General features: G+C 38.7%; 1 protein-coding gene and 1 non-coding gene across 2 annotated transcripts; both read left to right on the plus strand.

Annotated features, from left to right (window-relative positions):
* Nucleotides 1–29,609: 29,609 nt before the first annotated feature.
* Nucleotides 29,610–44,807, plus strand: TMX1 (thioredoxin related transmembrane protein 1). The gene is made up of 8 exons (XM_032344212.1): nucleotides 29,610–29,852; nucleotides 33,189–33,304; nucleotides 35,036–35,081; nucleotides 37,300–37,428; nucleotides 39,858–39,903; nucleotides 40,003–40,104; nucleotides 40,218–40,284; nucleotides 43,040–44,807. Exons 1-8 carry the CDS (start codon nucleotides 29,701–29,703, stop codon nucleotides 43,213–43,215), a joined length of 834 nt encoding a protein of 277 aa, XP_032200103.1. The 5' UTR covers nucleotides 29,610–29,700; the 3' UTR covers nucleotides 43,216–44,807.
* LOC116592197 lies at nucleotides 33,410–33,542 on the plus strand. The gene has a single exon (XR_004286369.1). It is a non-coding gene; the product is annotated as a small nucleolar RNA SNORA70 (small nucleolar RNA).
* Nucleotides 44,808–72,089: the final 27,282 nt, after the last annotated feature.

Here is a 72,089-nt window from a genome sequence, read left to right on the forward strand (position 1 = left end):
TTATGGAAAAAACAAGCAGAATTTGTGGGAGGAGACAGAAGGAAATAAAGATGGCAGAGGTGGCTCTGTCTCCTGAGAGGTTAGCCCCATGGAAGGCTTTAAATCTCTAAGATTTCAGGGTGCCTGTGTGGCTCGTGGGTTAAGCCTCTGTCTTTGGCTCAGGTCATGATCTCAGGGTCCTGGGATTGAGTCCTGTGTCAGGCTCTCTGCTCAGTGGTGAGCCTGCTCCCTCCTCTCTCTCTCTCTCTCTCTGCCTGCCTCTGCCTACTCGTGATCTCTCTATGTCAAAAAAATAAAGTCTTAAAAAAAAAATCTCTAAGATTTCCTTTCCATAACCCAATACTCCCCTGTAGCTAATAATTTCTGACAGTTTTTCATGTATTATTTCCAGAGGGAACATTGCTCTAACAATAAACACCATGTTATATCAAAAAAAGATCTGTAAAAATGGCAAGTGGGTGAATGTACATTTTACCAGCTCACCTGTTAATTATCCCTGGTGAGGGGAACTGTGGGTGAGCTGAATAAAACTTTTCAGAACTAAATTTCAAATGGTTGATAGGTCTCAACAGGCTCTGTCAACATGTATATTGTATAATATTTTCATTTATCATAACTTATGGAATTTTAGAAAATGATTTTAAAAGTATGCAGTATAATCTACTGAACATAAAACACAGGATCCTTTCTTCCCATTAACTAAGTTAGAACTCTTTCATTTATAGAACCTTAATAAAGTGTTCTAATTTGATATTAAATGGCAGAATAAACTACTGTATAATTTTCATTCTCCCCCTAAAGATACTGAACTCAAATATCTAACAAATCATTGGTAATTATCATCAGTTAATTGTTATATGAGGCTCTACAAATGAAATTTATATGGGATTTCTCCCTATATACTTTAAGAAAAAATAGACAAGTTCAAATATTAGTGTAGTAAAAAGGCTGGTTTTTCATAGAATACTAATGAAAGAAATTGAGGAAGACACAAAGAAATGGAAAAACGTTCCATGCTCATGGATTGGAAGAAAAAATATTGTGAAAATGTCTATGCTACCTAGAGAAATCTACACATTTAATGAAATCCCTATCAAAATACCATCACCTTTTTTCAAAGAAATGGAACAAATGACCCTAAAATTTACATGGAACCAGAAAAAACCCTGAATAGCTAGAGAAATGTTGAAAAAGAAAACCTAAGCTGGTGGCATCACAATTCCAGACTTCAAGCTCTATTACAAAGCTGTAACCATCAAGATAGTATGGTATTGGCACAAAAACAGACACATAGATCAATGGAACAGAATAAAGAACCCAGAAATGGGCCCTCAACTCCATGGTCAACTAATCTTCGATGAAGCGGGAAAGAATATCCAATGGAAAAAAAGATAGTCTTCAACAAATGGTGTTGGGAAAATTGGACAGCCACATATAGAAGAATGAAACTGGACCATTTCCTTATACCACACACAAAAACAGACTCAAAATGGATGAAAGACCTCAATTTGAGACAGGAATTTATCAATATCCTTGAGGAGAACACAGGCAGCAATCTCATCGACCTCAGCTGCAACTTCTCCCATACACATCACCAAAGGCAAGGGAAGCAAGGGCAAAAATGAACTACTAGGACTCCATCAAGATAAAAAGCTTTTGCACAGTAAAGGAAACAGTCAACAAAACCAAAAGATAACTGACAGAATGGGAGAAGATATTTGCAAATGACACATCAGCTAAAGGGCCAGTATCCAAAATCTATAAAGAACTTATCAAATTCAACACCCAAAGAATAAATAATCTAATCAAGAAAAGGGCAGAAGACATGAATAGACATTTGTGCAAAAAAGACATCCAAATGGCCAATAGACAGATGAAAAAGTGCTCATCATCACTTGGCATCAGGGAAATACAAATCAAAACTACAGTGAGATACCACCTCACATCAGTCAGAATGGCTAAAATTAACTAGTCAGGAGATGACAGGTGTTGGCAAGGACGCGGAGAAAGGGCAACCCTCCTACACTGTTGGTGGGAATGCAAGCTGGTGCAGCCACTCTGGAAAACAGTATGGAGTTTCCTCAAAAAGTTGAAAATAGAGCTACCCTACGACCCAGCAATCGCACTACTATTTACACTAAAGATACAAATACGGTGATCTGAAGGGGCAGGTTCACCCCAATGTTTACAGCAACAATGTCTACAATAGACAAACTATGAAAAGAGTCTAGATGTCCATCAACAGATGAATGGATAAAGATGTGGTACATATCTACAATGGAATACTATGCAGCCATCAAAAACCCCCAAATCTTGCCATTTGCAATGACGTGGATGGAATTAGAGCTATTATGCTAAGCGAAATAAGTCAATCAGAGAAAGACAATTATCGTAAGATCTCACTGATATAAGGAATTTGAGAAATAAGACAGAGGATTTAGAGGAAGGGAAGAAAAAATGAAATAAGATGAAACCAGAAAGGGAGACAAACCCTAAGAGGCTCTTAATCTCAGGAAACAAACTGAGGGTTGCCGGAGGGGAGGAGAGTGGGAGGGATGGGGTGGCTGTGAACTGTGTAAGACTGATGAAGACAGGCTTGTACCCCTGAAATAAATAATACATTATATGTTACTTAAAAAAAAAAAAAAAAAAAAGGTTGATTTTTGGATATTGTGACCAGGGACTCTGGAATTCCTATATAATCTTGCTCAATTTTGATATGAAAAATCACAGTTAATCTCTATTTTTATTCCTTTTTTTGTTTGCTTTATTTTTGTTTTTGAAAATTAAACCTCTAAATGAGTCCAGATTTCTCCCTATGAACTTGGATTGAATGCAGTATATAAATATCTTATATATAATCTCATTGAAGGATGATTACCCTACTCAATATTTCTCTTGATTAATTGCTGTCTGTCACTATTATTTTGTATTAACTAAGTATAAATGATGGCTTTTTAAAATCACACTTATTATATTTACAGAAAATGGCACAATTTGTATTAGGAACTTTTACAAACTTAAATGAAATGCATTTTAAATATGCTATAAAGTATGTTTCACTTTGTGAAAATTCCAAACAGAAAGAAGTGTCAACGAAACTAAGTTTAAATTTCCTTTGTCATTTATTTATTTATAAGATCGATTTATTTATTTGAGAGAGAGAGAGCATGAGCAGGAGGGGAGAGGGAGAGAGATCTGAAGCAGACTCCACACTGAGTGCAGACCTGAGCCAAAACCAAGAGTTGGTCACTCAACCTACATGCCACCCAGGCACCCCCCCTTTGTCACTTAAGAAAAATTAATGAGGGGCGCCTGGGTGGCTCAGTGGGTTAAGCTGCTGCCTTCGGCTCAGGTCATGATCACAAGGTCCTGGGATCGAGTCCCACATCGGGCTCTCTGCTCAGCAGGGAGCCTGCTTCCTCCTCTCTCTCTGCCTGCCTCTCTGCCTACTTGTGATCTCTGTCTGTCAAATAAATAAATAAAATCTTAAAAAAAAAAAAAAGAAAAATTAATGACTGGGCCAGTTCATTCATTTATCGCATTTGAAGTCCAGCACTCTTTTTTTTTTTTTTTCATGAGAAAGAAATGCCCATTTTCCTTGGCTAAACAATTTTCGCATAGAGCATTCTTTTTAAAATTATTATTAAAACAGAAATGGTAGGGGCGCCTGGGTGGTTTAGTCAGTTGAGCATCTGCATTTGGCTCAGGTCAGGTCAGCCTGCTTCTCCCCACCCTGCTGCCCTTGCTTGTGCGTGCTCTCTCTCTGTGTCAAATAAATAAATAAATACAATCTTTAAAAAACAAAACAAAAAAACCAGAAATGGTAGACTCTTGAGCATAGCAAGCATATTGGTGGTCAGCTTATAGCTGCCTGTGTGCATTCCCTGATTTCAGTAATATCAAGCACAGCAATCTCCTCTCAACGGATGTAAGGAAGAATGGAGATCTCTTAAGGACGTGGTGGAAAGAAACAATGTGTACCTCTGCATGGATTGGATGCCTCCCAACATTCAGCACATAACATGGCAAGAGGCTGGGAAGCCCAGACCCACCTGCTGCTCTGGTCCAGTCGGTCTCTTCCAGGAGGAAACATGCCAAAGGCAGGTCAAGAGTAGGGGCAAATCATATGGTGAAGAGCAGCACAGTCTCCATCCCCTGCTGGCGTTTGTTCCTTCTTACTCTTTGCTTCCTTTAATACCATATTAACACAGGCTGCACCGGGGGTAACATGGGCTGGAGGCGGCAGGAGAGAAGGGATGTGATGAAGGATCACCTCTACTCTGCCCAGGGACCATATCACTGCAGCCCAGTTTAAAAAATGGAGATGTACTCTGCATTCCCTACATTCAATAGCTGATGTAATATTACGCACACCTCTTCTGTTATCCCAAAAGTCAGTGCTAGCAGATGGCACTAGCTTCTAGATTAATAAGCATTACCATCTCCTCAGACATCAATTTAGATGACTCAGTGCTTCTAAACTTGAAGGTTCTAGGTGGCCAAGAGACCTCCTTTTAGTGGGTAATTTTTCTTTGAAAATTTTATTTCTTCTTGAACACATATGAAGATGAAATGACTTCAAGTGTGGGTCACTGGCAGCTACAGTTTACATATGTTAGGAAAATGAAAGAGCAGAGACTTACTTAGTTAAGGTTATTTGAATACAAAGAGCCTGAGATGAGTATCGACCATAAATTCTCTCAGCTATTCATCTTATGCTCATGTGTCAGTTTACAGGGACCATTCCTGAATTCTAATAGTTACCTTTTATAGCAGTTTCATTGATTGTCTCTCATTTGTTTTCCAGAATGTTTTCTTCAAAAGTACCTCATAAATCACTTTTACCCATTCTCTCATTCAGGCATGATATGTTCTTCTCTAATGATAGATGTGGCACAATTTGTTTTCAGTCCAAATGATATAAAATTGGCTGTGAGCCACTATTCAAGTTTCTATTTTTACATATCTCTCCTTGCTTTCGTAAAAAATACCTCCTGTGAACACAGCTCAGGTTTCTGTTCTTAGCAAGATGCATGCAACATCTTAAAGTTATTTTTTGTTGTTGTTTTTAGAACTATTTTTAGTTTACCTAATTTTAATAATCCTTGCATTTCATCAGGATGAACCAGAATTTCTGTAGAATCACATCATCTCACAAAGGAGCATCTTATAAATCCTTAAACTGTTCTTTTACTTCTTATGAATGATTATTATCTTGAACTTGGACTGTTTTCACAGGCTGATGCTGCAAGGGAAGCCCACTGATACGCTGGCCGACTGTAGCCCTCTGTGAAGAGGAGCAGGTCTTCTGTTTGGGAGTTTGGATTTTAATTTATGCAGGGAATTGCTAATGTGCCAATACCTGTTCTATAGACTTTGTGTATAAATAGAATCTCCCCTCTGGTCTGACTGCAAGAACTCTCCTCTCCTGTCCAGGATCAGGATGGGCTCTTCCCATGGACAATGGCTGCTGGGCCCATGCTGCTTGTCTCCTTCTCTTTCTCCACCGTCTCTCTCCATCGCAACTGCTGCTTCCCAAAGGCCAGACCCATTCTGTCTTGAGGCTCGGAATGATGAGACAGGAGCCCACAAAGCATCTGAATGGGGCAAAAGACCCTTCAACTTGCCACAACCCCAGGGTCTCATCTCTGCTCCTGTGTCGTTTGGAAGGAGAAGCAAAGCCCCTGACAATGACTGGAGTTTTGAGATGGAACTTGGAAAAAATGTACATAAACTAACAATATTACCGATGATGCTTCTGGTTTTTAGGACTATTAGCGCATTATGATTCACTTGTGTAATAACTATGAGAACTGGAGAGCCAACAAAGGAAAACACAGAAAACCCAGCTCTGGTTTCATATGACTTCTTTCATGGAGAAGAGATTTTCTAATTTAACTGGAGATGACCAAGAGCGGTCAATATATTAGAGTTCCCATTATTCCTGAGCTTAGTTTATATCTCCCAGCCTATTTCCTGTGTCTCAATGGCATTTTCCCTTCAGAAAGGGAAACTATAATCCGATTATGACATTTCCCCCAGGAATTGTAAAGTGTTTCCTTCAGTTTCTGTCAACCATATTTCAAGATGGAGAGCACTACTAATATTTTGCTAGCAGGTTTGAAAGATGTAAGAGCAGTAGACAGATCACTCAGATAACATAAAACATATTTCAAAAAGCAAATAATGGCTGCAAGTGGTTCTATACCTAATTTCCTCAAAAATATGAATAACTTCTATGAGACAGAAATGTCATTCAAAGGAAGCCAAGACAAAGGAATGCATTTTGGATATATACTACATTCATGAAATAGAATATTGAATTCTGGTGATACTATAAAAAAATCTGGATTAAGATGGAAGAATCTTTTACTAAAGAGAGAATCTGGTCTCTGGGAGATGTGCCTTCAGGTGGAATACTATTTGATTGCACTGCATTTTATAGAGGAGGATATTTAATATTTGGAAAGATTAACGTCATTGGATCTTCATGGTATGTAAAAAAAAGTAATAAATGAGTGGGATGGTATTACTTATACTCTTTAATATGACACAATGAATCTCACATTAGGCCATACCAAGCAGAACCAACAAGCTAGAGATCTGTCTTTCTAATTTCAGCTTCATACTACATTGGGCACCATTTCCTACAACTATGGTGTTAACGTATTTCATGTTATGTATTAATCAGTGACATTCTTAAGTGTCAGGCAGCCAGCTGTACCCAGCAGGTTCTCATAGCCTAGCAGATGGTCCACCATTGAAACACACTACAATACCTGTTCTTTAGGGGACTTCTAACCCAGGCCTTCTCCTAAACTCAAGGGATTTTTTTTTTTTTCAACTTTGCATGGAGGTTATTCTACAATCATTTATTACACACACATACAAATTAATATTTCATGTATCTATTGGGAGGTGGGGAGGTAGAGAGGGAAGAGAATGTTTTTGAGCCCCCAGTTTTTGAGTGAGAGAGAGTGTTTTGGTTTGTAAGCAGATGAAATGGAGGGCAGGCTCCCCGCTGCTGCCCTCTGCTCACTACACCATCTGCTTTGCAGCTGGAACAATAGCAGGGGCTGTGTTAGACACATAACTTAGCCCTGCGGAGGGCCACCTTTCACCTAAAAAGCAACCAAATAGTCCCAGATGGCGGGTTAATGCCAATCCATAGCCTATTTAAGATGATTTGGGAAAAGCAAAATTGAGATAAAAGTATTTGATTTTTAAAAAACTTGTAAGGGACTAGGTCATTAAAAAAAAAGTTCTTATATTAGAGTTTCATTTTTTTTAAATCTACAAATATTTGAAAAGAGAGGTTTACATATTTAGCTAAATGAGCCTGGGTGGCACAAAAAAAAGAGCCAGTTAAGGATCCTTGAACTATTTTTTTTTTTTTAAGAATTTTTTTTTATTTGACAGAGAGATAGAGTAGAAGTAAGCAGAGCAGTGGGCAGAGGGAGAGAGAGAGAGAAGCAGGCTCTCTGTTGAGCAGGGAGCCTGATGTGGGGCTTGATCCCAGTGATGAAGTTCTAGAACCTAGGTGAGGTTTGGTGGGCTGAGGTCCGGAGCCAATGACCAAGAAAGAATTCTTGAGACATCTTTGGTGCAAAATGGTGGTTTATTAGAGCACGGGGACAGGACCCGTGGGCAGGCGGAGATGCGGCTGCGCCGGGCATGTGAGGAGTGGCTGGTTATATACACAGGAGTTGGGTAGGTGAGGACAAAGGGTTGTTCAGAAGGGCTATTGGGGTAAAGAAGACTGTCAGGATATTGAAGGCCTGGTTACTATCAAGCCAAGGCCACTTTCCCTCTAATGAGGCACTAACATAAAGACAATTGGGAGTCTCCTGGTGGAATGTTACATTCCTGCTATCAAGTGTCCTTGTTAGTGAGATTTAGGTTTAGGAGAAATTTAACTTTATTTACTTTTCCTTCTACCTCAGCCTCCTTCAGTTTTTATGGAGGGAAGGGTGACATTAGGGCTTGAGGAATTGAGTTATGTGCCTTTGGAAATTGGGCTATTGATAAGGTAACTTCTTTGTTGTAAATTTCAAGGACATTTGTAAACCAAGGGAGACTCCTGCCTTGCAGGATTGTGATCTCTGCAAGTTAACTATTTGTTTTCCTTCTAGGGTAGTCAGGGGTGCCTGAGGAATGTGACACATATTACTGAGGGGAGCGGGTGGAGAGGGGTGCAAGGTGCCAGCTTTTGCTTTGTCCTCAGCCAGCCTCCTGCTCCCTCATCACCGGAACCCTGTAATCATGACCTGAGCCAAAGGTGGACGCTTAACTACAGAGCCACCCAGGTGCCCTTCCTTGAACTATTTTGATCATAAACACTAGGAAGGTCACTGGAGATTGTGGCAAAAGTCATCCATAAAAATCCCTTAGATATTTCTCTCTAAATCTTAAGAATCTATAAATGACTCTGTTTACTAAACGTATAATTACAGTTAGCTATACCATAGGAAATCGGTATTTTTACATACACAACTGCAACTCAGAATTCAGGTCTTGCTGTTAGGTTGAATTAGGACAAAATGGTAACCTATAATTTAAAATAGAACGCAGCCAAGACATGGTAAAATCTAAAACTCAAAGTTCTTCATTAAAAGGCAAATTAATGAAAACTGAAATAGGCTATGGGGCAGAGGGAATTCTAATTGTAAAATGCACTGAAGAAGGTCATTAGATTGACAAACAGATTGAATATCTGATTCTCAAAACTAGAGTCAGTTTGACAACAATCACCACATCATAAAGCTCCTGACTAGACATATAAAAGAGGGCAAAGGGCAAAGATGAAGGGCTGCCAGAATTAAGGACAAACGAAAATCTTAGTAAGTCATTATATTTGCATACTTCTCCCTAGAATAGTCTACAGCTGTTTACAATGACCTGAGGTCATTTTGAACAAATCCACTCTCTAGGACATTTTCTTCTATCCAAGTACTAACTAGGCCCCACCCTGCTTAGCTTTTGATATCAGGCGATATCCGATATCCGGCGCTTTCAGGGTGGTACGGCCATAGACTCTCTAGGACATTTTCTAAAACCTTTCAAGTGTATCTTGGGAGTTGTCTGGGGAGGACAACAGTGTTGACATGCAGCAGTTAGAACTGCAGCTTTGACTTTCTAGAACTATGTCTCCTGGCTAGCCCCCAGATGGAGCTACAACGCTGGGATTATTTGAGGCTGCTACTTGGCAGGCTACTTGGTGCTGGGGATCCAGTGGTAAATCAGATATATGTAGTCTCTGATCTGACGGGGTTGGAGTGAATGTCAAGTTAGGAGAGATTAGGAGGAAAGAAACAGAGGTAGAAGGATTGCCAGTCATTGTCGTATCTCCCCATACCCTGTGCTTCAGGTTTGGGGGTGAAGGAAGGCAAAGAGGGAAGAAGAAAAGAAGTAGAACTGAAGGAGTAAGGGAGGAAAGAATAGAGATGATAAACACATCAGAAATACTAATGGCTAACCCATTGTGACAACTTAGAGTGCTCACCATGCTATTTTGTTTAAATATATATATGCCACAAATCTAACATATTTACATTTTGCTACATATTATATATTTAATAACATATACTTAACAAATGCTTTTTAGGATGACAAACCCTAAAAAAACTAGGAAGAGTGACATCCTGGTGTACTGATAAATGTTTAGCAAACGGCTCTCTAAAGAAAAGCCTGATGTGTAATATTTGTCAATTTCCATGTGTAGAAATTGGAAGCAGCCACTATTACGTGCTTTGGGGCAGATACAAGATAAAATACAGATAGAATAGATATAAGTAACTTTAAAAACATAGATAATGATAAAATGCAGTAAAATAAGTAGGAAGTGATGAATTTGGAATATTAACTTTGATTTAACATGACTCACTTGTTAAATTATATCATTTAATTTTTAATAGGGACTGTGTTTAATAGTGCCATGCAAAATTCCCGAAAATTTAACAACTGGCTTTTGCAAACAGACATCAACCGTCACACAGCTGCTTGTGAAGTAAGTACTCTTCTTATCTCCATTTTACATTAAGAGGAAACTGAGGAACAGAGTTTAGTAAAAGTTTAGTGGTTTGCTTAAGGTTCCATGATTTGTGAATGGCTGAACTGGGATAGCAAATTAAGGCTCCCAAGTATTCCTGCTTCTCTGATAAGGAAGTGTAGATTTACAACAGCTCCAGGGGCCTCCAATTCACCTCTATTTACATTCTAATTACCGGTTGTGGCAAAACTATTTTGCAAGTCTTTAGTGGGGAGGATAATTTTAGGGGACTCTCCAGTCTAGATGGGTATAAGACTGGTTAGAGGGACACCCTAGAAGCTAAAAAAGGACTGCTTCTTCTCTCCTCTGCACCCCAGCAGAAGGCTGTGTCTGAACTCTGGCTAATATGCAGAATCTTGTGGCATATTCTTTGGGGAGAATAGCAATGCAGAGTTATTCTTCTTAAATTTGTGGCAGTCATTTCTGGCTAAGATGAATGAATTTATAGACTCATGATAGTCATTTAGGCTAAATCCATATTTTCTTTAGAATCCTCATAGAGATTTCTGAGTCAGTCATAACTCCAAATGAGAAAGACACAATATTTATGGGAAGAAAATGTTGCCATTCAAGCAAATAGTTTGTTATGAGAATTGATTAAATATCGCTGGTCATAACCATTACTAACACTACACTGACAACAGTCAATTACTTTCTGGCATGACTTTTAGTGGTTCTCATTTTATGTATATGTTTTGAAATAATAATTATTATTCTGAGATTTAGAACAGAATAATATATGTCCTGCAGAATATTAGGTAATTTTGAACAGAATATTAACATTAATCTTGGTATTACGTATAAGATTTTTCATTATAACTGCACATTTTAATGATCTGCAGCTGATAAAAACGGTGATACCATTAAATTGCTTTTTTTGTTATGACATTTTGTGATGAACTAATTCATAACTTTAGGCTCATAAAATGAATATTTCAGTGAATTAATTTTATATTTATAACCTATGATCCTGGGCTACATATTTATGAAACTCAGGCAAGTAAAAAAAGTCCATATTCACTTTTGACAAAATGTAAATCATTTCAAAAACTATTTGAAACAAATAAAATACAAAAACATTCATTGCTTGGAGGCTAATTCATTTGGGTTACAAATTTATACATTTATGTGTCTCCTGTGGTCTCCATGGCAACAACAATAAAACAAGTCAACAGAAGATGTTCTCTTAATCCTCATAAGAGGTTAAGGTCCTTTTGTGACATATTCTAATTTAAGCCATCAAATCAAATTTACATTCAGTCAGTTTCAAAGATTAAAAAGGTGATCAATACACTTGGATATAATTTTCAACAACCAACAACCCAATTACCAAATTCAGTGGTAGGCTCAAGTGTCCTTCGTGGCATAAAGCTAAAGACAATGTTTTAATCTATTGCAAATATCACTAAACTATGCATTATACATTTGCACTATACATTATACAAAATACATATGCTTAATGAATCTATACCCTTACTAATTTTCTTGTCCAGTTTTTCAGTTTTCATTCTACTAATGAATATTGGCCACATTGATCAGGAGTTCTCTGGCTGTTAGAGGTGGAGGCCAGGTCACGCTAGAGGCACTGGAAAATGGATTCAGAGGAGAGCTGGAAAGACGGCAGGAGAGCTCTTGTTACGGCGTTGGGCACTGCCTTCAGTGGAGATGGTAATATGAGCCCTTGTTTTAGCTACTGGAGGGCCATGTTCCCTCTCTCATGCCTCTATCCAACCACTGTCTGCTTTTTTTTTTTTTTTTTTTTTTTAAAGCCTCTGAGAGCCACATAACACGTGAGGCCTCTCAGTGACAGATTTCACTAGAGTCTACTCTAAAGTTCAAAGATCAGGCATGATAACAGTACAACGACACAGCTTGAAAATCCTGCAGTCCCAAACTCAAAATTGTTTCTGCACAAGGTAGATGTGAGTGTTGCTGAAAGTAACTTCTTTCATAGGTTTACTATCATTGACTTGGCAAGGACCACCACACATTCAACAAAACCTTTTCCTTTACTTCTGTCACATGGCTAAACAACATCTCCCAGACTCCCTTGCACATGACTCAAGTTACGGCCAATGGAATGAGGGCCAAACCATGTTGACCATTTCCAGGCCCATCCTGGAAAAGTGATTTCCACTTCTTCTCAGTCCCTAATTGCCAGCTGGATGCAGAGGATCCAGCAGAGAAGTCTGAGATCCTGGGAGATGGTGGAGCCATGCACGGGAAGGAGACAGCTTCCCTGAGTGGCTACACTGAAGGTTGTTCTCCAACCCAGAATACTCTCATTAGACTTTACTTGAGAGCAAAAAAATAAACTTCTATTGTGTTAAGCTACTGACTTTTTAAGATGTTTTTTTTAAATTATTGATTTGACAGGCAAAGAGAGAGAGAGAGGGGGAAGAGGCTCCCTACTGAGCAGAGAGCCTGATGCAGGGTGGGGCTCAATCCCAGGACCCTGGTATCATGACCTGAGCCCAAGGCAGAGGCTTTAACCCACTGAGCCAGCCAGGCACCGCAAGCTACTGACATTTTGAGAACAGAGTTTCCTAGCAGCTAGCTTTCTCACTCTAGTGTATGGGGAAAGGGGAAGCAGTCTTCTACAACATGAAATTTATCTTTGATGCTTTTGCCAAGGCTGCCCCATTTATTAAAACTTCACTACTATATTCAAATGAGAAATGGCTCCTGATGCATATTGGATAACTAAAAATAGCTATTTTTAGTAGGAAGACAAAAGGCATTATAGGTTCAGAGAAAGGGAGAAAGGTATGAATATATAAAATGTCTGATTCTTAGTGATTTACTGCATAATCATACACACACACACAGAGAAATCATGCAAGACATAAGCAATGCAGGCAATAATCTCTTCCTAAACAGTGAATAGAGTAGAACATTATCTAACAGCTAGAGTAAATAAGTAGGCTAAAATAATATTATGCGGTGTAATTACATTCTAAATGCCTGGTATTTAAAATTGTAAAATTAGAAGAGAGATTCTTTGACATAAGAAGTCTCTCAGAATTGCAGTAGGCAATCATGACCTCTTAAAAAAAAAAAAAAGAAAGGAAAAAAGGAGCTTGTAAACCACTTATGAAAAAACAATTTATCAAGTAAGGGATAGTAAATAGCTATAATTCACTAATTCCTAACATACTTCTGCTTATTTCTTTAGCTTAAAGAAATAGTAATATTAACAAATTTTCAGTAAAATAGTAAAGTTTATAATCAGTGTGATAGCAATTTTCCCTCCCAAATTCCTACAACATTGGATTCTTAAAAGTTTTATTAATCTATTTTGTTCTGTTTTTAGAGAAGTTCCTCATTATAAACATTCACAACTTATTGGCACATTTAAAATGTACAGCCATAGTAGACATTTAAGTTTGACCAACATAAAGTTTGAATATTTAAAAGGAAATCAAAAGAAGAATATTATTTTTGAATTTTCATTTTGCCTCTTATATTTGGAAGATTTTCTAAGTGAAAAATTAAAAAAGCACTAAAAAACTGCTAAAATCTAGTTTAAACAATAATACAAATAAGTATCATATTTAATACCCAACAAACCACCAACATTCAATGAACTACTAATTGTCATTCTAATCTGTTCGCTTCTCTTCCTCCCCTATTTCAAAGGATAAGCTGATTGTTTTGAAAGCATCTTCTAAACTGTAAAGCATTTTATGAATGTAATATAAAATATTCAATCTAGATGATTTGAGGATAACAACATAATTTAACAAGTACTAGACATACAAGATTCAAGGTTCCTTCTGTTGGCCTGCACTCCTACCTTCATGTCCAAGAACATGAAGATTTGATTTAAGAACATCCTTCTTTTTAAAAAAATTTTTTTTAATTTTTTTATAAACATATAATGGATTATTAGCACCAGGGGTACAGGTAAGAACATCCTTCTTTGATTTAAATAACATCTGTGTAGTTATGGGATATCACCTTCATGTCTCCCCCTCCCCTGATCTTTTCTTTTTCCAAAGAAGAAAAGATATAAAAGAAAGACAAGGATAAAGATACTAAGTAAAACTTTACCAATTAGAAGGAGGACCCAGCCATAGCCCTCTGAAATTTCGATCACTGCCCCATTTTGGATTGAGGTAACAGTCATGTTGAAAGACCCTCGATCCGCACCCAAGAAGCAGACACCAAGCCTCCACTGGATGCAAGTTGCAAGAGGTTTATTGGTTACACAGGCGCCTGGGGACGCATCAGCCTTTGTGGGCTAAGCGCGCCGGGCTAAGTTGGGGAGCAGATTATATAGGGCAGGTTTGGGATGGCGGGAAGCAAGCTTACAGAAGCAGATGCATGGTTACAGGGATCTGACTGGTTAATTTAAATCAAGCATTGTCAGGCACTGGGTTTAAGGCAAGGACACAACGGTTTGTTCTGGTGGGCCTTGGCTCAGCACTCTGGAAAGTCCCAGGTCACTCTGCTCCTCATTTGTCTTCCCTTTTGACAGGCCAGTTGACTATAGACATCCTGGTATGGGTTGCCATCCGGCTATGGGGACAATAGGTTACTTAATCAAGCCTTCAGCAAGGGGAGAGGGGTCTTTCAATGTATTGCCACAAAGCTTAACATTAACCAATAGTGTGTCTATAGTCTCTCCCTGTTCCCATCACAGTGTATATCTTTAAGACTGTTTTTAAGTGTTCTTTAGGAAATTTTTAAAAATGCTTCTTTGATGGCTTATGTCAGCTAGAGGCTTTAGAACATGGTGTAGTTTTCTGAAGATGATGGACTGGATTGTAAAAACGATTAATGACTGTGTCATTTGATTTCACTTTATTTTCTACATGTGGTCATCGACACCATTATAATATCGTTCTTGTCAATTATGCTGCTGCAGGTAGCTTAAAAATTTTTGGTTAGTGTGGAATTCACTGTGCCTGGATAGACAAAATCTAACTCGAATAAGGCCCCCTGGATGAGACTAACTGAAAAGCAAAGGAGTGCCTGCAATGCTGGGCCTCCTTTGAAGTTTCTTGGCTGAAAGCAGCCAGATTCTTACAGCAGCTCAAGGTTCTCACCTAGGGAGTTTATGTTTAAGTATTTGTTTTCTTTTTAAGATTTTATTTATTTATCTGACAGAGAGAGACACAGTAAGAGAGGGAACACATGCAGGGGGAGTGGGAGAGGGAGAAGCAGGCTTCCGGCTGGGCTGGGAGGTTCAGGACCCTGGGATCATGACCTGAGCTGAAGGCAGATGCTTAACGCCTGAGCCACCCAGGCCTAAATGTTTCAGTTTTAAAGAAAAACAGGCACCTGTGGTGGTCACATACTTCACGAACTCCTTGCCTCCTTGTTTTCTGCTTGTGCTTGGTGTATTGATAAGACCCCAATAAAAGTAGAGACAAAGCTTGGTTCGAGGCTTTTTGCCACTAGAATATCTGGTCCCCAGGCCTCTCCTTTCTCCTACTAAGGTGTCTGGAGTATTCTTTCCATTTGCAGTCTCAGGGTTTGCTGGCCAAACCTGACCGGTTAGAGAAAGATCTATAAAACATTGGAAAAACTGACTTTCATTCATATATTACCTTTTCTTGGCATAAAGGTATAATAGAAAGGAGGTTTTAAGGGAATAGCTCAAACGAGATGAATAGGAATTGGGTTCAAATAGTCACTAAATGGGAAAAGAGATAAGAGGTTGGGCTTACACCCTTGTAAAGTCCTTAATAAACTTTTCATTTTGTAAGGTCTTTAAGGATTAAGCTCACAGATATTAATGTGATGTCTAAAATATCAGAAAATATGTGAGGTCAACACATGTCTAAAACTAATTATATCACAGTTAATACTTCCAAAAAGATTTAAATATTCTCCCAGTGCTGAGAGTCTGTTAAGTTGTTAATCCTTCAGTCTCCAGAATCCAACAAACCTGGTTTGAATCAGACCTCCTGCTGCTGTGAGGGTTAAACAGCAAAATGTGTAGGTACTGCTTAGTCTGGTATACAGTAATCATTTAACAAATCTTTGTGGTTTTGGTATTATTGTGGTTGCTACTAAAATATAGCCAATAAGCCAGACTTGCTAATTGCAAGGCCATGAGGGTACTAGTGGAACATGTTAAAGTATGAAGTCCATAGTGAGATGATTTTTGCTTTTCTCATTGTAATAAAAAAAAGCATCCTCTGCCACCTAGTGGCTCCTTATGACCACTCAAGAAAAACACAAAAGACACTGCCCCTCCCCCAGAAAAAAGAAAAAAACCCACCATACTTATTTTAAACAAAGGAACTATGCCGTAGATTTCCAAAAGAAACAATACATAGTAGGAAAAAATGCTTAAATTAAAAAATATTGAAATATTATTTTTCTCCAAAATATTTTATCAGTCAAATAGCATTTGAATATTTAGTTGCTAATGGCATTTCTGCAGAGAGACTAGTAGCCCTTATGGGCTTTTTATGCCATATTTAAATTCCTTGGTTTCTTCATGGCACAGGTGGTACATATATATAAGGATTTTATCTGCCATGATTTTATTTCATTTTATTTTATAGATTTTATTTATTTGAGAGAGATAGCAAGGCAGAGCATGAGCTGGGATAGAGGGAGAAACAGGCTCCCTGGTGAGCATTGAGCCTGACATGGGGTTTGATCCTAGGAACCTGGGATCATGACCTGAGAAGAAGGCAGATGCTCAACCGACTGAGCCACCCAGGTGCCCCTCTGCCATGCTTTTAAAATATAAATATCACAAATGCTGATTTAAAAAAAAATGTGGGATGCTCAGGGGCCTTCTATTTCTGTTACTTAACTTGGGGGTAAGAAAATGTTTATTTTATTACTCTTCTTTAAATATATATGTGTGTTATGTAAAAATGATAGTTCATTGGGCAAAAGAGGCAAAAAGAGTCATCTAGGCAGAGGGGACACTGGATGCAAAGGCTGGGTATATATAATACCAGGTTTTGGAAACCTCAAGTCATTCTACATATGTGGGCTACAAGGTTCAAGGGGTAAGAAGATGAGGGTAAAAAGGTGGGTGGGGTCTGATTCCCAAAAGCTTGGAATGTGACTTTAACCTGCAGCCTCCATCACAGAACTTTACAGCAGAGAAAATTATAGAGATGAAAGCTGCCACTAAATAATCACCTTGTATGTGCAAGACCCCTTTTGTTCTAAAACTATCTCAGTCTTTACAATAACCCTTGACACCCCCCCCCCCATTTTACCTACTGGAAAACTGAGGCTCACAGAAGTTAAGTCACTTAGTTGAAGTCACAAAGCCAGTAAGTGAAGGAGCCTGAATTCAAAGATGATCTATCTCTAAAGTATGACTCCAAACCAGAAGGCCTATGCCATTCTTCCTGATATGGTCACATTTGGTTTAGGACATTATGTAGCATTCTCTTCTTTTGATTGACTTTTTGAGAACCAGGGAACATACTTTGGGGTGGAGGACTGTCTCTTCAAATGTTTTCATCTACCACCGTGCACAGTAAGTGTTCAGACACTTGCTCAATGACTCAATGCTGAGTCCAGAAAGGGTGGGTGGAAGGCAAGGAAGTAAAGCAATCTTTTTCTTTTTTTTTTTTTTAAATTTTATTTATTTATTTGACAGACAGAGATCACAAGTAGGTGGAGAGGCAGGCAGAGAGAGAGGAGGAAGCAGGTGCTCCGCTGAGCAGAGAGCCTGATATGGGGCTCAACCCCAGTACTCTGAGATCATGACCTGAGCCAAAGGCAGAGGTTTAACACACTGAGCCACCCAGGCGCCCCGAAAGTGAAGCAATCTTAAATGGAACTGCATTTTCCTAAATGCATGAGGAAGCATTTTGAACAGCCTTCCTAGGTTTTCTAGTCTACCCTATATTAATAAATAACATGTATTGAGTATGGATTTTATATAATAGCCCATGTAAGACTCACAATGACCCAAGACTGAGGGAAGAGAGATTACATCACTTGTCTAAGGTCTCAGATTATAACTGGTAGAGGCAGTATTCAAGGACAGGGCATCTGACTTTAGAACCCTCACTCTTAAGTATTTTACTCTGCAGTCCCCAGTGCGCTAGACTGCCTCTCAGTGAAGATTGCTGTATTCAGTATGATTTGGCAGAATGGTCATCTCCTAGGATGACAGTGGAGATATGTGCCATCTGCAAGCAGCACAGAGGGAACAAGAGATGTCCCTGGCCTGCCACTGTGCTCTGGGGCCTCCAACCAAAGACTGAGTGGGGCTTCAATTCAGCCTGTGCTTTGCTGGCAAAGCCATGTGCCAAGCCTACTGTTCACACCAAATCTGGTCCCCTGTAGGGTTCCTTTGCCAGGACAAAAGTTTGCCTTTTCATAGTTCACATGAACATACAATATAGGCAAACAGCCTCGCATGGAGATCTGATTTGCCAGGGAAGGTGAGGGTAGATGAAAGGGCTAGTGAGTGTGCAGAAGAAATCACTAAGCTTCTAGGACAACTCCAAGGTCAAAGAGTCATAAAGCATGATTCTCTGCTTCAGAGCTTGGCCAAGAAAGATCCAGGGCACTACCCAATCACTAAAGACTCTTTTAAGAGGCAAATCTTAAATGAAGTTAAAATGATCGTTCATAACAGACTTGTTTGTCCTAAAGAAAGCCTGCTAATTTGCCGGGAAGAAAGACCAATTCTCAGGCAAGACCATCTGAAAAAAAGTCACATACAGGAGACAAATCCTCCCCTTGTACTTACCAGTTTTATTACTTGTCAAATCATTTCAACTATACCTACACAATTACAGCTTTGCTTTAAAAATATAACATATTTTCTATAAATAGTAAAGGAATTTGAAAATTGTAAAGTGTGTGTGTGTGTGTGTATATATATATATATATATATATATATATATGAGAGACTAGGATGGTCAGGGGGGTGATGGGAAGGATGTTGCTGATGAGATATTGATGATGACAAAGTTGAAGTCTGTTAAGATTTACTGAATTCTCATGATGCCGTGGGTCAAGCAATGTGCTGAGTAATTCATATGCATTATTTAATTTTTAAACAATTATTTTGGGGGGCACCTGGGTGGCTCAGTGGGTTAAGCCTCTGCCTTCAGCTCAAGTCATGATCTCAGGGTCCTGGGATCGAGCCCTGCATCGGGCTCTCTGCTCAGCAGGGAGCCTGCTTCCCCTTCTCTCTCTGCGTGAGTCTCTGCCTACTTGTGATATCTCTCTCTGTCAAATAAATACATAATATCTTAAAAAAAAATTATTTTTGGAACACCTACTGTAGTAAGCCAGGCATATTTCTAAATGCTAAAGATAAGATGGTGAATGAGACACAGTCCTCCCAGAAGTGACATACTAATGAAGGAAAGCCACAATAATCAACATAGGCAAACATATAATATCAAGTAGTGGTAAATGCTATAAATAGAAAAGTGAAGAAGGATTAAGAGATAAAAGGAATGGTTAGGGAAGGTCTTTGATGAAGTAACAATTAGGTAGAGATCCGAATGAAGTAGGCAAATGATCCATGAAAACATAAGGGGAAAGTGTTCCAGGCAGATGGACAGCAAGTACAAAGGTCCTGAGGTGGGAGAGAGCTAAGCATGTTTGAAGACTAATGAGACCAGTGGATAGAATGAAGTTAGGAAGGGAGAAAGACAGCAAGAAGAAACAAGATCAGTTGGTGGTGGTGCTAGTAGTAGTAGCAGTAATAATGGTAGTAGCTAAGTCAGTTGCAGGTAGGTCAAGATCTAGTAGGCTAGTTGACTTTCTAAGTCTGAAGATTTTGAGTTGGGAGATGACACGATCTGACAGAAAAGATTATCCTGTGGACATTGACTCATTTAATGCTTACAGAAAACCCATGAGGTGGATCTATATTTCCATACAACAGATGAGGAAACAGAGGATTGGAAAGTATAAGTAGGTAGTGCAATTAAAATTAGAATACTGGTCTGTCTGACTCCAGAACCAGGTTCTTTGCCACCAGACCTAAGCTATCATGACCAGTAAAATGGAGCTGTTAGGTGTGGTAGCCAGCCTCCAAGATGTCCCCCAGTAATCTTTGCTTGTTTGTATCATACTTTCATGTAGTCTTCTCCCGCATTGCACAGGTATGACCTGTGTGGGATCAAAAGGATGTTGTGGAAGTGACCAACAGTGAGCAGCCTCTGAGGCCAGTTGATAAAAGACATCCCTGTTTCTGCCAGGCTTTCTTGGGTAGCTCACTCTGGAAAAAGCTGGTCATGAAAACCTCTAGTGGTCTATGGAGAGGCCTTCATGGGAAGGTGCTACAGCCTCCCACCAGCCAGTACCTCCCACATTTCAGCCACATGAACTGCCACTTTGGAAGAGTATCCTCCAGCACCACTTAAAACTTTAGATGAATGTCCCTTGATGAACATCTTATCGGCAACTTCATGAAAGACTCTGAGCCAGAACCACCAGGAATTAAGTCATTCCTGAAGTCCTAACACATAGAAATTCTGAGAGACGGTCATAGGATCAAGCCCTGTGTTGGGTTCCATACTTAGCATGAAGTCTCCTTAAGATTCTCTCTCCCCCTCTCCTTTTGCCCCTTCCCCACCCCTGTTGTGCACTAATGCTTTCTCTCTTTCACAAAAATAAATAAATAAAATTTAAACAAAACAAAACAAAAACCATGACTTGCTCCTTTTAATTTTTTTAAAATGACTATCCTAGTCTGTGGAGGCTGCTACAAGAAAATACCATAGCCTTGGTGGCTTAAACAACAGACATTTATTTCTCACAGTTTTGGAGGCTGAAGTCTAAGATCAAGTTGCAGACACTTTTGGTTCTTGGTGAGGGCCCTCTTCCTCATTTATAGATGCCTGCCTTCTTGTTGTGTCCTCACATGGCAGAGAAAACTAGCGCTGGTGTCTCTTCCTCTTTTTATAAAAGCATTCATCTCATCATCAGGATTCCACTCTCATGAACTTATCTAAACCAAATGATCTCCTAATGACCTCATCTCTTAATACCATTGCATAGGGGCTTAGAGGGCTTCAACATACAAACTTTGGAGAGATACAAGCACTTAGCCCATAACAAAAATTAAGAGGTCATTTTCTATAATTGCTGAATTTCAGAGAGATACTTTAATGTAAGTGTGGTATGTAAATATATATATATATATATATATATATATATATATATATAATTTGATATTTAACCCCCTATAATTAATGTACTAGGTAAACATAAGTTAGTATGCTGGGGCGCCTGGGTGGCTCAGTGGGTTAAGCCTCTGCCTTCGGCTCAAGTCATGATCTCAGGGTCCTGGGATCGAGCCCCGCATCGGGCTCTCTGCTCAGCGGGGAGCCTGTTTCCCCCTCTCTCTCTGCCTGCTTCTCTGCCTACTTGTGATCTCTCTCGCTGTCAAATAAATAAATAAAATCTTTAAAAAATATATAAGTTAGTATGCAATGTTGCTCTGTGTTAACTACCAATTCTCAAGGGCAGGGAAACTGTGACATCGGAGATGTGCTCAGATAACCATCTCTGTCCAGGTCCAGTTCAAGCATTTCTTGTCCTGACTCTAACATTTATGATCCTTTCTCTGCCTTTGGCCATCCATGCAGGAAGATCTGCTATTGTGTCAAAGATTCCAATGCTAAGTGAACATACTTCTCTTTCTTCTTTTGAAATTGACCAGACTTAAAAATGTATGTCTGGTGTCTGTGGCTTTAGCTTTCCTCATGTATTGTGGACATCTGCAATAATATATATCTTAAGCTAATCTTGAGCTACAAATCCCCTCTAACTTGCCAAGTATGTCAGTGATTATAATCCTTCAGATGGCCAGATCTTCATTTAACTCTAATTTAGGGTTTCATGTGACAGTATCCCTTTGAATTTTCTCTAATTCCATTTAAACATTTTATGCATGAATGAGAACATTATAAAATATTTAATATGCTTCTTTAAATTTAAATTTTAAAGTCAACCTCATAAATTTAGAATGGTCCTCACTTTTGCCTTTCTGCATCTGCATGGGAAAGAATAATAATTAATCTTCCTAGTCTTGGCTTGGAGAGCTGTGAGACCATCTAAAGATGTTATCTCACAGTGAGGTTGTCAGAGAGCTTAGCTAAGCTACTCCATAATATTGCTGCTTCGGCATCTTCTAGGGTGGTGAGGCAGCCTGCAGGGGCCTTGAACTGACACTAGGCCCTCCTGTGAGCGTATGTCCTAGATAATAGCCCAGAGAGTCATAAATAAATGTAAATTCCTGATAGGACTCCCTTAGTGGCCCCTGTGATAAGCAGTCCCCCAACCTCTTCCTAGGACTTCCACTGTGTGAACAGGGTCTACACACAGATAAAACAAGATAAAAACCCTGTGAAATTTACCAAAATCCTGCTTTTTCTGATGTGAGCCAACCAATTTGGCCTTAGTCCGGGAGCCCCAAAGCACTCTACCACCAACCCTCAAGGCATACTCTCTTCTTCTTCCAGGACTTGTAATAAACTTCTCTATTTCAATTTCCCTTGTGGTCTTTTATTAAACTTCAACTTGCCATCTGATAACCCAGGGCTCTAACAACAAGTATTAATTTAACAAAGTCACAAGTGGCTATACTAATAGCAGACAAAATAGACTATAAAACAAAAAAAATTACTAGATATAGAGGGAATTTTTTTTAATAATAAAAGAGCCAATCTATCAGAAATGTGTAACAATTATAAAAACATATGCAACAGAGCTCTAAAGTACATGAAACACAAACTGTCATAACTGAAGAAAGAAATAGTTCAACAATAACTGTTAGAGATTTCAATATCCCATTTTCAATAATGGATAGAACACTAGGTGATGATCAGCAAGGAATTAAAGACTTGAACACTATATACCACCTAGACCTAACAGATACCTAAAAAGCACTCATCTAACAACAGAAAAAGGCAAATTCTTCTCAAGCACTGAATATTCTGTAGACTAGACCATATGCTAGGCTATAAACCAGATTTTAATAAATTAGAAAAAACTGAAATCACATAATGTATGCTCTTTGATGACAGTAGAATGAAATTAGAAATTAATAACAGAAAGGAATTCGGGAAATTCAAAAATATGTGGAAATAAACAACACACTTCTAAGTAACCAATGGACAAAGAAGGTATCAAAAGGAAAATTAGTTAATACCTTGACATCAATGAAATGATGACATAACACGACAAAAGCTAGGGGATGCAGCTAAAGCAGAATTTAGAGGGTGGGTTATGGGTTCAATACCAACATTAGAAAAAGCAGAAACATCTCAAATTAAAGTAAATTCCCCCCCTTAAAATACTTTGAGGGGGGAAAAAAACTAAATCTAAAGATGCAAAAAGAAGGAAATAATGAAAAAGTGAGGATTTTTTAAAAATAGAAAAAAATTAATGAAACTGAAAGTTGGTTCTCTGAAAAGATCAATAAAATTGACAGACCTTTAGCTAAACTGACCAAGAAAAAAGAGAAAAAACTCACATTATTAAATTATTAATTACTAAAATTAGGAATGAAAGAAGAGACATTAATATTGACCTTATAGATATAAAAAGGATTATAATGTGATACTATGAACTACTACAGACCAACAAATTAGATGATTTATATGAAATAGACATATTCCTAGGAAGATACAAACTACTCAACTGATATTAGAGAAAGTAAAAAATCTGAATAGATCTTTTTAATTTTTTAATTTTTAAAGAAGATTTTATTTATTTATTTGAGAAAGAGAGAGAGAAAGAGAGAGAGCATGGTGGGGGGTGGAGGTTAGAGGGAGAAGCAGACTCCCTGCCCGATGCGGGACTCCATCCCAGGACTCCAGGATCATGACCTGAGCCCAAGTCAGTCACCCAACCAACTGAGCCACCCAGGTGCCCAAAAATCTGAATAGATCTGTAAGAAAAGATTGGTTTAGTAATTTAAAAACTACCCACAAAGCAAAGCCCATGCCTAGATGACTCCAGTGTTGAATTCCACCAAACATTTAAAGAATTAATAGAATTCTTCATAAACAATTCTACCTCATTTTACCAGGCTAGTGTTATTGATATCAAAACCAGACACAGACATCATAAGAAAAGAAAACTACAGATCAGTATCTCTTATGAATATAGATGCAAAAATCCTCAATAAAATACTAACAAGTGAATCTAGCAATATATAAAAAGAACTAAACACCATAACCAAGTGGGATTTGTATCAGGAATACAAGGTTGGCTTAAATCCATTAATACAATACACTATATTAATAGAATAAAAGAAGTCGTTGATCATCTCAATAAATGCAAAAAAACCATGTGACAAAATTCAACATTCCTTCATGATAAAAATACACAATCATCTAGGAACAGAAGGAAATCTCTTCAAGCTAATAAAGGGCATTCATGAAAAACCCAACTTGTTTCATACTTAATGATGAAAACTGAATGCTGTCCTCCTAAGAATAGTAACAAGACAGAGTTCTTTAGTCTTGCCACTTCTATTCAACATTGTACTGCAGGTCTAGCCAGGGAAATTAGGTAGGAAAATGAAATAAAAGGCATCTAGATTGGAAAAAGGAAGTAAAACCATCTTTACCTTTAGATCACAAAATCTTATATGCAAAAAAGTTCCTAAGAAATCCACTAAAAAGCATTAGAATAAATAAACATATCCAACAAAATTGCAGGATACAAGATAAATATAAATTCTATTACATTTCTATACAGCTGCAATGAACAAACCAAAAATGAAATTAACAATTGCATTAATACTATCATCAAACAGAATAAATTCTTAAGAATAAATTTAATAAAATTACAAAGTTTGTTAATTTGAAAACTACAAAATTATGCTGAAAAAAATTAAGAAGACATAAATCAATGGAAAGACATTCTATGTTCATAGACTGGAAGGCTTAATATTGTTAAAAGGGCAATACTCCCCAAATTGACCTACAAATTTCATGTAGTTTCTTGCAAAATTCCAGCTTGCTTTTTTATAGAAATCACGCAACTGATTTAAAAATTTAGGGTCAAGAATAGGTAAAAAAAGAAGAACATAGCTGGAAGACTTGTACTTCCTGATTTCAAAACTATAGTAATGAAAACAGTATGGTAATGGCATCAAGGGAGACATACAGATGAATAAAACAGAACTGAAAAGTCAGGGGAAAAATAAAAAAAAAAACCTTATACATTTATGACCAAAGTTACCAAGACCATTCAATGGTGAACGAATAGTCTTTTCAGCAAATGGTTTTGGGACAACTGGATATCCACATGCTATAGAATGAAGTTGGACCTCTTTTTCCACACCATATATAAAAATGAACTCAAAATGAATCAAAGATCTAAATGAATGAGATAAAACTATAAAGTTCTTCTTCTTTTTTTTTAAGATAGGGAGAGGGAGAGAGAGAATCTTAAGCAGGCTCCATACCAGGTATAGAGCATGACGTGAGGCTCAATCCCACGCTTAACCAACTAAGCCACCCAGACATGCCAAACTATAGAAACTCTTTTATGAAACCTAGGTAACCCTAGATTAGGCAATAGTTTCTTAGATATTGTATCATAAACACTTTCATTTCAAGGTAGGTGCCCATGAGAAATGAGAACACTATAACCAGACAAAAATTTGTACATGAATGTTCATAAGCAGTATTATTCCTAATAGTCAAAGAGCAGAACAAATCAAATGTCCATCAACTGATGAAGAGATAACCAAATATGTTCTATTCGAACAATGCTATATTATTCAGCAACAAATAGAAATGAAGTACTAATACATGCTAGCTATAACATGGGTGAACTTTGAATACATTATGCTAAATGAAAGAAGTTAGTCACAAGAACTACATATTATTCCATTTCTATGAACTATCCAGAGTACACAAAACCACAGAGGCAGAAAGGAGATGGGTGGTTACTTAGAGCTGGGAAAGGGATAGTTGGGTGGAAATGTGGAATGACTTCTAATGAGTGTGGAATTTCTGTTTGAGGTGATAAATATTTTCTAAATCTGACTATGGTGATGACTGCACAACTTTGAATATACTAAAAACCATTAAATTACAAATTTTAATGGCTGTGCTGTATGGTACATGAATTATATATCAATAATGAGATTATTATAAAAAAGGAAAAAAAGAAACCCTTCAAGATTCCAGAAGAAAAAAGATAATGGCATATATCAGGGCTGTGACAGTGGGATGAAGAGAGAGATTTGAGATGAGTTTAGTTGTTAAAATCAACAGGACTTGATGATTTGGTTGATTGGTTAGGAAGGTTAATCTGGCTTTAGTAATTCAAATCTAAGAGTATTTCTTGGAGAGCTTTTGTCGTAAGCCATAACAGTGACACTAGATCATCAGTGGCTCCTCTCCCGAAGCCTAATATAAAAAACCAAAACAGTCAAAAACTAGCTCTCAGAAGAAGAGGAACAGCCCTAGCCTGGTTTAAGTCTTCAGTTACATTGTGATAGTAAAGCTGCACCAGTTGATAAAATATTGAAATACTTGGTTAGTAAATAGCTGATGCCTGGAGCCCAATGCAGGGCTCCATCACTGGGCTCCACCCCAGGACCCTGAGGTCATGACCTGAGCTTCCGGCAGATGCTTAGTTGACTGAGACATCCAGGTGCCCCTATGTATGTTTTTGTTCTTGTCCTTGTGTTGTTGTCAGTTTTTTGTTTGTTTGTTTGTTTGTTTGTTTTTTGGTATTTTTTTTTTAGAAATAGTCTATGTGTGTAGAAAAATTCTGAAAGCATACAAAAGAAAATGTTAATAGAGTTGTGTACAGGGTGCAAATTCTCACAGGAGCTGGGAAAAGATTTTAGAAGGCATTTCTTTTCACTTTACAGTCTTTGGTAATTTGCACATTTTAGCCATAAGTGCATTTTCTTGTAATATAAAAATTCCCTTAAAATAAAATTTTAATAAATTACCTTGAATGACTTACAGTTTAAAAGAATACTCATTTTATCCTCTTATCAACCCTGCGAATATAAACAGCAGGCATTATCTCTATATTACACATAAGGATATATTTACATTCTTCCTTAATACAGCTCATACAATATAATAAAAGCATGGCATATCTTTAATTATGATTTTCCTCATTCAGTCACTCAACAAATATTTACTGAGCACCTATTATGTACTAACTTCTAATAGTGGCTAGGCACTATACTTTAGAGATTATAGTAGTAAACAAACCAGAGTAGTTTTCCACTGTCATGAAACTTAAATTTTTTTAACACTTTATTTATTTATTTATTTATTTATTTATTTATTTAAGAGAGAGTGAGAGAGAGAGCTTAAGCATGGTGGGTGGGGGGAGGGAAAGAGCAGAGGGAGAGGGACAAGCAGACCCTGTGCTGAGTGTGGAGCCATCCCATAACCTTGAGATCACAACCGAACTCAAATCAAGTCAGTCTCTCAATTGACTGAGCCACTCAGGTGCCTTGAAACTTATATTCTTAATGAGTGAGGAAAGAAATCAGATCATAAACAAGGACATCAGTTTAACATTAGAGAGATTTGGAGTGGACTAATATGATGGGTAATATGACTTTTAAGAGGTAACATTTGAGATCAATGACAAAATGGAGTGATACAAAGACCAATGGATAAGTAGTGTAGGTAGAGGGAACCCCCAATGCCAATTCTCTAGTGTGGCAATAAGTCTGGCATCTTCAGGGAGCCACTGGAGTGTAGCAGGGTAAAGAAGTGGAGGGCAAGTACTACATGAAGGAGCAGTTGGGCTGGTTTCAGATCATGTAGGACTTCTTCAGTGATAGTAATGAGTTTAAGAAGTTTGGACTTAATTTTAAATAAAGTGGGAAGCACTTGGAGGGTTTTAAAGAAAAATGTCTTGATCTTATTTAGAGAAGCAAGAGAGGACACAGGGAGATCAGTTAGGAATCTATCATCATAGTAGAAGGAAGAGATGATAGAATCTTGGACTAGGGTGTTGGCTGTGGAGATGGAATTGGTGCTCAGCTTCAGGCTATGTTTTGGAGATCGAGTTTTTGGGACTTGCTGATGGAGGACATGGTAAAGAGAGAAAACAACAAAGAACTAAAATGTAAATTTTTGTCTTGAGGAACCTGAGGATCCTTGGGGCTCTTTACTGAGATGGAAGTCTAGGAGAGAGAGAATCAAGAATTTTATTTTTTGTTCATGTTATGTTTAAACCACCTATTTGATATCCAAGAGCTGTCCAGCAAAGAGTTGAATACATATGTCCAAAGTTCCCAGAAGGGTCAGAGCAGGAATGACAGGTATACAACTAGGCAGAGGTTACCTGGAGCAGTGTGTGGATACAAGGATAAGAAAGGGCCAGTACAGCATCCTGGGGCAAGCCGGTAACTAGAATCACATAGAGGAGGACCAGCCAAGAAGCAGCCACTAGTGAGGAAGGAGAAAAAAAACAATCAAGGTGAGGCTCTACTGAAGGAAGACAGTAAACCAGCTTCAAGTGTGGGGACTGTAGAATTCTGCTGGCTAGTGGAGTAAGATGAATACTGAGAAGAAATAATCAGCTTTGTTAACATGCAGATCACTAGTGTCCTAGAAAGTCCTTTCAGTGGAAGGAGGCGTGAGGAAGTCAGCCAACTGGAGTGAGTTTAGGCAAGAATATGAGGTGAGGAGATGTACTGACAAAGTCTGTCCTTTGACTAGTACTTTCTAAAGACAGTGCACATTTTCATTTGAATTTGCATTACAAATGCTTGAGAGAAAAAAAATCTCAATTATAAGCCTATGTGTTTTGAATTTCAGATGTCGCATCTCTGTAACTACTACATTTAAAAACAAACTGAGGGACAACATACACCTTAAAGTGCATAAAGTGCACTCATCTCAACATGTACGACTTGATGGTTTTTTATGTGCACGCTCGTGTAACCAAATGCTGAGACCAAGTTAAAGAATGTGAAAAGCATCCCCTAAGTTTCCCTTGTGCACCTTTCCAGTCTGCAATCTCCCAGAAGTAAACCAATACTTTGATTTACATAAACATTCATTAGTTTTTTTTTTCTTAAGATTTTATGCATTTATTAGAGAGATAGAGAAAAAGCACAAGTAGGCAGAGCAGCAGGGAGAGGGAGAAGCAGGCTCTCCGCGGTGCAGGGATCCCAGGGCGGGGCTTGATCCCAGAACTCCGAGATCCTGATCTGAGCCAAAGGCAGCCACTTAACCCACTGAGCCACCCAAGCGTCCAACATTCATTAGTTTTACTACAAAAGTTTTCGAAAGAAGCAAATGAAAGCTCTGAAGGGCAGTTAACTGGAAACTGTGTAAACTTACCAATCGGCTTGAGTAAGTATGAATACCAATTATTTGGCGCCAAAATGCTGAAGCAGTTTTGAAGCCAGTCGTCTCCGAAGCCCCTCCCCATTTCCTACGCCACGCCCCCTGCTTGCTCTTCCCCTTCCCAAAAGTACTGGGGCTCATGAGGCGGTGGGAAGAGACCGCTTTTCTGTCATGCGCACTAGGGATAGGCGCGCTTCCCGCTTTTCCACAAACCCAACTCACTAGGACCCGACCTCGTCATGCGCATTGAGAGTTCCCAGGAACGCGCGCGCGCGCGCGCTGACCGCGCGGTCAGGCGCATGAGCAGATAAGCTCGTGAGGGCGGAAGTGAGGAGCGGCTGCGCGGAGGTGGGGGCTGCCGCGCTTGCTGTGGGGTGGGAGAGCTGCAGTATGACGCCCTCCGGGAGTCCCGTGGTTCCCGTGGCAATGATGCTGCTCTTGCTTTGGGGGGCTCCTTGGACCCACGGGCGGCGGAGCGACGTGCGCATCATTACGGACGAGAATTGGAAAGAGTTGCTGCAAGGAGAGTGGATGATAGAATTGTGAGTGTGGGACCGTTGTCTCGGGTCCCTTCGGTGGGCCGGAATGCCCGTGTCCTAGATCCGAGTCTGGACACCCCACTTCACCTGTATTCACCGCCTCCTGCGGGTCCCAGGTTCTCCAGTACTCCGCTCCGAGCCGTGGAGCAGGCGTCCCTGATTCTTCAGATCCTTTAACTCCTCTTCGGATCAGCTTGGTCCCACCCCCTCCTCGTTTCTTACCGGGGAATATGAAGTTTCTTCTAAAATGTGCACCGTAGTTTTGTTTTTAGCGCCTAAAAGACGGCGTTCAACTTGGAATTCACTCAACTGCTCATGAATTTGGGGGTGGAGATGGTTCGTTTGACTAGTTTCTATACAGTTACTTATTTTAGAATGATTCTTCACAATCTAATAGACTTACCTTATATCAAACTTTACAAAACAGGAAATTGAGCTGAACCTCTCTTCTCTTTTTGTTTAATTATCCTTTAAAACTCAATTTAAAGGAATTTGAGACCCCTTTTTTATTTTATAGATTGGGTATATTTTTATTTTAGGTGCTGAGTAAATTCAAGTTGGGTTATTGTTACATTTTCTTTTCTCTTTCTCCGCATCTTAGTTTTCCTTTGGATGTGTGTTTTTGCAAAGTACTGAGTATCCTGGATTGTTACTCTTACCTCCAAGTGATACGGCTTTAAAAAATTAATGTATGAGTGTGATTATAAACTCTTAAGACCACCGGGTCATCACTTACTTTTCAGAAGAAATCATATATTTCTGGGGATTCTGTTATAATGTCTCTTCTGCATAGGTAGAAAATAAACCGCCTGCTTTTGCTATAGTTGCTAAATTGGTGGTGGTGGTATTACTGATACAAACACCGCAACTGAGTGTTAACTGTACTAAACACTGCTAACCACTTTCTGTACATTATCCTATTTAATTCTCTACAAAGTCTGTAAGATGGGTATTATTTTCCTCTTTCTACAAGTGAGAGAAATACCTAGAGGCATCATTAATCTGGCCCAGTATGGCAATACTGGCTTCCTTTCTGTTTTCAAAGCCCAAGAGTAGGTATGCAATAATTGTTAGAACAGCCCCCTTCTTTAACAGAGTTCAGTGAGTGTTTTTCTGTATGCTTGGGTTGCCAGTTAATGGATGGACGTGGATGTTCCTAAAGGAGAGCGCAAAAGGCCAAATCAATAACTCTATCAAGTCATAAAATTGAAAAGGCACAGAACATTTATATGGGGGAAAAGATAGGGAAAAATGTTTATGTAGTGTGCACATAATCTATAACTTAGTGAAATGAATTTTCAGACACCATTGAAGCTACAGGAGAGAGGAAATCTAATCAGAGACAACATTGGGTTTTTGTTGTCATGAATAACTTGTTTTAGCTTGTGTCAATAAAATATTCATAGTTTCATGAATATTAAACAATAGTGATTATGAATTTATATGCAAAATACAGTCAAGTAATACATGAGGTTTTTTTTTTTTTTTAAGATTTTATTTATTTACTTGACAGACAGAGATCACAAGTAGGCAGAGAAGCAGGCAGAGAGAGAGGAGGAAGCAGGATCCCCGCCGAGCAGAGAGCCCGATGCGGGGCTTGATCCCAGGACCCTGGGACCATGACCCAAGCCGAAGGCAGAGGCTTCAACCCACTGAGCCACCCAGGCGCCCCTACATGAGGTTTTTTAAATTTAGCTCATTTAAGTAATACATGAATTTTTTTTTTTAGCTCATTTGATCAAACTATACAGTGGTAAAAAATTTATCTGAATTTAGAACTGCTCTGTGAAATTAGAATATACTGATTCTTTTTTCCTTTAGCTTTCTGAGTTTGAGGTTAAGACTTTAAAATCATCTAAGAACAAAAGGAACCTGAAAACAGAGCCCAGTACTAGTCCTGTTGATAGTCTGCTCTTATTACAAGTTTGTTATTTGCATTACATCCATCCTGATGAGTTTTTTTACAGAGATACTTACAATGAAATATAATCTCTTGTTAAGGATTTGGACTTTTATGTATGGTACTAGTCTTGTTTTATAGCGCCAGTTACTTTTAGGAATTCTTTTTTCATAAAATAAGTTCAAATATAATGAAATCTAGAAACTGTACTCTTGTGTTCAACAAGTACTCACTTTATTCTTCTTGGTTCCATTAAAAAAAAACTGAGGCAAATTAGAAGATGATATACAATAAAGTGAAGAATAAAACCCTAGAGAGAAGTCAGGGCCTTGAAAGATGTGGAATATCAGAGGAGTAATTAAAAAGCTAATAAACTTACCCATAGATTTGTAAACCTGAGGTCTTAGAAACTGGCTGACCACGGGCTGGCCAAAGGAATTTTGTTTGGCTTGCCTAGTGTTTGTGTCTGGGTTAAGTTTTGAGGTAGTATTTTTAAATAAGTTTTTTTTTTTTTTTTTTTTAAGATTTTATTTATTTGACAGACAGAGATCACAAGTAGGCAGAGAGGCAGGCAGAGAGAGAGAGAGAAGAGGAAGCAGGCTCTCCACGGAGCAGACAGCCCGATGCGGGGCTCGATCCCAGGACCCTGGGATCATGACCTGAGCCGAAAGCAGAGGCTTTAACCCACAGAGCCACCCAGGCGCCCCGGTAGCATTTTTACATAAAAATTGAGATTTTCAGCTTCTTTTAAATAAAAGAGAGCTGCTACCTAGCTATAATTCCCTTCCTGATGGTCTTGCTGAGTGATGGTTCCCCTCTTAAGTAGGGCCATGCATTTCCTTGTTCACCTCAGCCCTGGGCACTTCTATTTTTCCTGTGTGTGACTCCTGTAGTGCAAATTGTTAAAACCAGTGAACTCCAAATTTGATTTTGAGGTTTCTGGTGGCCACATACTTAGGGAGAAATTCAAAGTTTTCGTTTTTGTTTTTGTTTTAATTGAGAGAAAGAGCACATGTCTGGGAAGGGGCAGAGCGAGAAGCTGACTCCCCTCTGCTGAGCAGGGAGACTGATTCATGGCTTGATTTTAGGACTTTGGGATTATGACCTGAGCTGAAGGCAGACACTTAACTGTCTCAGTCACTCAGGGACCCTGAGAAATTCGTAAGTTTTTAAAGAGCTGTTTTGCATGTGAATTTAGGAACTAATTTTTGTGGCTTAAGAACTTACTCTCAGAATTACTTTTCTGTGATTAGCGTTATCATTTAATTTTGATTTCCAGAATGTTATACCCATAGTTGAAACTTTTTCATCTTCACAAAATTAGTCACTTTGCTATCTTGTTTTTGTATAAAATATTCTTCATGAACTATACACTTAGAATTTTTATCTCCATATGATCATATTAGAGTGCTTAACTTTTTTTCTGTTCTGTTCCTCAGTTACGCTCCATGGTGTCCTGCTTGTCAGAATCTTCAACCAGAATGGGAAAATTTTGCTGAATGGGGAGAAGATCTTGAGGTCAATGTTGCAAAAGTGGATGTCACAGAGCAGCCAGGTACTGTAGGTCTGTGGTTAGTCTTTGCAGATTGGGTTCATAAGTTCATCCTGTTTGCCACATCACTTGGTCTTAACTACCTTTCATTAGGTTTTGAAAACATAACTGTACTACTTAAGCTGACTCACCCACCTCTCTGAGGAGGGATCCTTGTGCAGTGGCTGTAGAAAGCAGGTCTGTGGTTGTATATGCAGCTCATTCCTTTTATGTGTTGCTCTAAGGGACCTTGGAAACATTACCTTCTCCCCATTCTTGCCCATTTAATTGCCCCTGATCTTTCTTTGCTTTGTATCCCAGGGCCCAGATTAGTGTGTAAGATGCCTTTAAGAAGTCCTAGAATACTTTGGATGCCAAGCCATCATTTGCATCTATACCAAGCCTCAGAATAAGAATCTAGTTGAGGTTCTGTGTAGAGCCAAGATCATGTTCCCTGACGAGTGATCTGAATTTCTGAACTGGGTTTCAAATTTAATACCTGTGATTTGAGGACATGCTTTTAATAAATGGTTGTATATTTTAATCATGGTTGTGGAGTCAGACATACTCCTGAATAAGTGGCAGGCCTGTTCTTAAGGACACTTCTTTCTTAGGCCAGCCTCATCATACTTGTTCTTGGTCACAATAAACCTAGATTGTTGACTCTGTTCCCACCCCAGATGGCAATAATAGCTAAAGTTTATTGAGCACTTACCTAGTACAGATACTGCTCCGAGTGTTTTGCATTTATCCTGTATAATCCCATTCAACCTTGTGGGGTAGGTAATATCCCCATTTTACAGATAAGAAAACTGAGGCATAGATTAATCGTTACTTAAGTTATTGCCTAACACATGGCTAATTTTTTTTTTTGTTACTCATCTTATAAAAGGTTCAAAATATTCTCCATTTTTTTTTTTTTAAAGATTTTATTTATTTATTTGACAGAGATCACAAGTAGGCAGAGAGGCAGGCAGAGAGAGAGGAGGAAGCAGGCTCCCTGCCGAGCAGAGCCCGATGCTGGGCTCGATCCCAGGACCCTGAGATCAAGACCTGAGCTGAAAGCAGAGGCTTTAACCCACTGAGCCACCCAGGCGCCCCAAAATATTCTCCATTTTTAACAAACATTTGACTCTGCCTTTGTTTTTCGAATTTCAAATGCAATTTCATTTTATTCTAGACGTTTCTAAGACTACTGTTAAATTGTGCTTCCCCATTACTTATCGCTAGTAGTCTTATCATACAGTGGTATAAATGACCAAATGTTAATAAATATATATTCAGATCACTTAAGTAGTCAAACTTTTATGTACTTTTAGTTGAGATAATATACAGTAGTGTTCATTTTTTTTTAAAGTTGCTTTCAGTACGTAATTGGGATTTTTTTTCATTGTTACAAAGCTCAGCTGTTTTTAGGGATAATTTCATATGCTTTCCCCGTTAGTATTTAAATAATTCAGAATCAACTTTTTTTTTTTTTAAGATTTTATTTATTTATTTGACAGACAGAGATCACAAGTAGACAGAGAGGCAGGCAGAGAGAGAGGGGAAAGCAGGCTCCCTGCTGAGCAGAGAGCCTGATGTGGGGCTCGATCCCAGGACCCTGGGATCATGACCTGAGCTGAAGGCAGAGGCTTTAACCCACTGAGCCACCCAGGCACACCTAGAATCAACTTTTAAGTAGTGATTGTTGGCTCATATAAAATCTGTTGTGTGTTCTTTCTTGTATTTATTTTTAATCTTTATCATTTTTAGGGCTGAGTGGACGATTTATCATAACTGCTCTTCCTACTATTTATCAGTAAGTATTTGAAGATTCTTCGTTATGGAGAAGGATGCATCATAGTATAATGAGAATAGTAGGCCTCTGGCCTGGATCATGTTTAAAGAGCATCATGTTCAGTAAGGCTCATTTTGCTCTTAGCGCTATCCTAGGTATCTTTAGGTGGATGGATGAGGTATCAAACTGTCCCTGGTCTCAGAACTTTGTAATTATTTTGGAGGGTGTTCACATGAAATGGTGTGATACCATATAGCGTAATAAATGATTATGAGCCCAGAGTTGTGTTAAGTCCTTTAGAAAGCTTGGTGAGGGAAAAAAAAAAATCACTGGGTTTAGGGTGGTTCCTGGAGAAATGGGGATGTAAACACAACCCTGAATTTTCAAAAGAGTACAGAAATAAGTATTCCATCCTTTGAATAATCTCATGAATGGTCATAAATAGGGACATGGTATGTTCAAAAATTGGCTAAGAAAGGGCTGTAGCTCAGTCTTCGGACAGTAGTAGGTGAAATAACAGTGCTAAATTGGAATGAGCAAGATTATGTAGTCTCTAGTATCAGATCTTTTAGTTTGAATTTGTCTAATAAACTGGGGATAGGAAATCTCCATTTGTGCAGGCATACCTCATTTTATTGTGCTTCCCAGATACTGCAGTTTTTACAGATTGAAGATTTGTGGCAGCCTTGTATCAGGCCAGTCTATCCACCATTTTTCCAGCAGCATTTGCTCACTCAGTGTCACATTTTGGTAATTCTTGCAGTATTTCAAACTTTTTCATTACTCTGTTTCTTATGGTGGCCCATGATTACAGCTTGGTGAAAACTCAGATGATGGTTTACATTTTTTAGCAATAAAATATTTTTAAATGAAGGAATATACTTTTTTTTTTAAAGATATAATGCTATTGCATTCTTAATAGACTATAATATAGTAAATATTTACATGTACTCGGCAACCGAAAAGTCTTGTGACTTGCTTTATTGTGATAATTGTTTTACTTGGGTGGGACTGTGATACCACCAAGGTATGCCTATACCTGTCTGATACCTTAAAGTTCATCTAGCTGGTGAGTTGAATGCCAGGAGGTACTTCTTATTTCAAATATGAAAGCAAGCTGGCAATTCTTTGTGTGTTTATAGCTCCTTTTTTTTGGTTATCTTTTTTATTTTCATGTTAATGCCTGTTTCCCTCTACCTTTGTATTCTTCCCTACTCCCTTTGTGTCTATTCATGTCACCATAAGTATTACTGTCCCTTTTCACTCAGTCCTTTTCTCCACATGTCCTGATGTGGAGAAACATCATTAACTGGTGCTGATTATTTTTATCATCTTCCTTCTTAGTTCTTAACAGCCCCTGAACTTACCTGGAATTTCCTGTCCTTTCTTTAGCTTACATTGTTTATCATGCCTGTTCTTTTGCCTGTTGAACTTCTACCTATTTTTCAAAAACAGCTCAAATGCCATTGCCTTTACAAAAAGTTTTTTTGGGGGTGGGGGGCTTTTTTGTGGTCTTTGACTCTGAATGACTGAAGGATCCTCTAACCCTACTATAGGTAGTAGGGAGCTCTTGAAAGTTTTTGCACTTATGTGATAAAGAGAGAAGTATTCTATAGGATTAGACTGGCAGTATTATTGAGGGTAGTTTGGAAATAGTGAAGATGTAAGAGTAGAGAGAGCATTTTTGAACCTATGAGAACTCCATACACAGGGAATGGGAAGGAGGGAGGGGGCTGTCAGGATGAATGCAAAGTAGACTGTAGAGTAGAATGACTGAAATAGGAAGCGAAATACGATCAGATACCTCCAGTAATTTAAAGTAGCATGGTTAAGATGATGTTATTAGGGCTGAAAATACCAGAAAAATGCCTTAAATTTTTTAACCTATATACTTAGAAGTAACTAGTAATTAATAAGTGCAGACACTGTTCTAACAACTTTTCATAGTCATTCCTTTATAAGGGCATCACACATTTATTGAGATATAATTGATTTATTATTTCATTGTTTTATTATTTGGAAAGGTAAGACTAGTCTGAAGGCTTATGATTGTTTATAACCTTGTTTAAATAAATTTGGAGCTAAGATGTTATGAGTGCAATTAGTTTAATTTGTTACTTGTGCATTATTAATGATTTTGAATATAAGGATTGATTGTAAAATGAGGTTAAAAATAGCAAAATAAATACAAAGTTTATTTATTTGGTTCTGTTTAATACGTGATTCTGGTCCTCTTTAGTTGTAAAGATGGTGAATTTAGGCGCTATCAGGGCCCAAGAACTAAGAAGGACTTCATAAACTTTATCAGCGAGAAAGAGTGGAAGAGTATTGAACCTGTTTCATCATGGTTTGGTCCAGGTTCTGTTCTGTAAGTATGAGGATTTTTCTTTTATTTATTTCAGAATTAACTGGACCAGTTACATTTTGTAGAAATAAAGCATTTATAGTGGGTTTTAATTCTTGGACCCTTAAGGTACATTCATATTTGCTGTGATATTTTTAGTTTTTTTCTCTTCTGAGACAAAAATACTTTGATCCTTGTTAAGCTAAAAGGAGGAATTCACTAGAATTGAAAGGCTTTTCAGGAATATTTTAGCTCTGTGGATTATGGTCATTTTTTTTTTTAATTTTTTATTTTTTATAAACATATAATATATTTTTATCCCCAGGGGTACAAGTCTGTGAATCGCCAGGTTTACACACTTCACAGCAATCACCAAAGCACATACCCTCCCCAATGTCCATCACCCCACCTCCCTTCTCCCAACCGCCCCCCCCGCCCCCAACAACCCACAAACCATAAGTGACTCTTAATCTCACAAAACAAACTGAGCATTATGGTCATTTCTATCATCAAAAACTAATCAATCGTCCTGAGCAGTATGATGGGTAAAGTTATCATTTGAGCTTAATACTGAAATAAGAAGTTTTAAACATATACCTCCTCTTGCTACCTTTAGATTTCAGTTCTTTTTTTTTTTTTTTTTTTTTTTTAATTTTATTTGTTTGACAGACAGATTACAAGTAGGCACAGAGGCAGGCAGAGAGAAAGAGGAGGAAGCAGGCTCCCTGCTGAGCTGGGAGCCCAATGCGGGGCTCGATCCCAGGACCGTGGGACCATGACCTGAGCTGAAGTTAGAGGCTTTAACCCACTGAGCCACCCAGGTGCCCCTAGATTTCAGTTCTTAATGTGATTGAATTATTCTACCCATCTGATAATTTTTTATTGAATGAATGTATGGATGAACAGTGATCCTAATGGCCTGAGTAACCACTGGGCTTAATATATATAGCTAGATATATGGAGTAGTAAGAATTGGAGACGGCTAGCATATTTCCTGTTACCTGTTGGGGTGTAAGGCCTCACAGGTTTTTGAGAGACATCTAGAAATAACTGAGTTTTGCTGAGGTCCTCATGGACTCATGCTGATGTGATTAAGCTATCTCTTCCTATCTTCTTACCACACTTGCTCTTGGAGGATTGGGGGGGGGGGGTTGTTACATAATGGTCTAAGAGAGAAAAATGCTGTGGATTCTGGGAGTGGAGGAAAGATGATCTATAAACAGTATATTGAAATAGAATTTTGTCTTTAGCACCTTTCCCTTACATCTTTCTTCCTGTGAGAATCTGAATTGAATTGTCCTGTATTTGTCTGAATTCCGCCTACTGAACCACCATGCCAACCCAGTTAAGGCACCTAATATTCCTGATAGAGCCTAATTAGTGCTGACTGTAGTGAGGCTACGTAGTGCTTTGTTTCAGTTCCTTGTTCCTCTTCCCATTTTGCAATTTAAACAACAGAAGGAATATGATTGAATCACCTTTTTATGTTGAACGAAATGCAACTGACTTTGTTAATTTGAAATCTCATAAATGATTCCTCCCTTCTCCAGTAGAAGAAGGGGTTGCTTGTAAGTCTTTGTTGAATCCTCAGGGATTCAGCAGTCCATGTCTTTTGTCTTGGTGGACCAAATAAAAGGTATTTTCAAGTGTTACTATGGTCACCCCCCCCCCCCCCAATGATGGGCAATGGGTTAGGTGATCCTGCGTACAGGAACTTTCGCTTAGGTGTGAATTAGTTTATGTGTTGGTAGCAACACCTGCACCAGAGGGGAAACAGTTGGGACCCCACAAACCCTTTTAGTTCTCGAGCATACGTTTCTAACTGCCCATCTAAACTACTTGGGTTTATGTGAAAATAATAATTATTTTTATTTATATTATTAGTATTTATTTCCTGTGTAATTTCTTTGTATATCATTAAGCTATATCAAACTAATGTATTATAAGTTTTATTTAATTGTAATACAAAAGGGGGTTAATTCAAGGATCAGTTCCGCAAGTGCTCCCAGTTCTTCCTTCAGAATCCCTCTTCTGGTCATTTTTTGAAGAATTTTAAGGATCAATAAGAGTTGCCATTGGCTTACAGTACACTTGACTCTAACTGGCTCCATAGAGCTTGTAAGCTGTTATTCAGAGTATATTGGAGAAATCATCAGGTGAAAGTCTAACGGCAAAGCAATAGGGAAAAGCAAAAAAGTTACCAAGTGTTTTATTTATGAGGACATCACATAGTGACAACAATTCAAGAACTGTTAATTTTCATTAATGAGACTTTTTAATACAGTCTTGAAATCAGTGATGTATCATTAATCTTGATTAACACTAGCAATAAAATCTATCGTGTCAGAGAAATTATAGAAATTTACCCAGAAGGGAAGGTATAGATACACACACGTTCTGCTTCAAAGCTGTGCGATTTACTCGGTTTCTCAGGGCTCTCTTCTTTCTTTCAGGATGAGCAGTATGTCTGCACTCTTTCAGCTCTCTATGTGGATCCGGGTATGGGCTAAAGTTTTATTTCTATTCTTAACATTTTTGACACCACCCCTTTATTTTAAACAACCAGGTTTTTAGTTTATTTTTTAATTTTCATTTTAGACTTGCCATAACTATTTTATTGAAGACCTTGGATTACCAGTTTGGGGATCATATGCAGTTTTTGCTTTAGCAACTCTGCTTTCAGGACTGCTACTAGGACTTGTAAGTATTTAGTTTTTCAGAGTACTAGGAAAAAATCCTTTACATCTGATAATTTAATATAGTTACACTAGCTCTGTCACATACATTGAGATGTCTTCTGTTTGTTTTTTTAGTGTATGATATTTGTGGCAGATTGCCTTTTTCCTTCAAAAAGGCGCAGACCACAGCCATACCCTTCCAGTAAGTATGTTTTTTAGTGTTTATTTTTTATTCACTGTAATCCTGTTCATTTCTGTGAATACAATCACAGCTCTAACCGGTTGCCCTTCTAGCTTAGTGTTCTAAATGTGGAATGATAGGTTATATTGGAAGGGGCAGGGAAATATTTATTTCATGTAAGAATGACAGCCTGGTGGATTTTGAAACAGTTATTTTCTTGGCTTTTATGATGTAGAAAATTTTAACATTGCATATAACTTGTAGATATTTAATGACATTGATCTGATGTCATTTTATTTGAGCCATCATATTCCTGGATCCATTTGAGTATACTTGAATCAGAAGAAGTTGAATATATTCTGCTCTTGAAGTCATTCATTATTATAATGACCACATTTGAAGATTTTTCTTTGTATGTTAGCCAAGTCTGTTTTTACGGTAGGATATTGGGAAAAGTAATTCCCGTAGCTGATTTAGGAGTGGCATTGACACGGTACTACAAGATGAGTTTATATAATTAGAAGTATTCACTGATGTCTGTCTTAGTATAATAGCCTCTCAAACCTGCATTTAATCTTGAAAATTACAGTGTTATAGAAGCCCCCCTCTTTGCTGTTTATAAAGAACTTTCACATTGCGCAATCCCTTTCACTTTCCTGTAACTCTGGATTTCATAAATGATGCTCTTTCCTTTTTGTGGTTGAGGAAAGTAAGGCTCAGAGAGATGAAATATTTTTCCAGGGTCACACAGAAGTGACAGAGTGGAGATTAGGGCCTAAATTAGACTGTTGGCATGATATTTTCATTGTGCTGCCTTTCATGATTTAGGATTTATTGAGGTCAGGACTCGTGAAATGAAGTCAGTGGAGATTGCTGATAACTTACAGATTATCTTTTCATTTCTTCGATCATTACGTCAATACCGAAAAGGACATATACAGGGGAAGGAATCATTTTATCCAGCAAGAGCCAGTGACCTCTAGGGAAAGAAATGCAAGCACAGATTACTTTGTAAAAGACAATTTAAAAGTTGGTGAATGTACATTTAATATTTATATCACTTGAAAAACCTTAACAAATTTGTCTCTTAAGTTATCTGTGGCACGACTGATAGATACCACAGTTCAGTGTGATACCGCCCCTTCTATAGCAGGCCACATGATTTAAGTTGTTTTCTAGGATGTATTTAGCTTAGATTTTGAGTTGCTAGGGAAAGACCCAACCCAGTCCAGCTTTAAGCAAAATAGAACTTTATTGCCTCAGGGAGCAAGGAAGTCTGAGGGCAGAGATGGCTGGATCCTAGGGCTTAAATGTTAAGATGTTGTGTTTCTGAATTGCTTTGTTTTCTATGCCTTAGCTTGTTCCATTTTTGGCTCTTTTTAGTCCTTCGTGTAAAATGATTAAGCTCACAATCCAGAGTAAGGAGGAGATACACTTTTCCACTATACCCGCCTATCTTTAAAAAATTGTGGTGTACTCCACTAGTGTAAAGAGCTCACTTGTTTGGAACAATCACTGTAAATCAGGGTTTCTCAACCTGGACACGTCTCACATTTGGGCTGGTTAATTCTTGTGACAGACCGTCTTTTGTACATTGTTGGATGTTCGGCAGCATCCCGCTGGTTGGAAATAGCACCACTCCTCTTAGTTGCGACAACCAAAAATATCTCCATACATTGCTAAATGTTCTTTTGGCCAGGGGTGTAGGGTGGGGGCGGGAGTGGGGCAAAATCATCCCTGGTGGAGAACCACTACTGTGAACTGTAACAGGTGCTTACCACAACTACATGCTCTGTGGTACAGGGAAGGGGCTCTTAACCCAACAGAAAGAGGGGTGCCAGCCCAAACAACAGATTGTTCACCATGTGGTAATCACTTTGGTGTTTTCTTCTGCCTTGCACCCTCGCGTCTCCCTACTCTCTTCTAGATTGCCTAAGATTAGGGGCAGTCTAGGATCATTGAACAGGCTGAAGCTCCTTGGCCCAGTTCTGTATCTCTTAGTAACCTGGTATGTTCTAAGTTTAAGCTAACTATCAATAGGCCTGTTAAAAAAATGGAAAGGGTATGTGTGTGTGGACAGAGTTAAAAATTCATTGTGCTGTACTCTTAAGATTTGTACATTTTATTTGTAATTATATTTTAATGAAATTATGTATGTAAGGAAGAATATTTCTGAAACTCCCTGGAAAAAACCTGGATGGGAATATAACCTTCAATTGTAAATGTCTCATTCTTGTTCGCCTGGGAACTGAAACAAGGATAGTGTTGGAGTTTGTTTCAGTGTACTTGTTCACTGGAAGATTTAATAGCAAATTAAGTTGGTTCTAGTGGATGCAGTGCATGTTCTTACAGCATCCACATTCATAGCATTAATTTTGATTTATTAATTTCAGTTTGGTTCATAAACAGGCAGGTAATTGTAATGCATTTGGTAAGTAAAATGGATCTTCCTAACCACTTTTTGTTTTTATGGTGTCACTCTTAAAGATGACTTTTCCTTTTGGAAATCTAAACTTATGGTTGATAAATAAGTGGCAAAGCAGTTTGTGGGCATATGAATTGTGTCTTCATTTTACTCTAATGCAAATCTGTTACAGCAACAACAACAACAAAAAACATTTCTGGTCTTGATCTTTTTTTTTTTAAATGCTCACCGTGAATGTTGTTACGTTATTACTGACTGTATTCCTTATGTTGTACTTTTCATCTCAGTAACTTACTTATTTTATAACTGGAAGTTTGTACCTCTTAATTCCCTCTGGTCTTTATTTTTAAGAAAAATTATTACCAGAATCTCAACCTTTGCAAAAAGTGGAGGAGGAACAAGAGGATGATGAAGATGATGTTTCAGAAGAGGAAGCAGGAAGTAAAGAAGGAACAAACAAAGACTTTGCACAGAATGCCATAAGACAACGCTCTTTGGGTCCTTCATTGGCCACAGATAAATCCTAGTTGGTTTTTATTAATACCATAATATTATTTTGGCAAAAAGAGAAGATTGAACATTTCTTTTGGTTTGAAGTAAACTGTGACATGCTTGTACATTGCAGGGTTCAGTCTAGATTGTCATTAGATTGAACAGACTACCTTCAGAAAATAAAAGTAGCACTATGTAAAAATGCATAAAAATGTTTGAAATAGGATTTAAGAATGGCAGTGATGGTTTAAACAATTCTTTAATTTTTTGAAAAACGTGGTGCCAAGCAATAAGATTTCAGTATGTTTGTTTAATAATCTGTTTCAAGTTTTCTGAGTTGAAAAATTACATTTCCCGAACACTGCATTATTGAGGTAGTTAAGGAGATTACTTTGGAGAAAAAGATTTCTCATTTGGTATAATTTTTCTCAGTTTCACTGTGTGAAAAAAAGAACATATTTCCCATAAATGGGAACTTTGCCCATTGTCTCAAGAAATGTGTATTTCAGTGACAACTCTGGTGGTTTTAGAGATAGAGCCCAAAATTTCATCATATTTTTAGATTATGCAACTAATAAAAACTACCTTGCTTAATTACAGTTTTTTACATGTGATAATACAGGATATGCTACTGATTTAGGAAGTTTTTATATAAGTCGATGGTGTTGTCTTGATTCCTGTAAAGATTGGTTATCGTTTTTGTTCCCCCCCTGTTCAGTGTACAATTTGTATTTTTCTTAACCATGGATTACATTTTTCATTTTCCAAATTGGATAATTTTCTGGAAATATTTTTCATTCTTAATAAATAACCCTTTTTTGTTGTTTTAACCCGAAGTGGGCTGAGGGATCCTTAAAATTGAAGAGCTGTCTACCGATCATTTAAAATTTTGGCCATTCATTTCAGATTTTATATCATTCTGTTGAACTTCTACTTGAACTTTTTTTTTTTTTTTTGGATATGAAGGTGAACATTCCTGATTTTTATCTGATGTTGTGGAAAAGCCTTGATATTTTACATTTTGAAAATTCATAGAAAATTAGTTTGATATAAAGTTAGCATTCTACTCAGGAAAAAGTATTGTTTAGTGTATGTTTTCAATGTATAGTCATCCTCACAAAGTTCTTAATTTTACAAAGTCTGTATATTCTTGCTGTTTAAAAAATCATAGCATTCTTACATTTTGGACACACAGAATCTGTGTTCTGCTGTACTTTTTATTGTGTTGTATTTCACAATTGGGCATCAGCAGTATGGGACATTTAGTATGGTTTTACTCCATAGAGAGTTAGAACACAGAATTTTTACCTTAAAGCAAAATTGGGGAGGGGTGCTGGGTGGCAGTAAGAACTGTATTATTTACAAGAAGGGAGAAAACCATAACTCAGAGTGAATCACTTGTCCATTATGTAATAGTTTCTGTAATGTCCTCTTTTGTCTAGATTCTGCTTCTGTGTGAATTCATTAGACTTACACAGTATCATAATGTACAGCAGTTTTCTTGAAAGGCCTTGCCTTTAGAATATTAAATATTCTACCATTGCAGAGTTTGGATGTATAATAATTTTGTGTTGCTTTAGAAAAATAGTCTAAGCACAAAATAAACTTTTCTAAGCACTTCATTAAAGCTGGAGATAAGTGTGATTTCTGGATAGAAAATTTTAATTACTTTGTGTTTATTGATGTTCCAATGAATAGTTGTGTCACTGTATGTGTTCTTGATCTGTACAGTCAAAAGGCTAGAGTCTTACACATCTTTTTCTTTTTCTTGAGATGACAGAGAAAAACAGTACTCTTTAATCAGGCATGTTGTTTTCTAGTGTTCTAGTACACGCGGCATAGATTTTAAGTTTCTAAGTGGTTAGAAAATACGATATATGTAGAAAATTAAAAGCAGCCTAAATAGGCAGAGACATGATATTTCAGAAAACATAATCTTGCATTCCATCAGGACTCTGGCATCTCTCCAGTGACTCTTGAGTCACTTTAGACATCTGAATAATCAATTTTCGGTCACACCAGCAACACGCAGAAACTATACGGGATCATTTTACCTTTACCAGATCCCTTTTGTTTCCATTACTGGGTTAACGGTGCTCTATATGGCAGCTTAGGAGAGATTAAGATGCAGTATGAGCATTCTGGAGAACTCTGCTCCCCACTCCCAGTAATTATTCAGTGCTACCACGGAAGTGGAAAATCTGATCACTCCGATGGAGAATTCAGTTCTAGCACATACTGCCTAGATACTTAATGAGCAGGAATGAGAAGAGTTGTAATGAAGAGTCCTGTGTATCTCATAGTAGCTTCCATTCACCAGGGTTTTTTTTTTTTTTTTTTAAGATTTTATTTATTTATTTAACAGACAGAGATCACAAGTAGGCAGAGAAGCAGGCAGAGAGAGAGGAGGAAGCAGGCTCCCTGCTGAGCAGAGAGCCCAATACGGGACTCGATCCCAGGACCCTGGGATCATGACCTGAGCCAAAGGCAGAGGCTTTAACCCACTGAGCCACCCAAGGACCCCTAGGATTCTTTTTCCTTCACATTCTTGCCAACATTTGCTGTCCCTTCTCTCTTTGAATCTAGCCATCCTGACAGGTGGAAGGTGATACCTCATTGTGGTTTTGATTTGCATTTCCCTGAGGGTGAGTGATGTTGACCATCTTTTCATGTGTCTTTTGGCCATCTGGATGTTGTCTTTGGAAAATTGTCTAGTCGGGTCCTCTGCCCATTTTAATCCAATCATTTTGGTGTTTTTGGTGTCAGGTTGTATAAATTCTTTATATATTTTGGATATTAACCCATGACTGGATAGATCATTTGCAGATAACCTTTTCAGATAATCTTTTCAGTTATTCAGTAGGTTGCCTTTTTATTTTGATGTAGTTCGAATAGTTTATGCTTTTGTTTCCCTTGTTTGAGGAAACAGAAAATGTTGCTAATGTCAACGTCAGAGAAATTACTGCCTATCTTGATATTCTAGAAGTTTTATGTTTTTAGATCTTAAATTTAGGTCATTAATCCATTTTTGAATTTATTTTTATGTATGGTGTGAGAAAATGGCCCAGTTTCATTTATAAATGATGCTTTGAAAGCAGTTTTCTGTCAGGATGTGTCCTTATTGAGCCTAGTGCATCAAAGGCATTGTTCTGGATGCTATTACATTATGAGATTAACATTAAAGTAAACATTTTGACTCATTTTAGGGTTACCCAGAATATTCTGATCCATCACAACAGTTTAAAGTAGAAGTCTTTCAACAAATTATTTTTGTCCAGTTTTATTGAGGTATGATTGACAAAACAAATTACTTTTGATATGGCTTTTTATTAATAAAATGATTGATTTGGGGTGGAATTTGAGTGGTCCTACTAAGTAATTTTATAATGGTAAAAGTAAAATTTTAAGTATCTTGCAGATTTAGATTTGTATTGTGTGTAAAGCAACTTTTGCATTTGTTTTAAAACCATTAAAAATAGAACAATGATAAATTTAAATTGGAACTTTGATATTACACAAGTAGTAAGGTCAAGTTATACACTTGAACAGATCTAAAATATATCCTTTCTTTTAATGATGATTTCTTTTGACTCATTAATTACAAATGGTGGTAATGTCAGTATTGTGGCCATTAGTGAAATCAGCTGTTTCTCCTTTCTACCCACCTGGCTGGCTGTGACATTATTTTTACACCTATTTTGGTTGTGTTTTGACAACTCAAAAGACTGGTTGTATCCCTGAAAATGAAAATATGAAAAATGAAAAAAAGAAGTCAGTTGACCAAATAGAGGTTTGATTCTCTGGAATTTCTTTCAAATCCAAATATAATTAAGGTCAGTTTTAAACTGAGTGAAAATATACTTAATTTTGAAGAATAATTTAAGTAATTAAGTATTTTTGGAAAACTTTCCTAGGTTCCGTGTTTTTAATACAGTATGTCACAGAAATAAGGTTACTAGTAGATTGCGGATACCAAGCCCAATACTTAGGAAAATTCAGCTTATTGCCACCTGAGCACTCTGAAGAAAATGTCTCTGAACTGAAGATGCTTCTGCTTCCACAGAAGCATACATACTATATACTTGGTTGGAAATTTTAAATGAAATCAACTTTATCTCACCCTCCCCCCAACCTAACTAATTCCTGAAATTATTTTAACAAATCCTCTGTTGTTCCATGAAGATGTCTCACATTCCCTCTGTTGGTTTAAAGTCAGCTCAAATCCCTTAAGTCCTTTTGGCCCACAATATTTTTTCTTTAAAAACTAAACTAAAATGTAGGTTTTCACCCTTCCCTGGCAGTTAAATCAGATTATATCTTGTGATATTTCTTCTCACATTTATTATATCAATTAACTGAGTGATAGAGCAAATCACAACACATCCCTTGATCTCAATGTATGAGTTAAGTGATTTCTGGAGTTCTCTGCCTTTCACAAGATAGTCAAGGCATTCATAAGTTGTCTCTAAAACCTGATTGTCATCACCTTGAGCCCTGAAAATACTTTAGTGTGAGACAAAGCATACTCTTGGGCAGAGACTTGGCAGAAATCAGGAGACCTTGGATATAAGTCTTGTCTCTGTCCCTGTCTAGGAATGTGACTACAACCTCTCTACACTGATGGTTCATTTTTGTGAAATGAGTGTAAGTCAAGTAGTCTAGTTGTTGGATAAATTACTTTGAGGAAGTTTTTGAAATGAACAGTGAAGTTATTTGCAACTTTAGCTTCCTAGGCAGGTTTCCTAGAATATTAATGCCACAGGAATGAATACAGTTGAATAGTCAAACTGTTCATGTTGACAGTAAACTGGGTGTCACTAGGCACCAGCTTGGGTCCTCAGTCTACCTAGATGGGGGAGCAGGAAAAGCAAAAGGCTATTTAGTCTGCCTTCACTATCATTGTAAGCACTGATGTCTAGTCTACTCTCTTGACATTTACATCTTTCACAGCAGAACTAAGATTTTCCATTCTCCATCTTCTCTGCAGCCATATTCTTCAAGAAAAGCTGACTCCCTCCTCACCTACTAGGGTTGAGTTTGGATTATTAAGACTTGATGATCCAAACCAGTGACTGACATCATCAATGGTCCAGCTTGAGCCAGTGAGGAGGTGGGGGCTTTTTATAAGGTTTCTGCTTAAAAATGAGGACTCAAAGGAGATGTCTTTTTCTTTTGGAGTTGGCTATTTTCTTAGAATTTTGTGACCACCTCACAGCCCGAGGATGAAATGAACAAATGGGGCATAGCCAAGAGGATCAGAAAAGCAAAGCGAGAGCACATCCTACCTCCAGACATCTTGTTATTAGAGGTCATTTTCCTTATTACCTAACCATGTTGAATAAGGCTTTTCAGTTACTTATAACTAAAGTTACCAGCATGTCACCTTTCTGGACTTTGTGAGCAATGGCGTCTTGATTTGGCTTAACTCAGCTCAATTCCATGTTATTTTCAGATTGCTCACCTCAAGCTCTGTGGTTTATTTTTCTTCCCGTGACATTCCAAGGTCAGGAAGAAGAGTTATCTTTATATATGTGGTTGAAACTAATTAATGGGGTAAATCAGATGTACTCCAAACAGGCTTGGTAATGAAAAGTTAAGAGAGTATAGTTTTCTTTCGGGGGAGCTTTTTTTTTTTTTTTAAATTTTGCTCACATTTTTATTACGTTAATGTTAGGATCTATAAGCATTAGAGAGGAAATCCTGGAAGCTAAAAAGCTAAAAATTGTATGTTGAGTGTAAGCATAGCTAGCTATGTAGCATTCACTCAGGTTTTGAGCCTGAAATAGCCGTGTTAGGCTTGTAAAATCCTCTTTTATTTGGATTTTGTGTTTAGTGAGTAAAGCTTATATTTGACAGCGACTTAAGTTTTCTACTGAGAATGAGAATATGAATTTGAAGATGGTAAGAAGGAATTATTTTGCCATTCTGTCCCATTTGAGGTGGAGCAAATAAAGGACGAGGTAATAAAGGGTGAAGTTTGTTTATGTCTTCTGGAGCGTTTCTCTCTTCTAAGTTTATTGTTTGTTGTCAAGATTAAATGAGAATGTATGTGAAAATGCCAGTCATAACTTAGCACATGCAAACGGCTTGATAGGGAATGTTTCTTAATCTGATGTTTATGAATGGGGATTCCAGCTGAATAACCCTACGCTTAATAGACTGTAATTTGCACTGTAGTTTGAAGTGTTGATTTTGCAAACCTGTCGAGAATGCAGTTACTTTTTTTTTTTTTTTTTTTAATGTCTGAGCTCCTTGTCAGTGTATGCTTTGATACCTTATTATTGGAAGAGTCACACTGCTTGCTAACTTTGAGTTATATGCTACATGTAAAAATTATTAGTTATGTTTGGTGTTTATGTATGAGTCCAAGTTGTTAAATGGCTCGAGCTTTCAGGCTGATTTTTGTTCTGAGGATGTGCAGATTGTGCAAAATGACGTGTTGCGTATCCTCACCCTTGGATATGAGCTTACAGGGAAATTATAGTATACAAAGATAAGACACTGATGAGTTTTTGATTAATGGGCTATTTTTTATTCTGGAATGTATCCTCCTTAATGTTTTTAAAATTAAAAATGCCAGATTTTTAAAAAATGATCTTACCTTGGTAAAGTTAAGAATTGACAGTCTCTTGTGAGTATCTTAAGTTTAGAGAATTTTAGCAGACCATAACATTTTGAAGTCTGGGAACCACCTGAAGTTTCTTCCCTAGTCAGCTCTTGAAGGACAAAGAATAAGAATTCCAGTCTCCTCACAACCAATTTCTTATTTCTTCATAAATTTTTCTCTGAGTGGAGTTACTGGAAGCCATGCCATATTACGCAACTGAAGGCTTAAATGCTCTGTTCACAATGTTAAATAGAACCCAAGTCTGATCAAGCAGGGCTGTTGGCTTATAGGAGATCTAGCAGGTCACAGTTTGTATTACTGTGCAACGGAAGCCTGTAGTAACCTCATTTTTCTGTGTCTCTGTGTTATGCTGAACTCATCAAGGAGAACAATTGAATTTTTGCTTCATCAGTAACATTTCCACCTGTTCATATAGGGAGATCAGTTTAAATCTGATACCGGTGATAAGGAATAGAAAGTAACAGTTGGGTACAGTGAGGGTCTATATAGCCTTATTATTTTTTTCTGGCTGAAGCATCCTTATTACATACAGTAGCAAGGAGAAGTACCCAAGTTAGGTTCGTATCAGTCACTTTCATGTTCTGGCACTACAAAGCTCAACAAATGTTGCTTAGTATATTTCTTAGCTGTTTACCACTGATCTTGAGGTAGACAAAGAAAGCTCTGACTTCACACAAAATGGTTTTTATTAGAATATTTTCCATTTTATTTCTCTAATAATATTCTGCCCCATGATCCCCACGGATTTACTTTATCTCTCCTGTGAGGTATTGTTGTTGTTGTTTTTTTTTTTTTGAAGATTTTATTTATTTGATAGAGACTACAAGTAGGCAGAGAGGCAGGCAGAGAGAGAGGAAGGGAAGCAGGCTCTCCGCTCAGCAGAGAGCCCAATGTGGGGCTCAATCCCAGGACCCTGAGATCATGACCTGAGCCGAAGGCAGAGGCTTAACCAACTGAGGCACTCAGCCACCCCTCCTGTGAGGTATTGTTAAGAATACTTTACTCATGGGGCACCTGGGTGCCTTAGTCTGTTGACCCTCTGCCTTCAGCTCAGGGCAGGATCCCAGAGTCCTGGGATGAGCCCTGTGTCCCTGGGGGAGTCTGTTTGTCCCTCTCCCTCTGACTTTCCCCTGCTCATGTTCTCTTGTGCTCTCTCTCTCTCAAATAAATAAATACAATCTTTAAGAAAAACACACTCTACTCGAATGTACTGCTGTACAGTTTACAAAGGGCTTCCACAAGCTTTGTCTCATTTGACTCACAACATCCTTAATGACTGGACAGAGCAACTATTATTATGTTACTGTTAAGGAAATTGAAACTCAGGCCAAAAGACCTTTGGTTACACAACCATTAAGGGGGTGGATTTAAGACTTGAACCTGGGCATGCACTTCGGTAGAGTTCGGTGTTTCTCAGATTATCTTAAGCTCACTAGTCCCACAAGATGTCATGAAGAAGAGTCTCATGGTAGAATGAGTTAGGGAAAGCTTGTATATGCTGCTCCTTCTGGATGTTCTTAGTTCAGTCTAAAATCCCTGTGCCAGTAAGACCAGGTTACCTTTGTTTAACCTGATGCTTCCCTTTATTTGAACATAGAACCTCTTTTTAAATTAACATTCTTTAAACATCTCAAAGTGGTAGTTTCCCTTAAAGTACACTTTGGGGAAGTGTTAATGTAGGAACTTCTGTACCATGCTACCCTCACCTTATAGGAGGCTTCCTTAATGGTACCTCATAATTTACGCTTCCTACTCAGTTGAATGCTGGCTTCCTGAAAATATACCAGAATAATCTTATTGATTAAGCAAAGCTGAATTTATTCTTTACCATGGTTATGACAATCACTTCATTGACAGAGTCTTAGTATACGGTGTTCTGGAGAGAGGGAGAACAAAGGCAGATTATTTGAAGTCTTTTGGGGTCTGGTTTAAGGTGGGTGTCTTGACTAGAGGTCTTCTTTATACTGGACAAATTTAGGACTAGAATTTTAAAGTAAATCTTGAAAAGTAAATAGTCATTCAGTGCTACCTGTTCTGAGAAGAGAGTGTATACTTTGCTTAGGCGAAGTTGTATAGTCTAGTGGTCAGATAATTGACTTTGAGGAAGTTCTTGAAATGAACAATAAAGTCTTTTGCAACTTGAGCTTTCTGGGGTAGTTACCTAGAATATTAATGCCATGTGGATGAAGACAGTAGAATAGTAAAGTTGTTAATGTTGACAGCTATGTGATTGCAAGTAGTTTCAGTTCTCAGTATCACCCTCTTACAGCCATTCTTTGGTTTGAGCTGAGAGATTCATAATGGGCTGTGGTCCCACAATCTTTACTATAGATCTTCACTGATGTTTGTGGCATCGTGATCATGTATCACGTTTCCTAGATGGTTGTTTCAACATCCATAAAGTTACTTTTTTTAAAAAATTTTTCTTTTCATAGATCATTTGTTTAATTATATGGTGGGACACCAGTTGCATGGCAGCATTTAAAACTTGCAGGAGCACCTGGGTGGCTCAGTCATTAAGCATCTACCTTTGGCTCAGGTCATGATCCTAGGGTCCTGGGATCAAGCCCCTCATGGGGTTCTCTGCTCAGCGGAAGCCTGCTTCTCCCTCCCCCACTCCCCCGCTTGTGTTCTTTCTCTTGCCATCACTCTTTCAAATAAATAAGTAAATAATTCTTTAAAAAAATTAAGACAAATTTGCCATCACCCATCTGAGCCCCTCATAACGGAGAGCTTCTAGGAGAAGGGCTATGATCAAAGTTTGTCGAGTACCTTTTAAACCTGAGCCAAGAGTGCCCAAATTAAGATGGAAGAACAGTTCTCATTTCCATCATGATGAAATGTCTGCAGTACCAGACATGAGATTATTAGGCAAATTACCTAATTTTGTGATTTCTTTGTTAGTCAGATCTCTTTAGAAGTTTTAAAGATGCCAGAGTGGTCTGCAGGGATATAATCATACCATTTACCCCTAAAACAGCACATGCTTCCTCTCAAGACACCAATATTATATCTAATGGGCTCCTACTCAGTTCAATTTCCTGAATCTCTTGGATGAGGATTGCCGTGGTGGGAACTTTATAGGCTTAGCGGCTTTGTCTAGCTCTTGTGCTTTTTTCTCAGAACATGTAGCATGTAAGATGTCTCCCTATTTCTAGGCCACTTGCAAAGTGAAATAAAGAGTTTATCAGAGAAAAGAAAGCAGTCTAGGATCCGCTGTGAGTGGCTAAGGTTTCAATTTTCAAAACAAGGCCCAATTTTTCTCCTTTCACTAATTCACCTTAATTACATTTTCTAAGAGGCAGATGAATGAGTCAGAGTGGCTGATATCAGACTGTTCTCTAGGCAGGTGTCCATTTACCCTGGTGACAAGCCCTTGTCCAGTTTGCTGCTAGTAGCCAATAGGCTTTCATGTTACAGATCTAACTGGATTACAGATCAATTTTGTGTCACAAAATGGAGTTATTGGTGGCCACCCAGTCATCTGTTTTTGGTTAGGATACCCCTGTGGGGTTGTCAAATAGTTTATGATTTGGGGCCACTTGAGAGTAGTCTGGCCCCAGGTGTTGAAATTTATAGTGTCAGGGTCATCAGTTAGGCACATCTCAAGTGAAAGAAATTGTGTGTTTTACCTGTAAAACTAGATAAAGTGAGAGAGCTTCCAAATCTCTACCATATGTTCTCTAGTTCTCTTTCAGGGTCAATATCTGAAGGTTCAGATACGAAAGCTAGCTCCTACAAAAGGTCCCAAATACTAGTTTTTGTGGATATGAGAGTCTTTTTTTCTGCATAGAATGTCAGAGGATTTTTTTTTTAAGATTTTATTTATTTATTTGGCAGACAGAGATCACAAATAGGCAGAGAGGCAGGCAGGGTGGGGGCAGGGGCTGGAAGCAGATGTGGGGCCCGATCTCAGGACCCTGGGATCATGACCTGAGCCAAAGGCAGAGGGTTTTTTTTTTTTTTTTAAGATTTTTTATTTATTTGTCAGAGAGAGGGAGAGAGAGCGAGCACAGGCAGACAGAATGGCAGGCAGAGGCAGAGGAAGAAGCAGGCTCCCCGTCGAGCAAGGAGCCGGATGTGGGACCCGATCCCAGGACGCTGGGATCATGACCTGAGCCGAAGGCAGCTGCTTAACCAACTGAGCCACCCAGGCGTCCCAAAGGCAGAGGTTTTAACTCACTAAACCACCCAGGCGCCCCTCATAGAGGATTTAGATTTCTGGCTGTCCATGTGTCATTTGCCATCTAAAAAGTTGCCTATCGAAAGGATTGAATTTAGTTACCCAGAAAGTTACCAGTATTTCTGGTTTGTTTCTGAAGTCAGATTAGCATTCGAATCATTAGACTGAGTCAAGATCTGCCCTATGAATGTGGGTTGGTGGCATCAAGTCACTTCAGGGCCCAAATAGAACAAAAAGGCTGGAGAGTGAATTTTCTCTCCTTTTCTCCTTGGACATCAAAGTTCCTGTTTTGGGGATCTTTGAACTTGGACTGAATAATTCCCTGGCTTTCCTGTTTCTCCAGCTCGCAGAGTAGATGACAGATCACAGGACTTCTTGCCTTCATAACCATGTGATCCAATTTCTCTCTCTCTCTAAATAAATACATTTATTTATTTATCTCTCTTATTTATCTCTCTCTAAATAAATACATTTATTTATTTAGTTTGTTCATTAGTTGCTTCTGTTTTTCTGGATAACCCTGATACACCAATGTTAGTTCAGTACAGTGGCCAGTTTTTCCTTACTGTGGTCAGTAGTTTCATGTAAATTTTTTACAACATCCCGTGCTGAGAGAGGTCAAGAGATCATCCGTATGCAGTTTGCATCCAGATTTCTTCCAGTAGCTATCTTCTAACTCTGGATCTAATTACTGGCATCTTATAATATAACTTCACCTCTCCAAAGGTTTGGTCTTTTTGGGGTTACATGGATGCTAGGATGTTAGCAAGAGATGCCTGTCTCGCATTGTGGTCATCCAGGGTATTTTGTTTTGTGTTGTGTTATCCCTTTTGAGATGAGTTCCAACCATTATAATACCAGTACTTTAGGAAACATTAGAGTATTGGAAGTTCTTTAATCTGCTGACTGATCTTAATTAGATTTTCTGCTGAGATCCAGACTCATACCTGTTACCAGTTTATGTATTGATTCTCTTATGTGTAAGTAGTCAGCAAGCTCTCTTGAGTATAATGGCAGATCTGCCCCTTGCAGGGAGTCACATCCTAGAGGTGAAGCGTGAGACTTGTTACAGTGTCTTTCTTCTAATATTTTTCTGGGTAGGTTCATCCACAAAAGTTTAAGTCTGTGTTTTCTAATAAATCAATTTGGAGCATAGGTCATTCATGCATAAAGATTAAACAGTTATGAGTATCTCCTTCAGGTCATAGAAGGGCAGCAGTATTGAAAGTATGGCAACAATGATATAAATGCATGCACGGAGAAAATAATGGGATTTCGTAGAAGATAGGATTACCTGCTGAGTACCAAAAGATGTACCAAAGATGGTACAGCATGAGACACCATCACGTTTAAAGGAGATTTCAAAACAGAGTCTGCAGGTTAGTTGCTGTTCTTCCCAGGTCAGTAGGTTTTGCTGCTAGGTTAAGAGGAAGATTATAGCGAGCACTTGGCCTTTAGTGCTTCCCATGAAATTGAGTCAGAACGTTAAAAGTTTGTTTAGGTTCCTCTTGTACAATTAGGAATGTTTATAATAAATAGAAAATCCATACTGAGATATTGCTGAAGAGCTCACCTTTGCTGTTGGAGCACAAAGACCGCCTGGGGTAAGCTGTAAATGAAGGAGTGTAGGTGTGTCCCGATACTGCTTTATCTCTAAAACAAGTGACTGTATATGGACATTTTCTTTTAATGAAGAATTTGCTCTTTACAGTTTATTGTGGTTACTAACAAATTTGGAATTCTTTCCACCATCTTATTTTGTGCTTTGTAAGTGTTCTTCTTATATACCTATTTTCCCCTTTCTTTTCCGATAGAGATTTTTAAAAATTTTGTTTTAAAATCCATCTTCTCCATTGAATTGATTCTCTCTCTTACTAATTTTTTTTTGTGCTCCCAGAAATTCTAAACAGCACGTTTAACTTAACAGATACAAAATGTGATTGCTATTTTTGCCCATCATCCAAATTATATTTTATTACTTTTTATCTTACTTCTCTGTATTTAACCCCACAATTTTGGTATCATTGTCACTGCCTTATATAGTAGTAGTTTAGACTTTCTTATGCATTTTCCACTTATTTTGCTCACCATTGGTTTCTGCATCATAGACCATTTTTAGGAGGGTCTCTTTTATTTCTTTCTCCCGAATTTTAGAAGTTGTTATCAGACTGATTTTATTAGACTGATTTCTTTTTTGTAATCTTTTTCTCTAGCTGCGTTAAGATCTACCCTTTGTTGTTCTGTAACGTCTAGTTGTGAATCTATTTAAGCGTTTTAGGATTCGAGATTTTTTTTTTTTTATAAAGATTTTATTTATTTATTTGACAGAGAGATCACAAGTAGGCAGAGAGGCAGGCAGAGAGAGGGGGGGAAGCAGGCTCCCTGCTGAGCAGAGAGCCCAATGTGGGGCTCTATCCCAGGACCCTGAGACCATGACCTGAGCCGAAGGCAGAGGCCTTAACCCACTGAGTCACCCAGGCAGCCCTCATCGAGATTCTTGAATCTGAGGATTTGTTCCTTTTATCAGTTTTGGAAAATTTTCAGCTGTTATGTTTTTGAATATTGCCTCATCCCTATATTATTTATTAGCACCTTCTGATAGTCCTACTATCAGTAGCTATTAAATTTCCTTTTTTTATCTCTTATTAAACTCTTCCTTCATTCTGAATAATTTCTTCAAAATTATCTTTAATAATAATTCTTCAACAATGTCTTTTCATCTCTTTATTGAGTTTCTAAATCCAGTTATATGTTTTAAATTTCTAGACACTCTACTTATGACACATGCCTATTCATACTCTTAAGTACTATCTTTTGATATTTATATATAGTCAGTGTAATTATTTCCAGACATTGTGAGTCTGATATGGTTGTGTTCTGTTTGAGTGTCAGTCATGTATGCTGATTTGTTTTCTCCTATACCTTAGGAATTTTTTTATCTTAATTCATAATTTACTTTATCTGTACATTCCTGGAGACCTGGCTTTACAAAGTTCCACTAGGATTTGCATTTATTTCTGCCAGTCACTTGGGAGTGTTTTATTTTTTTAAATTTATTTATTTTTAAAGATTTTATTTATTTGACACAGAGAGAGATCACAAGTAGGCAGAGAGGCAGGCAGAGGGAGAGAGGGAGGGAAGCAGGCTCCCCGCTGAGCAGAGAGACCTATGCGGGCCTGGATCCCAGGACCCTGAGATCATAACCTGAGACGAAGGCAGAAGCTTAACCCACTGAACCACCCAGGTGCCCCAAAGGAGTGTTTTAAATTAAATTCTCACGTTGGAGTTTTTTTCACCCCCAAAGGTACTATAGGTTTTGCTTGTGTGTGCAGGGTCAGCTTGTGGAGAAACTCCCAGAGGAATCTTCCCTGCTTCCAGAGGTAAGGTAAAATAGGTACATTTCCTTCCTATCTCCTTCTGTGTTTATCTTATTTCTGAGGGAGTTGTTGGTGGGTCTCATCTCATCTGACCTGTCATCCTACCTAAGTCCTAGATGTTTTTCCTCTAGTGCTCTTGTTTGTATAAAGACCAAAAACCTAGAATCCACTAACACTGATCAGCAGAACCATCAGTGGTAACTATTAGCTCTTATACTTAGCTGTCTCACTTGATTAGTTCCTGCTTCGTTTTTGGCCTATGGAGTGTTTCTTCATAATGCCCAGCCATGAATATAATTAGATTAAAATTTTTTTTTTATCCAGAAATTTTAGATGTCTGTCCCAGAAGTTTTTCTTAAGTTATCCATTCCACTAAATCATTTTGCCTGAAACAGAACTACTCTCCTATTCTTTCTGGTATTGTGGGTTTACACTTAAAAAAAAAAAAAAAATCTCTTTACGATTACTTTAATAGTGTTTTGAGAAAATGTAGAGATTAATAAAAACTTTTGTTGTGGGAGGTCTTTTAGCTATTACATTGGGGACTTTTATATACTGAAACATGGGGTGGTGATGTCACAGACAGAATTGAATTTAAGTTTATAGCTGCATCCCCAAAATTAAGTGTGATGCTTTTTTTTCCTTTTATTGTCAGATATTTTCATTAGATCAGTTGGGTTTGCAGATGAATGTGTGTATCTAAAGGTATGTTCCTGTGTCATTTCATTCAATTAAGCTATTATTGCTGATAGATTCAATTGATAAATACTCATTTTTTAAAAAAGATTTTATTTATTTGACAGAGAGAGACACAGCGAGACAGGGAACACAAGCAGGAGGGGGAGAGGGAGAAGTAGGCTTCCCACAGAGCAGGGAGTCCAATGTGGGGCTCCATCCCAGGACTCTGGGATCATGATCTGAGCAGAAGGTGGACGCTTAAAGACTGAGCCACCCAGGCACCCTGAATTCTGCTCATTTTTAATGAAACTTTAAAATGATATAAAGGAGATATCATAAAGTTATAAATGTTGAGACTTTTACTCCTAGATGTGCTTTCTATAATGTTAGCTCTTTATTAAATTTATAAAGGGCAGAGAGTGACCTTTTAATGGGACAGAAGAAAAATGAAAATACTTGAGAGTTACTATCTTAAGATCTTATTCATATAAAAAAAACTGTTTTGTAACAAAGGACAAAATAGTTAATTAACTTGGTAAAGATAAATTTCCTTTTACCTTGGAAAGGGCACATTTGTAATTAGTTTTATGTTTGGGGTAGGATTGACCCAGCAACAAATTCTCAATATGGTAAAATGCAAACCTCACTTATTTGGGTAGAAACAATAGAACAGAAGGGCCTGAACTTGTGATCTGTGCTTCATAGGGTTTGGGATCCCCTGAAATTATGTATAGTTTTACAGATATAATTATGTTCTTGAGTTTTCCTAGGCCCCAACCCTCCCTAGCTCTCACATTCCTTTTGGCATAAGGTACATTTATGCAGTGCACAAACTGTGTAACTGTATGTATATGGTAGTTAGAGTTCCCAAAAGCTTGGATCCCGTAGTTTGAGAAACTGAAAAACATAAATGAAAGCAACATGATTTTACATACTGAAGAAAAATTGTCTTATGGGGTTGGGATTTTAAAAACTTAAAAGTCGGGGATGCCTGGGTGGCTCATTCATTGAGTGTCTGCCTTCAGCTAGGGTAGTGATCCCAGGGTCCTGGGATCGAGCCCTGCATCTGGCTCCCTGCTTGGCAGAAGTCTGCTTCTCCTTCTCCTACTTCCCCTGCCTTTGTGTTCTTCTCTCGCAGTCTCTCTGTCAAATAAAAATTTAACCTTTTAAAAAAACAATAGCAACCCTTAAAAGTCATCCTTATCAGGTGTGTTAATTGTGGAAGTGATAGTAGTAAAGTCTCTTAGTCAGACTTTATTTTTCATGTTAACAGATCTTTTTTACTTATATTGACATCCTTTTGTGTGTGTTTACCACATCTGGGAGGGCTATTCATCCTCAGAGAAGTGGCTCTCCTGCAGATCTTTAAAAAATTGTTGGAGGGATGCCTGGGTGGCTCAGTTGGTTAAGCGTCTGCCTTCAGCTCAGGTCATGATCTCAGGGTCGTAGGATCAAGTCTTATATTGGGCTCCTTGCTCAGTGGAGAGCCTGCTTCTCTCTCTGCCTGCCTCTCCCCCTGCTTGTTCTTACTCTTTCTCTTTCAAATGAATAAAATCTTCAAAAAATAAATAAATAAAGACTTGATGGATTTCTTGAAGACTGGGCTTAAAATGTGCCATGCTAAATGGCTGTTTTTTCAGCTGACGTTTCAAACTGGCAAGGAACTTGGGCACTGGTTAACCATAGTTTTAGTTCACAGTTCTGTTTTTTCTTTTCAAGGGAAGTAGCTATTAGATCTTTCAAAGAAAACATTACCAAAAGAAAGGAAATATGGGGAAAAGAGCAACAGAATCTTTGTTTGCCAAATATAAAATGATATGATTGGCACAAATTATTAGGCAGCTGGTTTGTTAAAAAATATCTCAGACATCAGTAGGGCCAAGTTCATTTTTATTAACAAATGGAAATTGTATTTCTTTTAGGCTTTTTTGCTTTTTTTTCTTTGTATAAATCAATTATTTCCTATCTGGCATTCCACACACAAAAAATTTCTCCCTTAAGAAAATGTAGGACTTGGGCGCCTGGGTGGCTCAGTGGGTTAAGCCGCTGCCTTCGGCTCAGGTCATGATCTCAGGGTCCTGGGATCGAGTCCCGCATCGGGCTCTCTGCTCAGCAGGGAACCTGCTTCCCTCTCTCTCTCTCTCTGCCTGCCTCTCCATCTACTTGTGATCTCTCTCTGTCAAATAAATAAAAAATCTTTAAAAAAAAAATTAAAAAAAAAAAAAAGAAAATGTAGGACTTAACATTTCCTATCAACAACCTTGCAATATACCTTTCTCTTTCCCAGCTAAGAATGCTTTCATTTTTCATCTTTTTGCTGGCTAGTGGTAGACTTCTTTGAGAGGTCATATACATACATCCTTGAGCAGTGCTGATTGCAGTCTTATGACAGTCCTTTTTTCCATGTTGGCTAAAAGAAAACCCAGCTTGAGTCCTGCGTTGTCTGTCCATGGATGTGGGAGACCCTCTTTGCTTATTCAATTACTCTCTCAAAGAGTTATTACTCCTCAGGGATCACCTCACAGTCTGCCTCCATCTGAAACAGATCATGTAATGAGAAAAATTCTCATTCGTGAACATCTTTAAGACTATTTTATGCACTTAGCAAAGAGGGTATACTTCATTTTACAGTGTTTTAAACAAGATATTGTCCTGCTGATGTTTTTTTCTGGGGTCCAACATCGTCCTATAGGATTTACACATCAATATCTGCAGAGCTTACCTCCAGCAGTCATAATAAAGTTTTGCACATGTCATACCCTTCAGAAATGTGTCTTGTAGGGGTGCCTGGGTGGCTCAGTTGGTTAAGTAGCTGCCTTCGGCTCAGGTCATGATCCTGGATTCCTGGGGTAGAGTCCCACATCGGGCTCCCTGCTCAGTGGGGAGTCTGCTTCTCCCTCTGACCTCTCCCCTCTCATTTTCTCTCTTGCAAATAAATAAATAAAATCTTAAAAATAAAAAAGAAATGTGCCATGTGGAACATGTGTTCACTTAACAGAACCACTTTTTAAAAAAATCCTTTAAAATTTTTATTTTGAAGTAAGTGTACACATACAGAAAAGATTGGCAAACCTAATACAGAGTTCCCATGTAACCTTTACTCATGTTCTGTCATGTTGGTAGTCAACAGAGTTAAGAGGGAAATTAATATCGACACCCAACTTTTAACTTAGTGGAATTTGAACAGTTTTCCCACTCATGTTGAAGTAATCCTCTGGTCCCAGATCTAACCCAGGATCACACACACACTGTGTGTATTTGTCAGGTCTCTGTCTCCTTTGTCTTTCTTGACCTTGACACTTCTGGAGAATACTGATCAGTTAATTTCTAGAACATCCCCCAATTTGGTTTTTTCTAATGCTTTCTGAGGATTAGATGTGAGTTGATATATTTTTCTGCAAGAACATCACAGAAGTTATGTTGAACCCTCCTCCGTGTGTCCTCTCAGGGGCACAGGATCTTGCTGTGCCTAATTCCTGGTGACATTCACTTCGATTACTTAAGATGTTGTGTGGCAGGTTTCTGCCCTGTAAGGTAACTGTTTTTGCCTTTGTCATTAGTATTTCGTAGGGAGATACTTGGAGACCATGCAAACATCCTTTTTCTCATAATACTTTTGCTTCCTGATTTTATTGTCCATTAATGGATCATCTATGCAATAGTACATTCGGTATTTGCCTAATGGTGACTCTGTTTCCTTCATTCCTTCCACATTTATTAATTGGAATGCTAATTTTTTAAAAGATTTTATTTAGGTGACAGAGAGAGAGCACAAGCAGGGGCAGTAGCAGAGGCAGAGGGAGAAGCAGACTCTGCTGAGCAGGGAGCCTGAGGTGGGGCTGGAACCCAGGACCCTGAGATCATGACCTGAGCTGAAGGAAGATGCTAAAAATCACCCAGACACCCATCCGCCTCACTCATTTTCTATAGGCAAAGCTCATTAATATATGGTTTAACCTTTTGGCATTTCTTTTGAACAAATGAATGAATATACATAGACACACATATATTGTTGTATCCCCTCTGTCTTATACAAAAGGTAGCATACTATAGATACTCTTCATTTTGCTTTTTAAATTTAATATGTTCTGGAAGTCACTCCATATAAATCCACTGAGATCTTCATTCTTTTTTTTTTTTTTTACAGCTGCATACTATTTCACTGTGTGGTGTCTCAGTGTATTTGGCAATTCCCCTACTGGTGGCATTGAGCATCTGGGTTGCTTCTAATATTTTGTAGTTACAAGCAGTGCTGCAGTGAATCACTTTGTGCTTACTCATTTTGTATTGCTGGAGGTTTATCTTCAGAGTAGACTCCTAAAAGTGAGATTGTGGGGGCAGAAGTTAAGTATATCTGTAGCTTTTGTTAAGTGTTGTCAAATTTCATTCCCAGAAGGATGGTATCAATCTTCATTTCCACTGGCAATTTACAAGAATAGTTCCCCACAGTTTTGCCAACAGAATGTATTATCATACTTTCTAATTTTTGCCAGTCTGATAGGTAAAAATGGTATCTCAGTGGTTTTTTTTTTCTTCAATTTATATTTCTCTAACTTTTTTTTCACGTTTTTAAGGATTTTTTATATTTCAGGGGTGAATTGTCTCTTTTTTTCCATTTATTTCTACTGAGGTTTTTGGTCCTTTCTTGATTTTCTTTTCTTTTTTTTAAAAAGATTTTATTTATTTATTTGACAGAGATCACAAGTAGGCAGAGAAGCAGGCAGAGAGAGAGGGAGGAAGCTCTGAGACCATGACCCGAGCCTTCCCCACTGAGCCACCCAGGCACCCCCCTTTCTTGATTTTTAAGAGCACTTTACCTATTATAGATAAGCCTTGCAAATACTTTTTCCCACTTTGTCAATTGTCTTTTATCTTTGTTTATTATGGTTGGGCTTTTTAAATTGTTGTTCTATATTGTACTTATTTTTATGTGGTCAGATTATTGGTCTTTTCTTTAATTGCCTCTTTATTTTAAGTCTTTTTCTCTACACCCAAATTGAAGAGGAATTTACTCGTATTTTATTCTAGTACCTGGATAATTTTGTCAGATATCTGATACATTTAGAGTTCATTCTTTTGTATGGAGTGCAATACAGATCTGATTTTACCTTTTGTTCCAAATGGCTACCCCTTTGTCCTGACACCACTCGAAAGTGATTTGAGATGTCACTTTTAGCATATACTAAATTATATCAAATCACCTTTTAAAATTCATTTTCGCTCTTTTTGTACTTAGTCATGGTGTGGTTGGTGTTATGTTATCTGTTCATTGCCTGTGGCCACACATAATGCTCCAGACTGATATTTATTCTTCTGAGAGAATAGTTAATTAAGCCAGAGAAATTTACCTTCTGGCTATGTATTTATTAAACACTGTTACCCAAATTGAACCCACAGCTCTAAGGCATTGCATTGCTTCTTCTGCCCAAATGTTATCTGAGTCCGTCTCTGTTGTTAGGCTAAAATGAGGCTTCCTAAAATGAGTTGCAGGGCTGCTAGCTTGGAACTACTATATTGAGACCTTGAAGAATGGTCTCATGAGCATTAGTTTTATAAAGGTTCATTGTCTTTGGCCCCTTGACTTGTTTTCTTAATTCAGCTGCTAGATCTTGGGAGACAAATTGTAATATTGTGGTTACTACCAGACTAGTCATTAGAAATATGAGATAATTTAACTTTCGTGTTATACCTATGTCTTAAGTACAGAGTTACCTGGCAACAATGACATCCTTGTTAAAATACAAAAAATCTGAAACAAAGTCCAGATGTTGTCCTTCCAAGATGACTTTACATTGATGTGAGGAGAAACTCTCCTAGCAGTGCTTGGCTGGCTCAGTCAATGGAGCATGTGACTCTTAATCTCAGGGTTGTGAGTTTAAGCCCCATATTGGGTATAGAGATTACTTAAAAATAAAACCTTAAAAAAAAAACAAAACCCATCCTAAAGAATCTTCCTGTTTACAAAGAAACAATGAGCCGTATGGGAAATAGATTAATGTAGGCTAATGCAGTATTGTACCTTTTCCCCATCCTATATAAGGCCTGCCTTAAATTTTTGATTAGTGCTGTAGTCTAGCTTTGCTTACAAATCACCTCAAATTTTTGGGCTTCAAATTTCAGAATATATGGAAAGTGCCTCAAAGTCAAGAGAAATTTTTATTTCTTACCCTTATTTTGTCCTTTTATTTGATACTGATTTTATTTTGTTATTTTTTTCCTGACATTTTAAAGTGAAGAAAGTTGCCGTCCAAATGAAACCAAGGCATCTATTACAGTCATTTTTCATTTACAGACGTGTCATTCACATCCTTGCCCTCCAGAGGGAGCAAGAGGGTTATAGTTAAATAGTAACGGATCCTGAAAAAAAAACTTTAACCTCCCTTGTTCTCACCCCTCCTCTCCCCCTTGTCTTCCTTTTTTCTCTTTTATCCTACCTACATAAACATGTTGGTTTTATTTTATTTTATTGAAAGATTTTATTTATTTATTTATTTGAAAGAGAGAGAATCAGAGCGATAACATGAGTTGGGGGGGGAGCAGACTCCCCACTGAGCAGTGAGCCTGATTCAGGACTTGATCCCAGGACTCCAGGATCATGACCTGGGCTGAAGGCAGTCGCTTAACCAACTGAGCCACCCAGGTGCCCCAACATGTTGGTTCTAAAGAATCGTGTCTTCTTTATCATTTTCTATTTTCCTCCTTCTTTTATATGACATCCACATAGGTTTCCCTAAACCCTTATTAAGTCTCTGTCTTCTAGTTGCCAGCCTTGCTTCCATTCCACTATGCTGGTTCAGAAGAGTGATTCTCAAGGAACCCAGGTGGAAATTTGTTTCAGCAGTTGGGGTATTTTTTGGGAAATGGTATTGGTTCTTCACCCCCATCACTGCACTCTGCACCTCCCCCCACTCAGAGGGCCGACACATTCTTTTTTCCCCATATTCCTACCCAACAACAGAAATGTTAGAGTGTATGGTTTTGGGTAGCCAGAGTGTCCACCCTGTGGTTGGCTTGTGGGCTGAAAAACTGGTCCATCACAAGATGTTTTGTGGATAGAAAGATCCGTTATTCAGGAGTGCTTTGTTTCTCCGTGATCTCCATGATGAAGAATCCCAAGTGTTTGTTACTTTCTCTCAGATAAAAGTCTGTACAAAAACAATTACCTAGTTCCCACATACACATTTTCTCTCTCCTCTGTGGTTATAGCTAAAACCTAGATGGGTTTGTGGTGCCCGAGTCTGGACCTTAAATGTTACAGTGAATCCTGAGAGCTTACCTTGAAGTAGGTTTGGACTGGGTTGGGATTCTCCTTGTCCCCCTTGTCCTAACGTGGCTTGGCCTCCAGAAGCTTCTACCCCTGTACCGTCCATGCATGGACCTAGCCTTTCTTCATAACATTTTAGGCACCATCTGTATGCTTCGGATTCTAAAGTTTTTATCATCATCATATCTGGGCCCCTTTCTAAGTGGCCTAGATGTTTATCTGACATCATCTAACATGAGCACTTAGATGTTTAATTGAAATTTCAAATTTACTGGATGCAAAACAGAATCCTTGACTTTTCCTGCCTCAAAGCTGTTTCTTCTCTAGTATTCCCAAATGGACCATCTGTCTATTACTCACTTAAGGAGTCATTCTTGGTTCCCCATTTTCTTCACCCCCTACAATCTTATTCTTCAGCCAATTCTATTTTAATTCCAAAATATTTCCTCCATATGCCTGCTTTGCTCTCTCTATCCTGCTCTCTACTTCACGTCAGCGTGCTGCATTTCTCTCTCATCCAGACCATTAAGGTAGATTCCTAACTGGTGTAATGATGGCAATGACTTGGAAGAATTTAATGTGCTTTTCTCTTTTTCCCAAATATATCTGCTCAGAGAAGGGATAAAAGAATACAAACCGAGGGGCACCTGGGTGTGTCATTTGGTTAAGCATCTGCCTTTGGCTGAGATCATGATCTCAGGGTCCTGGAATAGAGAACCATGTCATGTCGGGCTCCCTGTCCAGTGGGGAGTCTGTTCTCCCTTGCCTTCCCCCTCTCCCTCTCCTGCTTGTGCTCGCGCACGTGTGTGCGCTCGCTCTCTCTCTGTCTCTCTCAAACAAATAAATAAAATCTTAAAAAAAAAAATTACAAACTGAAAAAGCTAAGATTTGGCTTCTGACATTAAAAAATAGGGTCGTCCAGAAAGACAGTAGACTTGAAAGCTAGTCTTTATAGGGAGAGAAAGGATTTTATAAATGTTTTTAGTGCCCATTTACATAGCAGAGATCAGGACTAAAAGACTTGATTATAAATGTCTCCAACAACACAGAGAATGTCTGTACTATTCACCCCTCATGCTGAGTGAGAGAGAAGGTTGTACAGATGATGGGGCCGCGGTAAGGAGGCCTGCACACCCTCTTACACAGATTTTTGGAGGAGGAAGGCAAGAGGGAAAGAAGAGAGGTGATAATGGTCGGTTAGGGAAGCCCAGGGAGAGAGAAGTGAATTAGATACCTGGAGGTAGGGCCGAGGGCCTCCTCTTTGGCCTCTAGTATGGGACACTGGTAAAAAGTCACCCGAGGGCCCTGTGAGGGATCTTTCTGGTCAACCTGGAGGTTGACCGCATGTAAGTAAATTCAGAGATGTGGTCAGAGAGAGTGAGGATCTCATTTGTATCCCCAAGCCTTCCTCTGTTATTCTAAGACATGAACATGGAATTGCAAGCCACCAGGGCTGACATGTGCCTATTGAGATTGGGGCTGTGAGACATTCAGAGGGGCCTGTCATGTCAGTGAAGTTGGATGTGACTGCCAGTCCCACCCGGCTGAGAGCTTGGTACAGGTCAAGATATAGATCCACTCAGCCTCAGCTGCAGCCCCTAATGACACCATTTAGGCTAATGACATGAGGGACAAGGGACATTGCTAGGGAGCCAGAGGACCCTGCATGGTTTTGAGGACTCTTTTCCCCCAAATCCATAAGGTCATGCATCTTTTTCTCGCTCTGTACACCATCCTGGAGCCTGGGGCAGTGCCAAAATCTAGAGATTAAGTGCATCTAACCAAAGAGGCTGAGTTTTACCTAAAAAGACTGCTTCAGTCACTGTATTGGTCTAAGGGTTATCTCCCTGCTCCTTTCACTTTCCTAGAGTTGATAGGAGCTAGTGAGCAAGAATAGATGGTCTCTGGACCAAGCTGAATTCTGATTTCTCCCCACATTTGGAGTTCTGGGTTGAGTTCATTGCAAACCTGCTACGCCGGTTTCTTCTGCATCCATCCTCACTGCTCCTACAAGTGCCTACTGCACACAGGAAGCCGAGCAGGATCGTAACACCTTTCTACCTGGTCCAAAGTCTTCCCATTGGGCACAGAATAAAGTACCAACACCTCACGTCAGCATACAGGGCCCTGTATGGTCAGGGCCTGTCTCCTCTCTGTCCTCCTAAACCCTGTCCTCTGATCTCCAGCTCAGTGGCCCTTCTGTTCCATGAACAAGCTCTGCTCTTTCCCATCTCAAGCCTTCATACTTGCTGTTTATGCTGATGCCTTCCCTTTACCCTTTCTTTCCCAGCGCCCATCCTTTCTCACTTTGTTCTGTAACCCCATAGGCTGACCATATGAATTGCATCCATGGACATACTAGTGTTCTGGCTTCCTGTTGGAATTAGCCAACAGAAAGCCTAGCAAGGGTCAGACAGAGGGAGGGAAAAGATACTCAATTCAGGATATTTATTCTCCCTGCTGCTTTCTGGCTAGGTCACAGGTAATTGGCTGTGTCCCAGGAGTGCCCTAGCTCCCCCCACCTTTGGGAGATCCCATTCTCTCTCTAGTTTCATTAAACTCTGTCTGTACTTTTGTCCAGAGTCCCCTTTTGGGTGTCACCTGCTTCCTGCCAGACCTCAGCCATCATACCCTCATGCTCCCTTCTGGGCTCTCTGCATGCTGGTTTCTTCTTGAGTCTGAGATCAGACATCACTGCCCCAGAGAGCCCTTCCCTGACTACCTCCCCATCTCACTGCCCACCCCCATGGCTTGCCTCTTGTTCTTTATCTCTTTATCACTGCATGTTTTTACTTTCTTGCATTACAGGGATCAAAATTGGAGTCTATCTTTTTTGTTTTGTTTTGTACTTGTCTCTTTGATTTGGACTATAGCCAAGAACATCAAGAGGCTTGTCCATAAGTCCGTCTTGTGTCCCCAGTGCCTAGAATCAAGCTTGCATGTAGCAGGTAGCCAGTGCATGGGGTTCGAGGACATGAAGGAAGAGCTGATTCTTGCTCTTGAGAAGCCTGGATCTTGAGGCTGGGTGTATGTGAAGGTGTCAGAGGCAGGTCAGGAAGCCGTCTCATTTCCTTGTACCTTTATTGCAGAAGGTGAAAACAGTGCCTCTAGGGTCCTATTTGCCAATCAACTTTAGTCACCAATACTCAGGAAGTAGGAAAGGAGATTCAGAATAAGCCCTTTGAATGAAAACATGGAAGGGTGTCTACACTGTCTAATACCTCTCTCTCCTTTACCTAGTTTAGGTGTGTCTGGTCTCAGCTGTGTATGGAAGCAGCTTTGTGTTTCTCTGGGGCCTGGGGGTGGAATATCCTTCTGAGAGGACAGTTTTGGGCTGCCTGGGCTGCTTGAGGAGAGCAGGGCGGGTGCCCAGTGGAGGCATGCTCAACATTAGCTGACTGTCAGGGTCCCCCTTTGAACTTACCCAGTTCTCTAGGCCATGGCCCAGGCCCCCCAAGTCCTACTTTTCAAGGGATGGGCTCAGGTATCTCAACTTTTTCAAAGTTACACAGATGTTTCTAGAAAATGGGCCAGATAAGAGCTACTGGACAGGCATAAAGAGGGGCTTTGCTTAGTTCCATGAACTCAAGGATCTAATCATGTTGCTTTAAACTTCCTGAACCATTAGCACAAGGCTGGCTGAGGAGCCAAATATATTTTGTGTCTGAGCCCATCAATGTTTCCTCTCATGTCTTGGGAATGATTTCTCATTTTTGTGTCTCATTTCTTTTACTCAACATAATGTTTTTATTATTTATTCATTTAAGATTTTATTTATTTATTTGACAGACAGAGATCACAAGTAGGCAGAGAGGCAGACAGAGAGAGGGAAGCAGGCTCCTGCTGAGCAGAGAGCCCTATGTGGGACTCGATCTCAGGACCCTGGGATCATGACCTGAGCTGAAGGCAGAGGCTCTAACCCACTGAGCCACCCAGGCACCCTATTTATTTATTTTTAAAATTTATTTGAGAGAGAGAGTGTGTGCACCTTGAGAGCATGAACTGGGAGAGGGGCAGGGGTAGAGGGAGAAGCAGGCTCCCACTGAGCAGGATCCCACAGCAGGACTCGATCCCAGTACCCTGGGTCATGACCTGAGCTGAAGGCAGATGCTCACCCTCCTGCCCCTTAAACCAGGTACTTAAGCTTAGTATGTATATTTTCTAGCCCTTCTATCAATAGTCGTACAACCATATGCACATACAAGAGAGCTCAGATGATTTAGTTTGTAAAGGTTGTCCTCCGTGAACACAGACTAGAATAGCAACGGGCTACGAATGGATTTGGAAGGGTAAAAGGAGAACAATCAGAGGTATGTAGGTATTCCTGCTTAAGAGATGAGAAAACTGGAAAACTCAGAAGGCACCTACAAATGGCCACTGGCCAGAGTAGGCCTCAGGGCAGCTCTTCCGACTCCAAATCCCACATCATATTTCCCTGCAAGAGGGTTTTGTGGTTTTTTTTTTTTGTTTTGTTGCTCAATAAAATTTTGAAGGCCCCAAAGGCAATGAAATTCAAGGAAATTGAGGACCTGGAGCCACGATGGTTTTAGGGGTGATAATGGCAATGGGGATGCTATTGGCAGCTGTGGAGACGCTGACGATGATGGTGGCGGTGACAAAGGTGCTGGCCATGGTGGTGGTGGCGGTGGTGATGGTGATGGTGGCGCTCCGAGGTCCAGCGGGTACTGAAGGGAACTGGAAATAAAACCTCATCTTTTTATAGCACTTTCACCTATTTTTTTTTTTTTTTTTGTCATTTCAGCTTCTTAACAATCCTTTGAGATGTATTATTATTGTTCCCATTTTAGAGGAGGAACCTAAAGGCAACTCCATCATGGGCAAGAGAAGCAGGTGATAAACATTTGGTCCACTCTTTCCAGTAAGGGGCCGTGAAAATCAACAAGTATTTTAGTGGCATATATGAGGCATTTGACAGATTTGAAAAATATTCCAATTTTTTACTTATTTTTTTTCCTAGTTTTTTATCCTTAAAAGCAAATTTTCATGCCAAGTTATTGCTAAGAAAGAATGGGTACTCACTTGGAGGGACTTCTGTTTTGTTATTGTCCTTAGGTGGGGAAACAAAGATGCAGATATGTGTATATGGTAGGTTTTATTTTCATAAAATGCATACTAAACATACAGATCTCTGGCTTCCAGTTTGGTTTGGCTTAGCTGAGGCTGGTTTTCAGGAGATGAGCAGGTGGGAGGAGAGAGTTTAGGGGGTTATCCCCTGACTCTGGCCTGCTCCCTCTTTGCTTGGCTCTAGTTTAGGCAGGGGATCGCCACTCCCACTGGTCTCCCCTTTGCCACAGCCTTGACCCTCAGGAGGTCTCTGTGAGGTCATTCCTTCTTCTGACCCCTTAGGCTTGGGGTGGTAACTGCCTCCTGCTGTTCCCAGTTGGTGGTGGTTTTATCATTCCCTTAACCTCACCCCACACATTATGTGCACATTATGCTAATATTGCTCAGCTCCTAACACTTTTTTTCTGTTATGTTAGTCACCATACAGTACATTAGTTTTTGATGTAGTGTTCCATGACTCATTGTTTGCATATAATACCCAGTCCTCCATGCAAACGTGCCTTCCTTAATATCCATCACCAGGCTCACCCATCCCCCTACCTCTCTTCCCTCTGAAACCATCAGTTTGTTTCTATGGAACCATGGAGCTATGGTTCATCTCCCACTGATATCCCCCACTTCATTTTTCCCTTCCATCTCCTAATGTTCTCCATGCTATTCCTTATGTTCCACAAATAAGTGAAGCCATATGATAATTGACTTTCTCTGCTTGACTTATTTCGCTCAGCATAATCTCCTCCAGTTCCATCCATGTTGATGCAAAAGTTGGGTGATGGCTGAGTAATATCCCATTGTGTATATGGACGTCTTCTTTATCCATTCATCTATTGAGGGCATCTTGGCTCTTTCCACAGTTTGGCTGTTGTGGCCATTGCTGCTGTGAACATTGGGGTGCATGTGCCCCTTCTTTTCACTACATCTGTATCTTTGGGACAAATACCCACTAGTGCAATTGCCAGGTCATAGGGAGCTCTGTTTTTAACTTTTTGAGGAACCTCCGCACTTTCCCAAAGAGGCTGCACCAACTTGCATTCCCACCAACAGTGTAAGAGGGTTCCGTTTTCTCCACATCCTCTCCAACACTTGTTGTTTCCTGCCTTGTCAATTTTTGCCATTCTAACTGGTGTAAGGTGGTCTCTCAAAGTGGTTTTGCTTTTAATTTCCCTGATGGCTAATGATGATGAACATTTTTTCATGTGTCTGTTAGCCATTTGTATGTCTTCTTTGGAGAAGTGTCTGTTCATGTCCTCTGCCCATTTTTGGACTCAAATATTTGTTTTTTGGGTGTTGGTTTGAGAAGTTCTTTATAGATCTTGGCTATCAGCCCTTTATCTGTAGTGGTTTTTGCATGTATCTTCTCCCATTCCATGGGTTGCTACTTTATTTTGTTTACTGTTTCCTTTGCTCTGCAGAATATTTTTATCTTGATGAAATCCCAAAAGTTCATTTTTGCTTTTGTTTCCTTTCCCTTTGGAGACGTGTCTTGAAAGAAGTTGCTGAGGCCGATGTCAACATGGTTACTTGCCTACGTTCTCCTCTAGGACTTTGGAATCCATCAAAGCTCCTAACCCTTTTGTGCCCTTTTTGGTGCTGGGTTGGGACTTTGCAAATGACACCCCTCTGTGCCAACAACTTCCTGTCAATTCTGCCAATACTGGGTGCCACAGGGAGCCTGCAAGGCTGAGGAGGAGGAG

This window comes from Mustela erminea, chromosome 5 (genome assembly GCF_009829155.1).
Source record: "Mustela erminea isolate mMusErm1 chromosome 5, mMusErm1.Pri, whole genome shotgun sequence".
Lineage (NCBI taxonomy): Eukaryota > Metazoa > Chordata > Mammalia > Carnivora > Mustelidae > Mustela > Mustela erminea.

What these genes read in the sequence shown, in the direction of transcription:
- TMX1 (XM_032344212.1), top strand. Translation starts at nt 29,701, where the DNA reads ATGACGCCCTCCGGGAGTCCCGTGGTTCCCGTGGCAATGATGCTGCTC. An exon ending in GGATGTCACAGAGCAGCCAG is followed by an intron (nt 33,305 to 35,035) that starts GTACTGTAGGTC and finishes TATCATTTTTAG; the next exon opens with GGCTGAGTGGACGATTTATC. An exon ending in GCTCTTCCTACTATTTATCA is followed by an intron (nt 35,082 to 37,299) that starts GTAAGTATTTGA and finishes GGTCCTCTTTAG; the next exon opens with TTGTAAAGATGGTGAATTTA.